The sequence below is a fragment of the Arachis hypogaea genome, chromosome 11, assembly GCF_003086295.3.
Source record: "Arachis hypogaea cultivar Tifrunner chromosome 11, arahy.Tifrunner.gnm2.J5K5, whole genome shotgun sequence".
In the NCBI taxonomy this organism is placed as follows: Eukaryota; Viridiplantae; Streptophyta; class Magnoliopsida; order Fabales; family Fabaceae; genus Arachis; species Arachis hypogaea.
In genome coordinates this window covers 134753709-134825797 of record NC_092046.1, presented here as the reverse complement: position 1 = coordinate 134825797, position 72089 = coordinate 134753709, and the positions used below count along the sequence as shown (strand labels likewise).

Below are 72089 nucleotides of genomic sequence, written 5' to 3'. Positions count from 1 at the left end.
CGACAGTTCAAGGACTAATCCGTCGTGGATCTAAGCTCCATTTAATGGTCTGCCGCTAGCCAATGGGTTGCTACATGCACAAGGCGGGATTCAAATCCCCGACACTTATTTAAGCGGACGAGTATACTGACCACTCGACCAACCCAAATTGGTTGTGTGAGATTACATCTAATAGTATATAATTACTCACTTTTCTTTTGCTGGTTAAGTGCTGGTCAGATTTTAATAAAAGTGGGGACTTTCTCTTTTTGAAAACACAACTGGTTGCCAAAGTTTGGGAAACTAGATTCTCTAGTTACCCAAGTTTTAAACCCTGTTGATTATTCATCATCTCTAAATGATTTTGTCTATTTCAGGTGATTGGGATGTCTCTAAATTAAGGGAATGGCTGCCGGATAAAACAGTTAGCAATATTATGATTTTATGAGTCTTTCACCTTCTTCTCCATAGAAAGGTATGGAAAAAAATAGCTTGAGACAACTCTCCTGATGGAACTTTCAACCTGAAATCAGCTTATCAATCCTTGATGGGAAACGCGGATCCTCTCGATAAGATCTTCAAACTCGTCTGAGATTAAAAAGGGCCAGAGCAGATTCGATTGATCTTCATGTGATTGGTAGCAAAAGGAGCACTTCTAACCAACGAGGAGAGGAGAAGAAGGCACATGACCACCTCAGCGTATTGTCCAAGATGCAATTGGGTAGAAGAAACGTCACTACATGCCCTTCGAGAATGCCTTTATGTTGTATCCATCTGCCAAGCTACTTTGTCCCATAATCGTCGGAAGAAAATTTTCCGTCTCAGAAATTGTGAGTGGCTCATTGACAACCTTTCTAAGCATAATGAATGGGAAATTTGGTTCGGTGTTACCATCCATTTTCTTTGGTATCTCTGGAACAAATTCATCTTTGAGGGAAAGACCATCAGTATAGTGGAAGCCGTGGGTTCCATTAATGTCCGAGTGCACAAGGTGCTAAACATCGTGGAGTAAGGAACTGGAACGAGAAAAGTGAGAATGAGAGGAGACACTCTCATCAAGTGAAACCCACCAGAAAAAAAGATTGTCAAGGTGAATGTTGATGGCTCTGTCTTCAAAAGGAACAATAACGCCACTTGTGGGGTATTCTACGAAGCCATCTCAAAAGGTTTATCAAAGCCTTCTCCTTCAATCTTGGAAGCTATTCGATCACTCAAGCAAAACACTATGGCACCTTCAATTCAAAGGGTTTCAAATAGTTGTTGCAAATGATATACAAGTAATAATAGTAGAATCAAATTTTCAAGCGGCCATAAATCTAATAAAAGAGGGTTGTGCTACCTATCACCCTTACCATGTTCTGGTTAAAGATATTAGAATCATGGCAGCACGCATCCAACATTTGGAATGGTCCCATACTTATTGGGAACAAATACCGTCACTGATGTCTTGACTAAAAAAGGTCATGATCTTTCCATCAGCTTGCATATTTTTGACGCCCCATACCTTGATATTTTTTAAGTTCTTGATGCTAATGTTTTTGTTACCCTTAGAATAAGAGGAGCTAGCTAGTTTCTTGTTTTTTTTTTTTAATTGTTTCTTTGTTTCTTGGAGTCCTTGACCCCTATCTTCACCAAAAAAATTTTGATAAGTTTGTTGTTTAAAAAAAATCAATGATAAATTTATTTGATTCATTTATAATTTCGGTTATTTTTTTCTCTTAACAAATTTATTGACAACAAAATTTTTTTATTTTAATTTATTTTAAATATTATTGGATATCTTGTTAGAATTGAGAGTAAGAGTACTCTTAAAAAGAATGACAAGTCTACCACATACAATACTCTTGAATTAGAAGTCAATGATGGATAATCAATTATTTTTTTAAATATAAATACTTACACATAATAGATGAGTAAAAAGAAATCTAAAAATTTATATTAACTTCAATGTAAATTTATTTATTTGGATTTGTTTCAAGATTTTGGGACAAGTTACCTAAATAAAATAATTGGAATTCATATTTACCAGATTACAACTTTATAAAATAGCATACTGATGAGCGGATATTTTATACGCTTTTTGGGGTTAATTTCATATAGTTTTGAGTGTGTTTTAGTTAGTTTTTAGTCTATTTTCATTAGTTTTTAGGAAAAATTCATATTTCTGGACTTTACTATGAGTTGTGTGCTTTTCTGTAATTTCAAGTATTTTTCTGGCTGAAATTGAGGGAGCTGAGCTAAAATCTGATTCAGGCTGAAAAAGGACTGCTGATGCTGTTGGATTCTGACCTCCCTGCACTCAAAGTGAATTTTCTGGAGCTACAGAACTCGAAATGGCATGCTTCCAATTGCGTTGGAAAGTAGACATCCAGAGCTTTTCAGCAATATATAATAGTTCATACGTTGCACAAGGAAAGGATCAAAAGCTGGAGTTGAACGCCCAAACTGGCACAAAAACTGGCGTTCAACTCCACAAATGGCCTCTGCACGTGACTCACTTAAATCTCAGCCCCAGCACACACCGAGTGGGCCCCAGAAGTGGATCTCTGCATCATCCAGCATAGTCTACTCATTTTTGTAAACCTAGGCTACTAGTTTAGTATTTAAACAACTTTTAGAGACTTATTTTGTATCGGAGGACATTTTAGATCAAACCCTTGTATTCTCTGACGGCATGAGTCTCTAAACCCCATTGTTGGGGGTGAGGAGCTCTGCTGTGTCTCAATGAATTAATGCAAGTATTTCTGTTTTCCATTCAAACACGCTTGTTCCTATCTAAGATGTTCATTCGCACTTAACTGTGATGAAGGTGATGATCCGTGACATTCATCACCTTCCTCAAACCATGAACGTGTGCCTGACAACCACCTCCGTTCTATATCCGATTGAATGAGTATCTCTTAGATTCCTTAATCAGAATCTCCATGGTATAAGCTAGAACTGATAGCGGCATTCATGAGAATCCGGAAAGTCTAAACCTTGTCTGTGGTATTCCGAGTAGGATTCAAGGATTGAATGAATGTGACGAGCTTCAAACTCCTGAAGGCTAGGCGTTAGTGACAGACGCAAAAGGATAGTAAATTCTATTCCAACCGGATCGAGAACCAACCGGTGATTAGCCGTGCTGTGACAGAGCGCGTGAGCGTAGTTTTCACTGGAAGGATGGACGATAGCCATTGACAACGGTGATCCACCAACACACAGCTTGCCATAGGAGGACGTGCGTGCGTGAACAAGAAGACAGAGGAAAGCAGAGATTCAGAAGACAAAGCATCTCCAAAACTCCAACATATTCTCCATTACTGCATAACAAGTAACCTTTAATCCATGTTATATTGTTTATTTGCAATTCAACTGATAAACATAATTGACTTCCTGACTAAGATTTACAAAATAACCATAGATTGCTTCAAACCAACAATCTCCGTGGGATTCGACCCTTACTCACGTGAGGTATTACTTGGACGACCCAGTGCACTTGCTGGTCAGTGGTACGAATTGTGAAAAGTGTGATTCATAATTCGTGCACCAAGTTTTTGGCGCCGTTGCCGGGGATTGTTCGTGTTTGGACAACTGACGGTTTATTTTGTTGCTTAGATTAGGAAAATTTTTCTTTTTGGTTTAGAGTCTCTTATTATTGTTCTTGGTTAAAAATATCCTTCTTTAAAACAAGTGTTACATTTACTGCCCAATTGGCTAGAGTGTTAGTCTAAGCCCGTGGCAGTTTGGTACACTCTTTTTAAAACCTTTTTCATAAATAATATTTTCTCTATTAAATTGTATGCCAAACTTTAAGTTTGGTGTTTTCTTGTTGATTTCCCTTTGATTTTCGAAAATTTTGGTTTGGTTTTCTAAAAATTTTAAGTTTGGTGTTCTTTCTTCGTGTTCTTGAGTTTTCTTTGTGACTTGATCTTAAAATTTTTAAGTTTGGTGTTCCTTGGTCTTTTCCCTCCAAAATTTTCGAAAATAGGGAGCATTAGATCTAAAAATTTTAAATCTTGTGCTATCTTATTGTTTTTCTCTTTCCTCTTAAAAATAAAAAATATCTTTTCTCTCTATTTTAAAAACAGATTTTCAAAATATATTTCTAAAATTCAGATTTTTTTTATTTCAAAATTAAAAAATTTTTTTTTTCAAAATCATCATATCATTTTCAAAACTTCCTAACCACTTTCTCTCTCCTCAGTTTTTCGAAAATCTTCACTCAATTTTTATTTATTCTATTTTAATTTATTTCATTTTCGAAATAAATATATAAATAAATAAATAAAAATATTTTTCCTATTTTACATCATCTCCCTTTTTCCATCATGGATCTAAGTGGAAATGAACAGTCCAGGAGGACTCTGTGGTCATATTCCAACCCCTCTACTGCTTTATATGGGAGTAGCATCTGCATACCCTCCATTGGAGTCAGTAGCTTTGAGTTGAATCCTCAGCTCATTATCATGGTGCAGCAAAGTTGCCAGTATTCCGGTCTTCCACAGGAAGAACCTACAGAGTTTCTGGCACAATTTTTACAAATTGCTGACACAGTACATGATAAGGAAATAGATCAGGATGTCTACAGACTATTACTGTTTCCATTTGCTGTAAAAGATCAAGCTAAGAGGTGGTTAAATAACCAACCTAAGGCCAGCATAAGGACATGGAAACAGCTGACAGAAAAATTCTTGAATCAATATTTCCCTCCAAAAAGGATGACACAGCTAAGGCTGGACATCCAAGGCTTTAAACAAGGAGATAATGAATCTCTTTATGATGCCTGGGAGAGATACAGAGAGATGCTACGAAAATGCCCCTCTGAAATGTTTTCAGAGTGGGTTCAGTTAGACATCTTCTACTATGGGCTTGCAGAAGGAGCTCAGATGTCTCTAGATTACTCAGCTGGTGGATCTATCCATATGAGAAAGACAATTGAAGAGGCTCAAGAGCTCATTGATACAGTTGCCAGGAATCAGCATCTGTACCTAAGCAGCAACCCTTCCATGAATGAAGAGGTTAACACAGTAACTGCTGAATTTAGTACTGTAAAACAAGCTGCTGAATTCAATCAGCAATTGAATTTTCTAACAAAGTAGCTAGCTGAATTCAAGGACAGGCTACAAGAGACAAGGATAGCTAATATACATATGGATGAACAGTTTAAGCAAACAAAGCAGCAGCTATCAAGGCAAATAGCAGAAGAGTGCCAAGCAGTTCAATTAAGAAGTAGGAAAACATTAAATACCCCACCTCAAGGCATCAAAAAGTCAAGAAATGAGCAACCCACCAAAGATTCACCTGAGGACAGTAAGAGCCCAGGGAAAAATAATTCTGGCGCTAAAACGCCAGAGAATTGGTGGAAGGCTGGCGCTGAACGCCCAGACTATGCCCAAAACTGGCGTTCAACGCCAGAAACAAGGCAGGATTGGCGTTCAACGCCAGAAATGGGCAAGAATCTGGCGTTGAACGCCCAAATAGGGCAAAATCCAGCGTTGAACGCCCAAAATGGGCACAGTTCTGGCGTTCAGACGCCAGAAGCAGACAAGGAGCTGGCATCCAGCTTCACTCCAGCTTCTGACTCTGGCACTCAATTGCCAGTGAGGGACCAGACACACACAAGTGCTGATAACAACCCCTCTAAAAAGGCTTCTTTAACCACTAAGGTTGAGGAATATAAAGCCAAGATACCTTATCCTCAAAAACTCCGGAAAGAGGAGCAGGATAAGCAATTTGCTCGCTTTGTAGATTATCTAAGGACTCTTGAAATAAAGATTCCATTTGCAGAGGCACTTGAGCAAATACCTTCTTATGCCAAGTTCATGAAAGAAATCTTGAGTCATAAAAAGGAGTGGAGAGAAACAGAAAGAGTTCTCCTCACTGAAGAATGCAGTGCAGTCATTCTGAAAAGCTTTCCTGAAAAGCTTAAAGACCCTGGGAGTTTTCTGATACCATGCATATTAGAAGGTGATTGCACCAAGATAGCTTTATGCGATCTTGGGGCAAGCATCAACCTAATACCTGCATCCACTATCAGAAAGCTTGGTTTAACTGAAGAAGTTAAACCAACCCGGATATATCTTCAACTTGCTGATGGCTCCACTAAATACCCATCAGGCGTGATTGAAGACATGATTGTCAGGGTTGGGCCATTTGCCTTTCCCACTGACTTTGTTGTGCTGGAAATGGAGGAGCACAAGAGTGCTACTCTCATTCTAGGAAGACCCTTCCTAGCAACTGGACGATCCCTTATTGACGTCCAACAGGGGGAAATAACCCTGAGAGTCAATGATGATGAGTTCAAGTTGAACGCTGTCAAAGCCATGCAGCATCCAGACACATCAACAGATTGCATGAAAGTTGATCTTATTGACTCCTTGGTAGAAGAGATCAACATGGCTGAGAGTCTCGAATCAGAGTTGGAAGACATCTTTAAAGATGTTCAGCCTGATTTGGAGGATTCAGAGGACATGAAAGAGCCTCTGAAATTTCTTCTAAACGAGGAAAAACCTCCTAAACCCGAGCTCAAGCCATTACCACCATCCTTGAAATATGCATTTCTAGGAGAAGGTGATACTTTTCCAGTGATCATAAGCTCTGCTCTAAGTTCACAGGAAGAGGAAGCACTTATTCAAGTGCTAAGGACACACAAGACAGCTCTTGGGTGGTCCATAGGTGACCTTAAGGGCATAAGCCCAGCTAGATGCATGCACAAAATCTTATTGGAGGATAATGCTAAACCAGTGGTTCAACCACAGAGGCGGCTAAATCCAGCCATGAAGGAAGTGGTACAGAAAGAGGTCACCAAATTACTAGAGGCCGGGATTATTTATCCCATTTCTGATAGCCCCTGGGTGAGCCCTGTTCAAGTCGTCCCAAAAAAAGGAGGCATGACAGTGATTCATAATGAAAAAAATGAACTGGTTCCTACAAGAACAGTTACAGGGTGGCGCATGTGTATTGACTACAGAAGGCTCAATACAGCCACCAGAAAGGATCATTTTCCTTTACTATTCATAGACCAGATGCTAGAAAGACTAGCAGGTCATGATTATTACTGCTTTTTGGATGGCTATTCAGGCTATAACCAGATTGCAGTAGATCCCCAGAATCAAGAGAAAACAGCATTCACATGTCCATCCGGAGTGTTTGCTTATAGAAGGATGCCCTTTGGGCTATGTAATGCGCCTGCAACCTTCCAGAGATGCATGCTCTCTATTTTTTCTGACATGGTGGAAAAATTTCTGGAAGTCTTCATGGATGACTTCTCAGTATATGGAGACTCATTCAGCTCCTGTCTTGATCACCTGAAACTTGTTCTGAAAAGATGCCAAGAAACCAACCTAGTTTTAAACTGGGAAAAGTGTCACTTCATGGTGACTGAAGGAATTGTTCTTGGGCATAAAATCTCAAACAAGGGAATAGAGGTGGATCAAGCAAAAATAGAGGTAATTGAAAAATTACCACCACCTGCCAATGTTAAGGCAATCAGAAGCTTTCTGGGGCACGCAGGATTCTATAGGAGGTTTATAAAGGATTTTTCAAAAATCGCAAAACCTCTAAGCAATCTGCTAGCTGCTGACACGCCATTTGTGTTTGACACAAAGTGCCTGCAGGCGTTTGAAACGCTGAAAGCTAAGCTGGTCACAGCACCAGTCATTTCTGCACCAGACTGGACATTACCATTTGAGCTAATGTGTGATGCCAGTGATCATGCCATTGGTGCAGTATTGGGACAGAGGCATGACAAGCTTCTGCATGTCATTTATTATGCCAGTCGCATTCTAAATGATGCCCAGAAAAATTACACAACCACAGAAAAAGAACTACTTGCAGTGGTTTACGCCATTGACAAGTTCAGATCATACTTAGTAGGATCAAAAGTGATTGTGTATACTGACCATGCTGCTCTTAAATATCTACTCACAAAGCAGGATTCAAAACCCAGGCTCATCAGATGGGTATTGCTTCTGCAAGAGTTTGATATAGAAATAAGAGACAGAAAAGGGACAGAGAACCAAGTGGCTGATCATCTGTCCCGGATAGAGCCAGTGGAAGGGACGCCCCTCCCTTCTCTTGAGATCTCTGAGACGTTTCCTGATGAGCATTTATTCGCCATTCAGGAAGCACCATGGTTTGCCGATATTGCAAACTATAAAGCTGCAAGGTTCATACCCAAGGAGTACAACAGGATACAAAAGAATAAATTAATTACTGATGCAAAGTATTACTTGTGGGATGAACCTTATCTCTTTAAGAGATGTGCAGACGGAATAATCCGTAGGTGTGTGCCTAGAGAAGAAGCACATAGGATCCTATGGCATTGCCATGGATCACAATATGGAGGCCATTTCGGAGGTGAGCGAACAGCCACCAAGGTCCTCCAATGTGGCTTCTATTGGCCCACACTCTATAAAGATTCCCGAGAGTTTGTACGTAATTGTGACAGTTGCCAAAGAGCTGGCAATCTGCCTCATGGTTACGCCATGCCTCAACAAGGAATCTTGGAGATTGAGTTGTTTGACGTATGGGGAATTGACTTCATGGGACCTTTCCCACCATCATACTCAAACACTTATATTCTGGTGGCAGTTGACTATGTATCAAAATGGGTTGAGGCTATTGCCACACCCACCAATGATACTAAGACAGTACTGAAGTTCCTCCAGAAACATATCTTTAGCAGGTTTGGTGTCCCTAGAGTACTAATCAGTGATGGGGGCACTCACTTCTGCAATAAACAGCTTTACTCTGCCATGGTTCGGTATGGAATTCGCCACAAGGTGGCCACTCCATATCACCCACAAACCAATGGGCAAGCTGAAGTCTCTAACAGAGAATTAAAGAGAATCCTGGAACGGACAGTAAATACCCATAGAAAGGATTGGGCACGGAGCCTGGATGATACTCTGTGGGCTTACAGGACAGCATTCAAGACCCCCATAGGAACATCTCCATACCAACTCGTATATGGTAAGGCATGTCACCTGCCCGTGGAACTGGAACATAAGGCCTACTGGGCAACCAGATTCCTAAATTTTGATGCCAAATTAGCAGGAGAAAAACGATTGCTCCAGCTAAATGAGCTAGAGGAATTCAGATTCACAACTTTCGAAAATGCCAAGCTATATAAAGAGAAATAAAAAAAGTGGCATGACAGAAAGCTGTCATCTAGAATCTTTGAACCAGGACAGAAGGTTCTGTTGTTTAACTCTAGACTCAGGCTATTCCCGGGGAAACTGAAATCCCGGTGGAGGGGACCATACGTGATTACAAGTGTATCACCATATGGTTATGTGGAGCTTCAAGATATTGATTCTGATAAGAAGTTCATTGTCAATGGACAGAGAATCAAGCATTATCTTGAAGGCAACATTGAGCAAGAATGCTCAAGGCTGAAGCTAGATTAAAAGCTCAGCAAAGTCCAGCTAAAGACAATAAAGAAGCGCTTGCTGGGAGGCAACCCAGCCATGGGGCAACAATCCTCTAAGCATTTTCCCCTATTTCTATTTTTATTTTTATTTGTTTATATAGAGTTCATTGATAACAAGGTAAATAATCATTTACAGAAGACCTCAGCACACAAAACAGAGAAAAAGATCCCACTGGCACGAAAACGCCAGTAATGGTAGCAGCTGGGCGTTCAACGCCAGAAAGGGGCACCCACTGGGCGTTGAACGCCAGTAATGGCAGCAGCTGGGCGTTGAACGCCCAGGAGAGCAGCATTTGGGCGCTGAACGCCCAAAACAGGCAGTGTTTGGGCGTTCAAACGCCAGGAAGGCAGGGAGGAGCCAAATTCATTTTTTCCACACGTATTTCCATTTTAATTTAAAATTTTATGCTTCAATGCATGATTTTTACATGAACATGTCAAGAACCCTGATTTCTAAAATCCTTAATTTCTAAAAATCCAACTCTTTTCAAATCTTTTCTGAAAACAAATCTATCTTTTTCACTCAAAAATCTTTTCAACTAATCCATATCTTTTTCAAATCTCCATATTATCTTTTTCAAAATTCAGATTTATCTTTTTCAAAATTCTATCATATCTTTTCAAAATTAAACTATATCTTCTATCTTATCTTTTTTAACTCAATCTTTTTATCTTATCTTTTCCAATTTTTCGAAAACCTACCCCCCCATCCCTTTAAAATTGGGTTCGGCCTCCCTCCTCCTCCATCAACAATTGCACCTAGCTCTCCTTCTATCCCTCTCCTTTCTTTTCTTTTGCTTGAGGACAAGCAAACCTCTAAGTTTGGTGTGTTTATCCGAGATCACTAAGATCATGGCCCCTAAAGGAAAACAACCCACTCCAAGAGGCAAGAAAGAGAGCGTTCCAAAACCACTTTGGAATCAAGGGAAGTTCTTATCTAAAGAACATTCAGACCATTATCTTAAAGTAATGGGTCTGAGATCAGTGATCCCGGAAGTTAGATTCGATCTGAAAGAAGATGAATATCCGGAGATCCAGGAGCAAATTCGAATCAGGAACTGGGAAGTCCTAGCTAATCCTAAAACGAAAGTAGGAAGGAACATGGTCCAGGAGTTCTATGCTAATATGTGGCAGACTGACAAGCAAAAACTATCTGGAACTGCCTTCTATGAATTTCGGACCATGGTCAGAGGGAAGATTGTTCATACCACCCCTGACAAGATCAGAGAGATCTTAAAGCTACCTCAGCTAAAGGATGATCCAGATTCCTTCAACAGGAGGATGATGAGAGCAGACATTGACCTGGATAAGATTCTAGAGGACATATGTATCCCTGGAGCCAGGTGGACCACCAACACAAAGGGTGTCCCAAATCAACTCAAGAGAGAGGATCTCAAACCAGTCGCCAGAGGATGGCTGGACTTCATTGGGCATTCTCTGTTGCCCACTAGCAACCGTTATGAAGTCACAGTTAAAAGAGCAGTGATGATCCATTACATCATGATGGGGAAGGAAGTGGAGGTTCATCAGCTGATTTCAACTGAACTCTACAAAATTGCTAACAAAAATTCTAAAGAGGCCAGGTTGGCTTATCCAAGCGTGATTTCTCTGCTCTGCAAGGACGCTGGAGTAAGGATGGGAATAACTGAATATATCCTAATTGAAAAGTCAATCACCAAAGCATCAATGGAAAAACAACAAGCACAGGAGGATCCCATCAAGAAGAGAGCACAGGAATTCCTCCCAGAGATCCCTCAATCTGAATACTGGGAGTATCTTGAGACGTCCGTTACCAAGATACGGGAAGCTATGGAGCAAATAATAAAAGAACAGAAGGAACACAGTCAAATACTGACCTATATGTTTAAAGAACAAGAAGAGCAGGGGCGTGACTTAAGGGAACTGAAGCGCCAAAAGTCTTCTCTTGTAGGACCAAGCACCCCAAGGATCAGAGGAACCCCCGTGCCCCCAGAATAAAGGTTGTTAATTTCCAATTTCTGCCTTAACTCTGTGACAGTGTCCTTATAAAAGTTTACCTTATAAGTCATATAGTAGTAATTAGTATCCATTTTGATTTTATCTCCAATTAAGCTATAGTTTATTTTTCTCATCATCAGCAAACATGAATAAAGTAGTAGATCTTTTGAATAAGAGGCAATAAAATTTCGAGTTTAATAAGAGAAATTCTAATTAGTTAAATGTGGTGGCAATGCTTTCTGTCTTCTGAATGAATGCTTGAACAGTGCATATGTCTTTTGAATTTGTTGTTTAAGACTGTTAAATATGTTGGCTCTTGAAAGAATGATGAACATGAGACATGTTATTGATAATCTGAAAAATCATAAAAATGATTCTTGAAGCAAGAAAAAGCAGCAAAGAACAAAGCTTGCAGAAAAAAAAAAGAAGAGAGAGAAAGAAAAAGAAAAAGCAAGCAGAAAAAGCCAATAACCCTTAAAACCAAAAGGCAAGGGCAAATAAAAGGGATCCCAAGGCTTTGAGCATCAGTGGATAGGAGGGCCTAAAGGAATAAAATCCTGGTCTAAGCGGTTAAACCAAGCTGTCCCTAACCATGTGCTTGTGGCGTGAAGGTGTCAAGTGAAAACTTGAGACTGAGCGGTTAAAGTCAAGATCCAAAAGCTAAAAGAAGAGTGTGCTTAAGAACTCTGGACACCTCTAATTGGGGACTTTAGCAAAGCTGAGTCACAATCTGAAAAAGGTTCACCCAATTATGTGTCTGTGGCATTTATGTATCCGGTAGTAATACTGGAAAACAAAGTGCTTAGAGCCACGACCAAGACTCATAAAGAAGCTGTGTTCAAGAATCATCACACTGAACTAAGAAAATCAATAACACTATCTAAATTCTAAATTCCTATAGATGCCAATCACTCTGAGCTTCAATGGATAAAGTGAGATGCCAAAACTGTTCAGAAGCAAAAAGCTACTAGTCCCGCTCATCTAATTAGAATCTGAGCTTCAATCAAAAACTCTGAGATATTATTGCTTCTCAACCTATTAGTCTTCTATTTTATTTGTCTAGTTGCTTGAGGACAAGCAACAGTTTAAGTTTGGTGTTGTGATGAGCGGATATTTTATACGCTTTTTGGGGTTAATTTCATATAGTTTTGAGTGTGTTTTAGTTAGTTTTTAGTCTATTTTCATTAGTTTTTAGGAAAAATTCATATTTCTGGACTTTACTATGAGTTGTGTGCTTTTCTATAATTTCAGGTATTTTTCTGGCTGAAATTGAGGGAGCTGAGCTAAAATCTGATTCAGGCTGAAAAAGGACTGCTGATGTTGTTGGATTATGACCTCTCTGCACTCAAAGTGAATTTTCTGGAGCTACAGAACTCGAAATGGCATGCTTCCAATTGCGTTGGAAATTAGACATCCAGAGCTTTCCAGCAATATATAATAGTCCATACTTTGCACAAGGATAGATGACGTAAACTGGCGTTCAACGCCAGTTCTCTGCCCAATTCTGGCGTCCAGCGCCAGAAAAGGATCAAAAGCTGGAGTTGAACGCCCAAACTGGCACAAAAACTGACGTTCAACTCCACAAATGGCCTCTGCATGTGACTCACTTAAATCTCAGCCCCAGCACACACCAAGTGGGCCCCAGAAGTGGATCTCTGCATCATCCAGCATAGTCTACTCATTTTTGTAAACCTAGGCTACTAGTTTAGTATTTAAACAACTTTTAGAGACTTATTTTGTATCGGAGGACATTTTAGATCAAACCCTTGTATTCTCTGATGGCATGAGTCTCTAAACCCCATTGTTGGGGGTGAGGAGCTCTGCTGTGTCTCAATGAATTAATGCAAGTATTTCTGTTTTCCATTCAAACACGCTTGTTCCTATCTAAGATGTTCATTCGCGCTTAACTGTGATGAAGGTGATGATCCGTGACATTCATCACCTTCCTCAAACCATGAATGTGTGCCTGACAACCACCTCCGTTCTATATCCGATTGAATGAGTATCTCTTAGATTCCTTAATCAGAATCTCCGTGGTATAAGCTAGAACTGATAGCGGCATTCATGAGAATCCGGAAAGTCTAAACCTTGTCTGTGGTATTCCGAGTAGGATTCAAGGATTGAATGACTGTGACGAGCTTCAAACTCCTGAAGGCTGGGCGTTAGTGACAGACGCAAAAGGATAGTAAATTCTATTCCAACCGGATCAAGAACCAACCGGTGATTAGCCGTGCTGTGACAGAGCGCGTGAGCGTAGTTTTCACTGGAAGGATGGACGGTAGCCATTGACAACGGTAATCCACCAACACACAGCTTGCCATAGGAGGACGTGCGTGCGTGAACAAGAAGACAGAGGAAAGCAGAGATTCAGAAGACAAAGCATCTCCAAAACTCCAACATATTCTCCATTACTGCATAACAAGTAACCTTTAATCCATGTTATATTGTTTATATGGTTGACCCAAATGGTGCCCTTGTCTACATAATCCCAGACGAAATGGAGATCCAACTCAAAATGCTTGGATTTAGAGTGAAGAATTGGGTTAGCCACCAGTAACACAGCACCTTGGTAGTCACAAAAGAGTTGAGGAGTAGAAGGCAAGGGAAATGCTCAGTTAGCAGGTTCCTGACCTAAACCACATCAGCCACAGCTACTACCATGGACCTATATTCTGCCTCACTGCTAGAGCACGCCACAATAGTTTGCTTCTTGGAGGACCATGAGACTGAATTGCGGCCAAGAAAGACACAAGTACCACTGGTGGACTTGCGATCATCAGGGTCACTGCCCCAATCCGAGTCACAGTAAGCTAGGATGGGAAGGTGCCTTCCTTTCTTCAAGTGCAAGCCATGATGCAAGGTGCCACTCAGGTATCGAAGAATGCGCTTTACCACCTTCCAATGGTCCTCAGATGGGGACTGCATAAATTGGCAAACTCGATTGACAGGGTAAGAAATTTTAGGCCTGGTCATTGTCAGATACTGTAAACTACCAACTACACTTCTATATAGGGAAGGATTATCAAAGGGAACACCCCAAGTGGCAGTGAGTTTTAGTGTAGAAGGTAGTGGTGTGGAGCAGGGTTTGCACCCTTCTAATCCTGCTTTCTTCAGGATGTCTTGAATGTATTTGGTTTGTAGAAGAGAGAGACCTCCATCCGCTGTCTTGACAACCTGCACGCCAAGGAAGTAGTGCAAGTCCCCAAGATCCTTGAGAGCAAAGTTGAGATTTAGCTGCTGAATGACTTGATTAATTGCAGGGCCAGAGTCACCGGTGAGGATGATGTCATCAAAATAGACAAGTGCATAGAGCCTGGATTGAGAGATGATTCGTGTAAAGAATGAGGTTTTTGATTTTGTGGGGGTGAACCCCAGACGCTTAAAAGCACCCAACAATTTCACATACCAGGCCCAAGGGGATTGTTTCAGGCTATAAAGTGCTTTGGTCAGCTTGCAGACCAGGGTTCCATCTCCTTGTTCATAGCCCTTTGGTTGAGACATATATACATCTTCTAATAAGTCACCATACAAAAAGGCATTGTTGACATCCAGTTGCTTGATAGGCCAGGAGTTTGCAAGAGCAAAGGACAGCATTATACGAATCGAAGTAGGTTTTACCACTGGACTGAATGTTTCCTTATAATCTAGCCTTGGTCTCTAATGGAAGCCTTGGGCAACCAGCCTGGCTTTGTATTTGTCAATGGTTCCATCAGCATTATATTTGATCCGAAACACCCACTTGCTACCAATGGGCTCCCTATTTGGTGGCAATTTCACTAAATTCCAGGTGTGATTCTGCATGAGGGCAGAGTACTCAGCATCCATGGTGGCTCTCCACTTAGAATTAGAAAGGGCCTGTTTGACTGAGATAGGTTCAAGTTGAGCATGAAGAGTCCGGGGCTTAGAAATGCCCAACTTTCCTTTGGTAATCATTGGATGACAGTTCTGAGTTACAGAGGTGATAGGTAGAGGTAGGACAACTTCAGGGGACTGAAGTGGAATGGGGACAGCCTGGGCAGCAGATGCATCTAGAAGTATAGTTGTTGGAGGTTCAGCTCCACACAGGGAGGCATTTGAGGAGGAGAGTGTCTAGGGAGGTGAGGATGCAGTAGGAGGCTTATGAGCAGTATTAGTTGATAGGTTTGGAGAAAGGGAGAGGTTGGGTGTTATGGTAGAGGGCTGTTGTTGTGGCAGAGGAGGAGCAAAGGAGGGGAGATGGGGAATGGTGGGAATTGAAGGATTTTCATTAGAGGAGTTGGTGCTCTTACATGCAGGTTGAAAGGGGAGAGTTGAATCTTTGAAGGGAAAATGAGCTTCATCAAAGATCACATTTCTAGTGATCACAACCTTCCCAAATGACAGTAGGCATTTGTATCCCTTGTGCATATTTCCATAGCCAAGGAACACTGCCAGTTCATATCGAAATTGAAGCTTGTTATGGTTATACGGCCTTAAGTGAGGGTAGCATAGACAGCCAAAGACTCTTAAGGCAGCATAGGGAGGCTTCTTGCCAAACAGAACCTCCATTGGTGATTGATTTTGCAGTGTAGGTGTTGGTAGGGCATTAATCAGGTAGACAGCAGTTTGGAAGGCTTCACCCCAAAAGCTTGTCGGCATTCCAGCTTCAGCTAAGAGTGTGAGTTCCATCTCAACCACGTGGCGGTGCTTCCGTTCAGCATTGTTATTCTGTTGAGGAGTATACGGGCAGAAGAACCTATGAATCACTCCACAAGACTGCAAGGACTTTGACAAGTTAACATATTCAGGTGCATTATCACTTTGAAGCATTTTAAGTTTAGTATCTAATTGCAATTTTACCATTTGCTGAAAATGATTAAACACATATTTGAGTTGAGATCTAGCTGTTAATAGGTAAATCCATGTGTATTTAGAGAATGCATTAATGAAGTTTACAAAGTATACATTTCCATTAGAGTCAGGGGAGGGAGCTGGTCCCCAAATATCTGAATAGACTAGTTGTAATGGGGCAGTGTACACTGTTTTAGAATCAAGAAAGGGTAATTGGTGTGATTTTCTTAAACAACAGGAAGAACAAACAGATTAGGAAGTGGAATTGACTTGTTACAATTTTGTAAAACTGTAGAGAGAATTTTATTTGAGGGGTAGCCTAAATGAGCGTACCACAATAAGGAATCATTAGCTGGTTCACTATTTGTGAGGAATGCAGCTGCTATGCTTTAGCACTTCTTTGAGTGTTTTCAATGTTGAAATTGAGAAACCGGTAATGACCTTTATCAACAACTCCCTTGAGAACAACTTCTCTAGTTTCCTGTGATTTGACACAACAGCTGTCATGATGAAATTCAAAGTAAACATGGTTATCACAACAAAATTTATAAACACTCATGAGGTTTTTGGTGATATCCGGAACATGTAAAAGTTTTTGTAATAACAGTTTCTTGCAACTCAAATCAATTTTAATGAATGCATTTCCAACAAGATTGATATGCAAACCTGTACCGTCCCCAATTATGACTCACTCATGACCTGCATAATCTGCTTGATCAGTCAAATTTCTTGCATCATACTTCATGTGATGAGTGGCTCCGAAATCAGGACACCATTCTTGATCTTGAAGGGGTGCTGAATTCGGTAAAATATTGCTTAGGTTGGCTCTTGGAGCTATATTCTCTTGATTGGCAGATTTGGCATTGTCTTCCCCATCATATCTATACCAGCATAGGACTGCAGTGTGGTTGAGTTTGCTGCAGAGCTGGCACTGAGTTCTTAAGGACTGCCTCTACTTCCTTCGTATCATCTTCCTTGCCTTGCATCAAAATCAGCATACTGTCCTCTAATTCCTTCATAGCTTCTAAATTCAGCATAGTTTCGGTCATAACTTCTGTTTTCACCATAGCCTCGACCAAAACCTCCTCTCATTGTTCTGCCACCATACCTGCCTCTTGAACCTCTGAACACACCTCTGAATTGCCCTCTAGCGCTTCCTCTGCCATTGTGATAGGCCAAATTGCCTTGTATAAATTTCTCAGGCTTCTTATATCTTTCTAACATGCTTTCATGTGAGAGTAATACTGCTTCTAGCTCAGGAACCGTGATTCCTCCAGGTCTTGTTACAATTGATGTGATTAAAGGCACAAATTCTTCAGTTAAGCCATGCAAAATAGCATTTACATGATCATCATCTTTTACCTGTTCACCAACAGAGATTAGTGCATCAACTATAATTTTTATCTCCAGCAAATACTCACTCACCGAACCAGAGATCTTGATTGAGCTGAGTCTGTTCTTGAACTGCATCACTTTTGCCTTAATGTGAGAAGAAAAATAAGCTTCTAATCGCTTCCAAACTTGATGCGTGAACATACACCCAACCATTCTTGTTGTGAATGGTTTGGTCATGGATGCAAGCAACCAAGATTTTAATAGTGCATCTTATCTTTTTCACCGTGTATACTCAGGATTGATGGATTCAAAATTAGCAAGATACATCGTTAGAATGCTCTTACCGGTGAGATGGTCAAGGAGCTCGTTTCCTTCAATTGTTGATTCGGCTTGATTCTTCCATTGCAAGAAGTTGTTATCATCGAGTTTCATTGAAATTGGTACTCCTGTGAAGGTGTTTGATTGTGCAGCAAAAGCCATGGTTTTCAAATTGCAGTTCTGATACCATAAACGGTATCAGATCTGAATCCGATCCACAGGTTCATAGAGAAAGAGAGAGTCGAGAGAGAAGAAGAGGGGTCTGGAATTGTATTGAATCAAACCAATTTGTGTACAGTGCAGTTGATATGAATATATATAAAATAGCTAAGCATAACCACTAACTATTGATTAGCTGTAACAGACTAACAACCACTTCTCTAACTAGTGTAGCTTATATGATCATCTATATTAGCTACTATGGACTCACATACACTATCAACCGCTAGTAACGGTTTCCAAACTTAACGTAATCCACTAGATGCACCCGCGATTTACGTGGAAAAACGAGTTGGGCAGAAACTGCTAGAGGCTATAACGGTTTCTGAAGGAGATTCCAAACTACCTAAACTGCTACTGGCTATAGCGGTTTATGAGAAAACAATGGGTAGCGTAATCCTTGGCACCTTGTAGCGGATTATGTATACATAGAGATTATCTCTATTTCTATAACAATTATGCATGGAATGAAATGAATAATAGGATGAGATTGAATAATGAAATGAATAATGGAATGAAAATGATTAAAAATTTAAGATTTTTACTATCATTCAATTAAACTTATTCATTTTTTTAGACGAATATTATACTCTTATTATTGTCTAGAATAAAAGAGTATTGTACTTTCTATTTTTTAAGTAAATAAAGGTGATTGCTATTGATCTATTGTGCTTAAAAACACTTACACATATTAGATGAGTAAAATAAAATTTAGAAATTTTAATATTAACTTCAATGTAAATTTATTTATTTGGATTTGTTTCAAGATTTTATTCTATAAATTCAAATTTATTTGTTTTAGTATTTTCTATTTATATTGTTATTTCAATTTTATTTTGTTATAAATATTTTTGTAATATTAAATTTTTTTTATGCCTGAAAGATTTTAATTTGTTGAAAAAAATTATTTTTGGCAAATAAATATTTTTTTATTTAAATGTTATTATTGGTATGTTAATATTAAAAATATAAAAGATAAACATACTTAAAAAAAACGTATTTTACATGGTTTGATCTTTATAAAATTAAAATAATTAATGAATTAATTTTTAACTTTTTAAACGGTAACCTTTTTTGAATAAAAAATAATTTATAACTTGTGTTTATAATTTTATGAGATTGTTAATTTTTAAATTTGAAAATATAAATATGTATATGATTTGGTATAATTTTATTGGTCATTAGTTTTTAAGTTATAATTAATTTTTTTAAATTATAATTTTTAGTTTTATGCATCTAATTGCTAATTAGAAAGTATATTTAACATTAAATATTATATTTGACATAAAAAAATAATAGAGTCTGTATTTTTTGGTAATTATGCACAAGAGTTATATACTTTTTTAGGTTATGACAATAAAGATGGAACTATTGTTGTCTTATAATTTATTAGAATGAAGTCATTTAACAGTAATATTTTATCCACAATTTTTCAAAATATGTTTTTTTTTATGTGATTTTTTATTCATTGTTTATTAAATTACATTTTTTAGAAAAGATCTTTTTACAAAATTTCATGTATGGCACAAAGATATTTTTTAATCTTGAAGACAAAAATGTTGTTCAATTTAAAAATAGGCATGTATATATTTTTTAATTCTTGAGTTTAGGACTATGTGTCTGTTATCTAATGAATTTTTTTCGATTTGTTTATTTAGCTTTGCAACATCTAAAGAACCTAAGAATAATATCGACAGAATTTTAAATGAGGCTACATTCTTAAAAATTATGAAAACAAAATTATTGAGCAGTTAAAGAAATTAGATATGGTAATATATATTTATAACTGCAAAAAAATATAGGAAAAGATAATTTCAATTCGTTGCACATAAATTATTTTTATTTATCTTATTTATTTAAGGCTTTTTTTAGATTTAAAAATCCACCAAATTAAGAAGTTTGTTTGTTTTTTATATTTAAGTAAAACTTAAATTTGTTTTTTAAATTCAAATTATACTTAGATTAAATGTTGATAAGTTAATGAAATTTAAATATAAAATATCTTTTGCAACCATAACAAATTGTAATTCTAATATCTATTTTCTCCAAAAAAAAATTAATTAATGTTTTAAAGTTTTAAAACTTAAATTAAAATAAAATTTGATATCAAAACACGATTGTAAAACAATTAAGTAAGACATTTCGAAAGATCGTTAATTATTAACATGGAGTTATTTTTTTAATTTTATTTGATATAATAAAATTTAAAATTTAAATTCTATCTATATTTTTGCAAAATATAAAGAGATCTACCTATGTTTTTACAAAAATTTTCAAGTATTCAAGTTGTGGTTATCTCTTTTAAAAAATTTTTTTTGTGTTTTTTTTCTTAAAATTAAAGTCTAATTTTATTCAAAAAATATTATTGAGTTAAAATAAAATGTGAGAAAGATGTCTTTTATTTAACGTAGTATTTTGTACAGAATTTATTGCTTAAATTCTCTAATAAAATTGCAGATAATGGTGAATCTGAAGTGTTGAAAAATGTTATTACACCAACCAAGCGACTATCCTCGAAGTTCGAAAATTCGGCGGCGGAAGGAGATACTTCAACTTGCAAGATAATCAAGATTGAGAATAAAAATTGTAAATTTGAATACACATGTTTTAGAATTCCCTTTTTAAGTATATCTAATAGAATAATGCCAAACATATATGTTTCTCTATACTTAATTTTTTTCTATGTTTCTAAAAAATTGAATAAATTTAGTAGCTCGAAAAAAATAGAGAATTTTTTTTATTGATGTGACGCTCATACATTGAGTTTGAAAATTGTTTGCTTAAGTGTTATTATTAAAACTTTTTAAAACTTTATTTATAAGTTATAAGTTATTTGCTTAGAGAGTTATTTTTTTATATTTTAAGTTATTTGCTTAAGTTGTTATTTTTTAAATTTTAAGTTATTTGCTTAAGTTGTTAGTTTTTAAATTTTTAAATACACTTTTTTTTAAGTTATTAGTTTTAGATATTTACATAATTTATAAGGTTATTAATTTTTAAATTACAATTAATTTTTTATTTTTATAGACAAATAATAGAATAAATATAATTTATGATGAAACTAAAAAGATCATTTTTAATTTATATTTTCTGATTAGATTAAATGAGTTTTATATTTAAAATAATATTTAATTTTAATTTTTCTCATGCCATTATTTTAAAAGGTGCATAAAATAAAAATATTAATTAATTAAATTTTAGACAAGATCATGAATGATATATACAAAGGTTAAAATTTAAGATATAGTTGTTAGGGATGAAATTCGTACTTCTAAAGCAAGTAAATGTGTCATTCTAGTTATTCACGTCTTTCACTAGTGGCATGAAATACATACATGTTTAATCATTGTCAAGATGCTCTGACAATTTGTAAGAAATATATGGATATCTAGATCTCTTCATCACAATCACATGTAACTCGAGTTGGCCAGAGATTGGTAGAGTTAATAATCTAAGGAACATAAAGGTTGAAGACCGACCAAATATATCATGTAGAGTGTTCAAAATTAAGTTTAACATAATAATTTTTTGATTTTAAGCAAGAAATTTCATTTGGAGTGCAAGATGTAGCTATTGCTCATCATCTAACCTTATTTTTCAGAAAATTTTCTCTTAAATTATTTGCACAATTATATATTTATCAAAGCACATATATAAAATAAATAGTTTATTTATAATATTTTTTATCTTTTTGTTATAAAGGATATACATGGTAGAATTTTAAAAGAGAGGTCTGTCACATACTCATATTCTTTTGTAGTTGAGTGGAGACTACAAGACAACAACCACAATTTAAATTAACCGGTTAATATCGTTAGAGTTGTCCGATCCTGTTCGATACTCAAAGTTGTTTAGAGCTGTATCTACATATATGATTCATGGACCATGTGGTAGAGAGCTTTCTCAAAATCTCCCTACATAAAAAATGGTACTGCACCTAGGAGTGGAAACAGACGAGGGTAGGCAAGGCTTTACTCTTAACAGGCCAGGCCTGTAATAGAGTATATTGGGCTAAGTCTGGCCGGTATAGGTTTTTTAATGAGTACTGAGCTTGGTCTATTGTTAAATTTGGCCTGGTCTGAAACCTGTGAATAGGCCTGTTTTTTTTTTAATAAATAATTAAATTTAAGATATAATTTAATTTTTAAAATTATAAAATATAAAATAATAAATTTATAGACAATATTGATATAAAATAAAGACAAAATATCGATAAATAACTATTATTGATTAAAAAAAGACAATGTATATGAATATAGTCTCACTTGACTGCTTCCAAAATATGTAACATATCAAAATAGAAGACTTCATTAATATCGAAAGTTGTAATAAAGCAACTAAACATAATATCAAATAAAAGTTAATAACTACTTAATCAAAACAAAGTAAAGGGAATGTTGGACAATTAATCGATTAACCTTCTAAGCCTAAAAGTGATTTAATCTTCTTGTTCCAACACCTTGAAAAAACAAAAAGCACACGTACACATATCATTAGATTTTTAAATAATGTAAACGCAACAAATACTTTTTTTGTTAGTATAAAAGAGATTGTTCAAAATAAAATTGTGGTCATAATCTTAGTATAAATTATATGATACCTCATTTATATATCATGAAAATTAAACTTTATTATTTTAACTACTCACATCATACCAATATCAATGTTTTCACATTTAAAAAGAGAAATATTTTCTATAACATGGATACTTAGTCAAATAGAGAAATATTAGAAAGTTAATTTTTACCTTTAGTTTTTTGTTCAAACCGTACTTGTTGCGAAGCCAATCTCCTCCACAAATAAAAGGTTCAATGGACTCTTGATTTAGTTGAGAATGATATTCATCAATAACTCTTCCTCCAACGCTAAATGAAGATTCTAAAGCCACTGTTAAGACAGAAATTGCTAATATGTTCGTTGCCATTTTAGATAAAACCTTGAGTTTCATACTATTATTTTTCCACCACTCCAAAGCACTAAAAGACTTAGAATTGGCTTCAAGAATGTAAGCACTCTCATCAAGATAAACCTATAATTCTGATTTTATTGGATGAATGACTTCTTTTTCGCAAACCATATTCAACATTTCATCAATTTCACTGATTTCAAAACCAACCACATTAGAAAAAGCAACTAGACCATTAGTGTTAACTATACTCGTTGTTGTCTCACCATGACACTTTTTCAGCATATTCATCATACATTTCTTGTAATGTATTTTTTACTTTGTCAACATTTTTCAGTAGCCACATGCTCAGGTTTGTAAATTAAACGAAAATAGAATTTAATAACATGTAATTTACACCTAGGATCCAAAACACAAGCTAAAGACATTACCACATTGCACTCTCCTCAATATTTGTCAAACTTTTTCTTTCATTGAGGTTTTCATTTCTCTCATGAAGGAATCTCTATCCTCAATAGCATCAGTTACTTGTTTCACTCTCCAAACTTTAGAAAAGTACAAATTGATAATCACTACCAGAAATGGCATGAGTAGCAAGATTAAAAACTTTTAAAAGTTTGCAAATCTTTTCAAATTTTCTCCAATCCTCTGATAATAGTTCGTAACTGTAGTGGGGTTCTCTTTCTCTATATACAGAAATCACAGATTTAAACTTCAAAGCCATAACATGTTGTAAGTAGAATTCTATTTTGTGGGACAATCAATGGTGAATTTTTTCTCCTTCAAATGTTTGTTCTCAGTAATCTCAGCAAATATTTTAAATCTTGAATAATTAAAATTGACAAACTTGACACTTTCACAAACTTTAAAAATAATACCTTTAATTTTACCTAGACCATCTTGTACCAACAAATTCAAAATGATAATGAGTTGTTATCTGAAATAGTATCCTTAAGAGCCCTTAGGCATGAATTATTATAGGAAGAATTGTCAACAAATACTGAGAAAACTTTGTTTTCAATTCCCCAAGTCTTCAAACACTTGAAAATAACATCCGCAACATCAATGCCACGTCTAGGAGCAGGTACTTGGACAAAACTCAAAATTCTTTTTTGAAGATTCCACCCTGCATCAATAAAGTGACCTGTAATAACCATATATTCGACAATTTGATGCCTTGATCTCCACATGTCAGTTGTTAAACTTATCTTCCTAACACCTTGTAACAAAGCCTTTAATGGTTTCTTTTCTGCCTCATATATTGTCAAGCAATCACTTCGAGAAATTTTGCAGGAAACTTTATGAAATTCAGAATTAACATATTGGAAACCCCATATCCAAACTTCATCCTCAACAATGCTGAAAGGATTCTCATGAACCATAATTACTGTAGTAATCATTTGTCTCATCTTCTCTTGAGAATATCTTGCACTTGGTGTTACAAAGGGATTAACACTTGAATTGGAAGGTTGAAATAGAATCAATGGTTGCTTTTTTTGTGCAACAACATGTAATCTACTTTATAAGCAACTACCAGAATGCTTCCATAAATGTGAAGTACTAGCTCCTTTTCTAGCATAACAAAACATAGATTTGTAATACTTGCAAATAGCTTTTGTACCTTCAAAACTTTCAACTTGATCAAAATAGTCCCAAATTGGTGAAGTCTTCTTCCTTTTTTGCAATAACGGTTTCATTACCACTATTTTCATCAGTAACTTGTTGATTTGTAATAATTGTTGTCTGTGTTGGTGATGATGTAGTCGCAGGTGTTTGTAATGGTGCAATTCCAGTCTCTGTTGTTGGCGTTGGTACCGACATATTAATTTTTTCGCTAGTTAAAGAAATAGAATTGGCCAATAGATCACTTGGAGTTACAGATTCAGCTATTTCTAAAGCCTATTGCAATGCCTAAATCTTTGACAGAATAAAATTCTAACTGATGAAAAAATAATTAACATTATAACAACAAATATAAAAAATAAAAAAACAATGATATGAGAAAGAAGAAGCACATACCAAAGAGAAGAGTCAAAAGAAGAGAAGATAAAGAGGATGGTAGAAAGGCATGTAGAGTGGAAAATAAAAGAGAAAATGTTGTCAGAATATGTTGAACGTGTGTATGTTTGTTTCTTTATTAATATGGAGGAAAAATTTTTAGAATTATTTTATTTAATTGATTTTTGATATTCCAACATAAAAGATTAAAAATATTAAGAAAATAAAAATACACATATATAATTAAAGATACAAATGGTTTAATGAATATAGGTATTTTAATATTATAGAAACCCCAAGTTGTAAACCCCGTTAAATTAGTAAGTAATTAGTCGATAAATTAATTTTTAATAAAGAAGATTAGAAATGCGAATATTATATTAAAGTAGGATAGAACTCACCGAAACGAGAATTTTGACACTAATTTCGAAAAAATCGATCCAAAATTGGACCGAGCAGACCAAACCGGTTGAACTGGGTCCAAACCAGGCCGTCGGTCCAACCGGACCAACCTATTAAATGAACCCACGCCTTTCTTCTCCCTCAGTTCAGCGGAAACGAAGCTGAAGCATTCACAGGGGAGAAGAGAAAGAAAAGTTTCCCGAACCCTTACGGTAAAATTCAATTTGCCGTAACTCCTCCATCCGAGCTTCGATCGCCGCACCGTTTACGGCCACGCGTTCACCGCGCCAAGCTCTACGTTTCTACCAGAACAATTTCATAGGTAAGTCATTAAATACTCCCAACCACTCCTTTCCCCCAATTCTTGAAAGTATGGTACGGGTATTGAATTTCCTTTCTTTTTGATGTTTTAGGATCCAATTAGCTTGAGAAAAACATTCACTCTTGCTTATGTGAAGTTTGGGTAAGATGAGGAAACCATAATTCTATTTTAATTTCACTGAATTTGAGCTTTGAGTATTAAATTAGGTATATATGTGTTATAAATGTGTATTAGGTTGTGAATAAATAATTAGAGCTTGGAATTGTGAATATTGGAACTTGGAGGAAGCTGAGCCTAGTGTTTACTGAATTTTGGAAGGGCTGTGTTTGTTTTGGAAAGGCTGTGTTTGTTTTAAATAAGTTACCTTGATCACTACGAGGAAATCGGCCAAGGTATAGTTTAGGTCTCTTACATTTAATATATAATGTTCTGTGAAAACTTAGGCTAGATGACCATAGGATAAGCTGGAATGCAGGTGTATGTTTAATGTTTAGTAATTTGATTGATGGATATGTTTTGTTTGATTTGGTTTGGTGATTTGATTATGTGGTGGAGATTGTTACTATATGGATGATAGAAGGATACATGGTTGAATTATTAATTATATGATTACAGGTATATTGAAGGAAAGCTTGATGGATTTGTTGAAAGGTGAAATTGTGTAATATTATTAATGGTGGTTGATGAAACGATGTAGAGTTTATTGAGTATTGTTCTTGGCATTTTGAGTTGATATTGATAGGTTGGAAATATATGGAATGGAAATATTGAATGAAAATAAGGTTTTGAGGAATTTGCAAAACTTTGGTTTTGGGCCGAACTTTGGTGGGATATAACTTGGGTTCCAGAACCCCAAATTGATTTCAACTTGTTTTAAATGAAAATTGGATTTGTGAAATTTGTTTTAAAACGATTGAGTTATGCCTGTCGTAGTGAGTAAGCAGGGAATAGCTGTGGATCCTGCTAAGGTGGAAGCAGTGATAAATTAGGAGCGACCAACTTCAGTGACAAAGATCAGGAGTTTCCTAGGTCTGACGGGGTATTATCGCAGACTTATTAAGGGATTTTCACAGCTCGCTTTATCTTTAACTAAGTTGACTAGGAAGTATACGCCTTTTGTCTGGACTCTGGAGTGTGAGGAGAGTTTTCAAGCATTGAAGCAGAGGTTGACTACTGCACCTGTGTTGGTATTGCCTGATGCAGCATTGAAGCATTGAAGCATTCAAGCATTAAAGGGTTTAGGGTGCGTTCTGATGCAGCACCAGAATGTTGTAGCATACACCTCACGGCAATTAAGGCCGCATGAGATGAACTATCCGACATATGATTTAGAACTTGCTGCTGTTGTATTTGCTTTAAAGATCTGGAGGCACTATCTCTATGGCGTTAAGTTTCATGTCTTCTCAGACCATAAGAGTTTAAAGTATCTTTTTGAGCAGAAAGAGTTGAATATGCGTCAAAGGAGGTGGATGGAGCTTCTGAAAGATTATGATTTTGAATTGAATTACCATCTAGGAAAAGCGAACGTTGTGGCAGACGCCTTGAGTCGGAAGTCTTTATATGCAACTTGGATGATATTGCGAGAAGAAGAGTTACTAAAGGTATTTCAAGGTTTGAATTTGGGAGTTAAAGAAGAATCTGGAATCCTGTGTTTGAGGTCAGTTGCAGATTTCAAGTAATTTTAAATCAGAACTTCTGAAAGCTCATCAAGATGGTGAAGCATTACGTAAGGTATTGCCAGTAATTGAACAGAGAAAATAGTGGAAAGTGTCAGAAGGTCAGGATGGTTTATGGAGGTTTAAGAATCGGATTGTTGTGCCGTATGTCGGAGACCTGCAACAAAGTATCTTGAAGGAAGCTCATAAGAGCGGGTTCTCAATTCATCCAGGAAGCACCAAAATGTACCAAGATTTGAAAGCAATGTTCTGGTGGCCAGAAATGAAGAATGATGTGACATTGCATGTATCTAAATGTTTAACATGTGAAAAGGTTAAGATTGAGCATCAGAGACCATCAGGAACCCTTTAATCTTTAGAGATTCCACAATGGAAATGGGAGAGTATCGCAATGGATTTTGTGAAAGGTTTGCCTAGAACTCGGACTGGTTGTGACGCTATTTGGGTGGTTGTGGACCAACTGACAAAATCAGCTCACTTTCTTCCCATTCGAATAAGTTGCACAATGGAAGAATTGGCTCGAATGTATATCAAAGAGATTGTCAGGTTGCATGGCGTGCCTTCTACCATTATATCTGACAGAGATCCTCGTTTCACATCAAGATTCTGGGGAGCTTTTCAGCATGCATTTGGGACTTAGTTAAGTTTGAGTACTGTGTATCACCCTCAGACAGATGGGCAGTCAGAGAGAACTATTCAGACCTGGGAGGATATGCTAAGGGCTTGTGTTTTGGACCAGCCAGCGAGCTAGGATCGGTATATGCCGTCAGTGGAATTTGCTTATAACAATAGCTACCATGCGACCATTGGAATGGCTCCGTATGAGGCTCTATATGGCAGAAAATATCAATCTTCACTATGTTGGTATGAAACTGGAGAAAGGAGTTTGTTAGGACCTGAAATGATAGCTGAAACTATTGAGCAGATAAAGAAGATTCGTAGCCGAATGCTTATAGCCCAAAGCCGGCAGAAGAGCTATGCTGATCAAAGGCGAACGTCTTTTGAGTTTGAAGAAGGAGAGCATGTCTTTATGAAGGTTACACTAACCACTGGAGTGGGAAGAGCTATTAAGACTAAGAAACTGAATCCCCGTTATATTGGACCGCTTGAGATCCTGAAAAGAATTGGGCCAGTAGCTTATAGAATTGCTTTACTGTCATATCTTTCGAATCTGCACGACGTGTTTCATGTGTCACAGCTTCGGAAGTATACTCCTGACGCAAGTCATATTCCGGAACCATAACCGATTCAAGTGAGAGAAGATCTAACACTTCCAGTAATTCCGGTAAGAATTGATGACACCAATGTTAAACGATTACGCGGGAAGGAAGTATCACTGGTAAAAGTAGCTTGGAGTCGAGCAAGTATTGAGGAACACACTTGAAAACTCGAATCAGATATGTGGAAGGACTACCCACATCTCTTTTCAGGTAACTACATTTGAATTTTGAGGGCGAAATTCTTTGTTAGGTGGGTAGGATGTAAACCCTGTTAAATTAGTAAGTAATTAGTTGATAAATTAATTTTTAATAAAGAAGATTAGAAATATGAATATTATATTAAATTAGGATAGAGCTCATTGAAATGAGAATTTTGACACTAATTTCAAAGAAATCGGTCCAAAATTGGACCAAACAGACCGAACCGGTTGAACCAGGCCCAAACCGGGCCATCGGTCCAACTAGACCAACCTATTAAATGAACCCACGCCTTTCTTCTCCCTCATTTCAGCAGAAACAAAGCTGAAGCATTCACAGGGGAGAAGAGAAAGAAAAGTTTCCCGAACCCTTACGGTAAAATTCAATTTGCCGTAACTCCTCCGTCTGAGCTTCGATCGCCGCATCGTTTGCGGCCACGCGTTCACCGCGCCGAGCTCTACGTTTCTATCAGAACAATTTCATAGGTAATTCATTAAATACTCCCGACCACTCCTTTCCCCCAATTCTTAAAAGTATGGTACGGGTATTGAATTTCCTTTCTTTTTAATGTTTTAGGATCCAATTAGCTTGAAAAAAAATGTTCACTCTTGCTTATGTGAAGTTTGGGTAAGGTGAGGAAACCATAATTCTATTTTAATTTCACTAAATTTGAGCTTTGAGTATTAAATTGGGTATATATGTGTGATAAATGTGTATTAGGTTGTAAATAAATAATTGGAGCTTGGAATTGTGAATATTGGAACTTGGAGGAAGCTGAGCCTAGTGTTTACTGAATTTTGGAAGGGCTGTGTTTGTTTTGGAAAGGCTGTGTTTATTTTAAATATGTTACCTTGATCACTATGAGGAAATCGGCCAAGGTATAGTTCTCTTGCATTTAATGTATAATGTTCTGTGAAAACTTAGGCTAGATGACCATAGGATAAGCTGGAATGCAGGGTGTATTTAATGTTTAGTAATTTGATTGATGGATATGTTTGGTTTGATTTGGTTTGGTGATTTGATTATGTGGTGGAGATTGTTACTATATGGATGATAGAAGGATACATGGTTGAATTATTGATTATATGATTACAGGTATATTGAAGGAAAGCTTGATGGATTTGTTGAAAGATGAAATTGTGTAATATTATTGAATGGTGGTTAATGAAACGATGTGGAGTTTATTGAGTATTTTTGTTAGCATTTTGAGTTGATATTGATAGGTTGGAAATATATGGAATGGAAATATTGAATGAAAAAAAGGTTTTGAGGAATTTGCAAAACTTTGGTTTTGGGTCGAATTTCGGTGGGCTATAACTTGGCTTCTGGAATCCCAAATTGATTTCAACTTGTTTTAAATGAAAATTGTGCCGTTCAAAGAACGGAAGAAAAAGGATTTAAAACGATTGAGTTATGCCTGTCGAAAATTTTGATGTGGAATATGTAACTTATAGTTATATGTATCAATGCAGGAAGTTTTTTTATGATTCGGCAACTCTACTACTGAAATATGTTTTCTTAAGAGGACATACGTCTACGCGTACGCGTGGCAAGGGATTTTGGCGATGCGTACACGACTGATGCCATGCGCACGCCTAAGGGTTAGTAAGCATGTCCATGCGTACGCATGACAAGGGACGCGCGCACGAGCTGCACTCTTACACTCCCACGCGTTCGCGTGGCCCTTATTTCAGCAAATATGGTTTTCACCGTTTTAAACTGTAGTTTAAACCTCTAAACCTCTATTTCCATTCCTTTAGTCATGAATAGTAGTATTGCACCTGATAATCAGATGAATTTAGGAAATGGGGATGATTTGGAGGTGAAGTAAAGCTGAAAGGTGATGAATTGATTATGAAATGTTACGGATGATCATGTATGATACTTGACTTGATAATTAAATGAATGATCATGTATGAAACTTGGCTTGAATGATTAAATGATCTGAGATATGAAATTCCCTAGATAAAGTGTCGTGGCTTGCCACCACGTGTACCAGGTTGAAAACTCGATACTCTGTTGACCCTACGACGTAAGGGTGACCGGGCACTTATAAATTCTCGGGAATGTTAACCCCCATTGAGCAATATTGATTATTTGAGAAAAAGGTATGCATAGACTCTTGGGGATGCACGTCGAGGGACAGTCTAAGGTTTTCATACTTGTCGGGTTGGCTGGATAACTGACAGATAAGCCTCATCAGCCATAGGACAGGCATGCATCATATGTATTCTAATTGAATTACTTGTTTGTGCATTAACTAGGTGTGCCTAAGTGTACTTGCCATGCTAAATGTATATTTGTTACATGCAATATTTGTGACCTTCTTGTGCTTGCCTTTATCTGTTTATTTGTCTGTGAAATGCTAACGGATATGGAGGTATGGAAGAATGGTAGTAGGGGACTTAGATTTAAGGTTAAGTTAAGTTAGGCTTAGATACTCTTAGAAAACCACATTTTATGGCTTCTGTTTAATACTTTAAGCTCTATAATCTGAGCGTCGGCGTTCTAGGAGGACCTTATATATTATGTGTGTGGCACCTTTACCATACTGAGAACCTCCGGTTCTCATTCCATACTATGTTGTTGTTTTTCAGATGCAGGTCGAGAGGCATCTCGTTAGGCGTCTGGACCCCTGAGGCGAAGTGGTTACTGTGTTATTTTGTTGTACATTGATGTATATATATGTACTTAGCTCCCTCTCTCCGCATAACTTATTCTTTTTTATCTTCTTAGAGGTTTATAGAGAGGCAGGATTTTGTTTATGTATATTTAGGTTTTGGATATATGTGTGTGTGTGTAAATATTCTTCGGCCAGTCTTGACATCGCGGGCTGAGTTAGGAGCTTGTTATTTTGTATCTTTGGCACTCTATTCCTACTTTTATAATCTTATGTTTGATGGTTATAACTTCCTTAGCACGCAAGTTAACTCGTTTTTTGAGCGTTGCGCTTTTATTTTGCAATTTCTATTTCCCTTATTCTTCAAGACTCCTAGTATATTACAATCTTTCTACTATTACATGTATACATTTTATTTTAGAGGTCGTAACATCACACCACCTCTGTTTTACAACTTAAGCGTAAAGCTCAGTGTGATAGGGTGTTACATAAGTTCAAATCCTTCCAATTGCATTTTTACTAGTATAATAAAACTCTACATATATCTTTGTAGGCTCAGGCATTTAAAGGTCCAGACAAGGTGATATGAACTTTACTTGATTAAGAAGAAAAGTAAAGACATAAGTACATAAAGAGCAGAATATCCGAAATACAGAATGTCAAGCTCTAGACTAGACTTGACCCGCAAAGCCAAGGTCGGCCAAAGAATATCACATATATATACAACCCAAAATATCCCAAAATACATAAAGTAACACCTAGTTCTCTAAAAAGCCTCTAAGAGGATTAAACATAAGTTAATTATACATAAGAGAGTCTATAAATATAAATACATAACCGACAGCCCAAAATAAAAAGCCTCTAAGAGGATTAAACATAAGTTAATTATACATAGGAGAGTCTATAAATATAAATACATAACCGACAGCCCAAAATAGAACATCCCAACTTGCAGTTACAGCAGATAAAGCATATAGTAATTAAGCAGACATTATCAAATAGGCAAATCCAAGTAAGGCACATCCAAACAAAACAAACAAATGCATATTATGTATGCCTGCCCTATGGCTAATGAGCTCATTTGTCGGTTATATAGCCAACCCGACATGTCCGGTAGCTAACTCGGGCATTGTCTATCTGTTGTACACAAATATCTCAGTACATCGGCTGTCCATTAGAGGGAGAGTGCCATGTCACCATTAGAGGGAATATGTGTCTTGTCACCATTAGAGGGAATATGTGCCCTATCACCATTAGAGGAAATAGGTGCCATGTCACCCATACAAATCAGAGAGAAAACACAAACATACTCATCATCAATCATCCTCAATCATGCCTCGTTTATCATATTCATTCAATTTCATAATCAAACACTATTTTCACCATTCTTCTAAGTTTACAGAAAACTAGATTTTCACACCAAACTTCGCACGCACATAACTTTCTCATTTTAAATTATTTGTCATCCGTTCTTTGAACGTCATAAATTTCATGGACCTAATTTTTATTTGAACAAGTTTCACATAAATTGGGGGTCCGAAAGCCGAGTTATGACTCGCCAAAGTTGGTAAAAAAATCACTTTTACCAAAAACACTAAAACCTCTATTCTTTCCAAATTCTCAATTTCAAATCAAAATTCTTATAATCAAAACAACACCAAAACAGCCCCAAAATCATATCCACCCATTTTCACACAGTTTCCCTCATTAATACTTATAATCTCAACAATACATTCAACAATTTTCAATCAAATACAATTATTATGTAACCAATGTCATCATCATCTCTTATTATCATCATCAATCTTCACAGTCATCAATAATCATTCACCAACTCTCATCAACAACATTAATTACCATATCTTTATAGCAAACACAAAAACTTGACAAATAGTACTAACCTTTAACGATTCCGTCTAATTCAACTTAACCTATGGTCACCTAGCCTAAGTTTTCACGTGACATTACATATTATCTATGAAAAACCAAAATCATACTTTGGCCGATTTCTTCCTAATGCCAAAACACCTCAAATATCTTTGTTCCTCAAGTGTCCAAAACCCTGAATCCTCACCGAACGAAAACCCAACCTCCACAGTTCACTTTCTAGTCGCCGATATTACCAAATTTGTCTCCAAAACATATATCTCACTCTAATTCCACATAAATACTACAAAATCAAAATAGAGTTCCTAGTCATAAATGATTTACAAAAGTTAGCGGTTCTTCACCTTACTGACAGAGATTTGGGATAAGACCCAACAAGTCCACAAGGTTAATTTGATCCTAAACACCAAAATCACATAATCTCTCAAAATCCAAACCTCAAATTTTCTAAATTAGGGATAGAGTGGCTGAGCAAGAATAGTGAGGTACTTACCAAATTGTTTAGTGGACTTTGTAGAGCTCGATGCGCTGATCGCTTGGCCACAAACGATGCGGCGATCGAAGCTTGGATTCGAAAGATAAGTGGACAAGAGTGTGGAGTTAGGGTTTGAGGCTCCTTCTCTCCCTTTCAGCGTGCTTCCATGGAAAAATGAGGGAAGAGATATTGTTTTAGGTTTTTTATATGTTGGGTCATGGACCCGGTTTTCAGTCAAAACCTTTGAATTTAGAGTTAAAATTCAATTTTAATTATTTTTACTTCATTAAACTATAAGATTTAATTTTCTATTTTTTTAAATAATTAATTTATTAGTTAATTATTCATTAATTACTCGGAGTTTACATGATGACCTTCAGTGATGAGATTAATCTTTCATTTGCTTGGAAAGAAAAATATCATCTTTAAAGACGATGACGATCTTGAGGAAATCATGGAATAAGAGAAAGAGAAAGGTACGAAGTTTTTAGCATGGATGGAGGCCAACAAAGAATTTGAAGCAATTAATTTATTTATGATAGAGAAAAAAGGGAATAACATCCATGCAATAGATGGTATTTCATCGGGAGGTTAAATTATGTTCCACCGGGTACAGATGATATCTACTATATGAGAATTTTGTTAATTGTTCAGAAATGTTGCATAACATATGAGTCTATTAGGATAGTTAATGGGATTACATTATCCTAGCTTTCAATATGTTTTTTATTCTATGGGACTACTGTGTGACGATAGAAAATTTATTGCAGCTATTAATGAGGTTTGGTCACCAATTAAGAAAACTATTCATGATATTACTGATATCTAATAGTGTTAGCAAACCAAATTGTATTTGAAATGCAACTTGGGCATGGATGATGGGATACTATATAAGAGAAGAAAAACATTGAAAAACCAAGTTATTTCACTATGTGGTAAATCATTATCACATGTAAGATTTTACTTGCTAAAATCAGTGTTCATCCATGGACAATTTTACGTTGCTTTATCAAGAGTTAAGAGTCGTAATAGATTGAATGTTCTAATTCTAGACGAAGACAACAATCTAAATTCATCAACAACAAATGTCGTATTCAAAGAAGTTGTTAATAATATTTAGATAAGAAAAATAGTATTTTTATTTTAGTAACATGTTATGATTTACACTTTTGTACAAACATTTGTCATAGATATAACTAATTTATCTATAATTATACTTTCAGACTTGAAATGAAATATGTAACATGGAGCACAACATCGTATGATAACTGTTTATCTAATGAGGTTAGTAAAATACTAGATTGTCGATAAACTTTTGTTAGTCTTTTGATATAAAGTTTAGTGCACAATTGACATACTACTAATACAGCTATATATATTCTTGTTTTTTCAGGTTTCTTTTTTTATGGTTCAAGAATATTATAAATTTCAAATTGTTCCATTTACAATTTACTTTAAATAAATATAAAACAACATATTCAATACACTTATTATATAATGATCATGATAATATTATACTAAAGTTAAAAAATTTATAATTACAAAGTACTATTTTTGATTTATCATATCAAATTAAAATATAAATCTGTGCATCACACAAATTTAACACTAGTAATTATAAACCTGAATCTTACACAACAAAGATAATAGAGAAGATGGCTGATAAGGATGCATAGATATATCACATTAACAAATGTTAATAAGGCATCAATTTAATTAATTTTGTGTATTTTTTTCTTATGTTTTTAATCTTTTAATTTTTTGTGTTAGTCTTAAAAATATTTTGAGACCTAATTATTTGTTCTTTAATTATGTGAGTTAACTATAAAATTAATACCCAATAAATTTAGGCAATAATAAAAAGTATCTTAAAAGAGGCTAATAATAAAATTATTCTTAAAAGATTAAAAAATTTGACAAAAATGACCAACTGTTAATTGCTTCCATTTTCATTAACAGAAAAAGTTGAAGTGGCTGACGGAATATATGACATAACACTAAATCATCACCTCTTGCTTCCACGTCCTCTTCTACCTCACCACTACCACCATCTCCTACCACACCTACCACCACCACTAACCCCATCCTCAAATCACCCTTAGCTCCCTTTTGCTACTCATTTTCAGCATTTTTCTCTCTTTATCTCTCTTTGCTTCCCACTCTTCTTCTTCCTCATCATCTTACTCTGCGCACTTTTCTCTATAATTCATCATTCATACAGTTCAACAGCAACAACATTTTAACAATAACAACAGCAGTCGCGCAGTTCAAAAAAATAATAACATGCAATTCTTTTAAGAAAAAAAAAATATATCTAAGGACATAAAAGGAGAGATATAGAATAAAGGAGAGAATAAAGTATAAGGAAGAGTGGAAATAGAAAAGACACAAAGTAGAGAGAGAGAGAGAGAGAGAGAGTAAAGGAGGAAGAGAAAGATGAAATTGGCGTCGAGTTGTTGTTAGAAAGAGAGAGAGAAAGAAAGGTTCACCCAAAATAGCAAAGGAAGAAGAAGACATTAGCAGTGAGCAAGGTCATCATTGCTTAAGGACGGACCTATGTATATAGTAGTGGCAGGAAGTGGCCTCATTCACATTTGGAAAATTTTTCAGTAGTATATAATAGTATTATTTATTTATCCCCCTAGTTTGTTAATCTTGGCCAATTATGTTAGAAGAATATAAAAAATATTTTATTAGATTTGACTCTATATAAAAAATTAGAAATATTCATGGATCGGATCATATTCACAAAATCGCGATATTTATCCGCAAAATATGGATATCATCCGATTCACAAGAGGATCGAATCAGATAAGATCCGATATGTACTCTAATAGAATAGGATCGATGATATTACGTGTGTATCCACGGATTCAATTCATAGATCTGCATATTAATAATTAATTAAATAAATTAATAATATATACATTAGTTTCACAAATTGGAGAAAACCCTAATTTCACCCCTTTTGTCTTCAGTTCTCACCCGCCCCCAGTTAGTGCAGTCACCACTCCCTTCTCTCTGAGACCTTAGTCACTGACCACCACCAGAGATTGCTCACTGGAGACTGCTCACCACTCTTCCTTGCGTAGTCGTGCTTTTTCTATGTTCTTCGTGTTTGCCCTTTCTATTAAAAATTAAAATTTGATTATTTCAATTTTATCTATTAACTTTTTTTTTAATTTAACTTTTGGCATTTATAATCAACTTGATAACTTTTAATAAGATGTACGTACAATCTAAATATCAATTATCAAACTTAAATTGGATTTGTATTTTTTTAAAATTTTTGAAATTAGAAAGGATAGGTTATCTATTGCTATTTTTTTTTAAAGTTAATTTTGATTTTGACAACCATAGTTAAACGAATTCTTTGTGGTTTTCATGGGTCAGGTGAGGTCGGATCTAATTAGACCCGGATCTGACCCTAAAAGGTCACCGGATCTATTTTGATCCGACCCGAAAGTGACCCAAAATAGATGGGTTAAACCGAGTTAGATCTGATGTAAAATTAGTATATATAAATTTGTAAATTTTATATACTAAAGTAATAAAATTTTATTTTTAAAAATTAAATTTAACAAATTTTATATCATATTTATCCCAAAATAAATTATTTTAAAGCAAAAATAGTACTGTATAATATAAAAAAATATTAATTAAAGTATAAAAATGTAATACGACATTACTAATTTCAGTTTAAAATAAATTTTTATTTGAAAAAAGTGACTTTGGGCCAAGCGGCGCAGAGCATAACCCGAACTTGACTTGAAAACAACAGTAAAAAAAAAGGCAAACCGAACCCGACAAAATACGCTTCGAGTCTGAATCGGATTTCGGGCTGAGTTTTGAACACTCCTAGATTATGCTCTTCTAAAATGAAGAGATTGATAACTGAGAAAATAAGGTTCTAATCAAATTTAAATCATGAGATATTATTTTCTCACTTTAAAAGATCGTTTCCTTAAAGTGAAGATACTTAATTGAATTGGTTATATTTTATAATAATTAAAAAATTTTATTATAATTCAATATAATATTGCTTCCACGGTTAAAAATTTATAGATCCATCACTATCACCGTTGCCATCCCTGAGTTTGAAGACAGAGGCACCATCACGCACTATTGAAGCAAGGAGGAGAAAGAGAGAGAGAGATAGGTGTTACAATGTTGGAGAGAAAGTGAGCTTTATGGTGGAAAGAAAAACGAAGAAGAAGAACACATCGGTAAGGTCTCGGGAGAACGAGATAGGTAGACCTGTTCTCTTGTTGTGCTATTGCTCTCCCTTGAATTATGAATTTTTAGGCAACTAGGAATTGGTGAAAGGGGATGAAGAGATGAAGAAGAGAGACAAAGAAAGAGAGATAAAATTGTTGGTACCATGTCATTTGCTCCATTAGTCATTTCAGTATTTTCCATTAATGAAAATGGGAGCAATTGACATATTGGTCAATTTTAAAACTTTTTTAGGGGTTGTTTTGTCGTTAACATCTTTTAAGAGCTTTTTTGTCAACACATCAATCTTTTAGATACTAATTTGGTAGTTAACTCTTATTTATGCTATAAAATTTTGAGAAGGGAAAATAAATTAGAAAAGTGTAAATAGTCATTTTCGTATCCAAAATATTTCAATTTTGACAAAATAATACCGGAAAAAATGATTCCAAAAAATATATTTCATTTAACAAAATGACCCAAATGTTTAGTCAATGATTAATGTACCCAATCAACTATTAAATTTTTCAGAAAATATTAATATATTCTCATCCATTGTCACCATCGCCACCGTCACCCACCCTACTTTATTCCTTTGCCCCATTGCTTTCCTCTATCATCACTCAAGTTTGCCACCCAACCTCACCCACTGCATTATTATCACCACTATTACTCTCATCCTACCTTTTTCTTTTGTTCAATTCCATCTTTTTGCTACCATCCCATTTCACTACCCTCATCCATAAGCATCACCAGTAAAATCATCTCCACAATCACCCTAACCCTATCTCATTCCTTTGTCCTATCCCATCTTTCTACCACCATCTCATCCTATCATCCTCACCTATTGACATCAACAACATCGTCACCACCACCATCAACTCCATCCCACTTCATTTCTTTGCTACATTCCATCCCTCTGCCACCACCCTATCCACTAGCCCTCGTTCATTAGTATCATCATTATCATTGATAGCATTCTTGCAACCCACTCTACTATCGCTATCCCTCACTCGCTACCACCGCCTTAACTTTTACTATGAAATATCCAGAATCATCATCAACAATAGATCAAAAAATATAAATTGAGAACAAAAAATAAATTAAAATTCAGAAGGAGAGAAAGAATGATAGAAGAGGTAAAGATAGAGATAAATCATCAGATTAAAGAGAGAAAAAAAAGGGATGAAGTTGAGATAATGAATATTAAGATTGTGATGGTGGTGGAAGTGGAAGTGGACGTGGGGGTGACAAAGAGTTGAGATAAGAATAGCGAGTGAATTGAACATTAGGATTGCGGTGGTGGTGGAAGTATAAGTGAAGGTGATGGAGGAGATGTAGTGACATGGACTTGGAATAAAAATAGTAGGTGAAGCGTGAAAAAAAATAGTGGTAGATAATATTAATGAGAGAAAAGGGATAAATTAGTAATTTTATATAAAAATAAAGATAAATTAATATTTTTATGAAAAATTTAATAGTTTATTAGGTAAATTAACCATTGATAAACGTTTGGATCATTTTATCAAACATAATATATTTTTTTAGGATCATATTATCATAATTATTTTTTAAGTATTATTTTATCAAAATCAATTTTTTTTGGAGACAAAACAACTATGTACTTTTTAGAAATAAATTACAATGTTGAGTTATTCCCAGAAATGAGTAGTATATAAATATATTTAACCAACTTAAAGAAGCATAAGGCAAGTAAATATCATAGTATACAAAAAAAATTAGAATAATAAATAAAACAATCCCATTAGCTAACCAACTAGTTAGGGTACCAACCAACTTAGCTAACTTTTTAAATTTCAAAAAAAAAATTTTAATTTCAAAAGACACGCGTCGCCCCCTCTCGAAAAGAAACATCCAAAAACAAATGAAAGAAACATTCAGTACCCTACATAAAAAAATTATCAATTTACTCAGAAAAATATCCAATACTCTATAAAAGAAACATCCGAAAAATAGTTAAAGAAAAAAAAAGAACGCACCCTAAAAACATCCAAAAAACTAGAAAAGAAACACTCAATAACCACATAAAAGAATGAAAAGAATGAAAAATATCTAAAACTCTGTAAAAGAAACATCTATTTACTTCGAAAGAAACATCCAAAAAATTGTTAAAAATATTTAAAAAAATAAAGGAACGCACTGTCGCTGCAGTGGTTGGCGGCGCTGCGAATTGGTGGGGATGTGCAACGCGAAATGGAGCCGCATTACGTCGGGACGGAGGGCGCTGCGACGATAGCGGTGCTGCAAATAGGCGGGGATATGCGACATGAGAAGGAAACCGCGGTGGTCGGGTGGGCGGGCCACAGTATGTTGAGACAGAGGGAATAACGACGTTCAGCGAGGTGCGTAACGCAAGGAGGGAATGGATATTAAGAATGATAGAAGAGGTAGAGATAGAGATAAATCACCAGATTAAAGAGAGAGAAAAAGGGGATGAAGTTGAGATAGTGGATATTAAGATTGTGATGGTGGTGGAACTAAAAGTGGACGTGGGGGTGACAGAGTTGGGATAAGAATAGCGAATGAAGTGAAAATTAGGATTGTGGTGGTGGTGGAAAATGGAAATAGAAGTGAAGGTGATGAATATGTAGTGACATGGACTTGGAATAAAAATAGTAGGTGAAGTATGGAAAAAATAGTGGTAGATAATGGTAACGAGAGAAAAAGAATAAATTAGTAATTTTATATAAAAAATAAGGATAAATTAATACTTTTATGAAAATTTTAACAATTTATTAGGTAAATTAACCATTGATGAACATTTGCATCATTTTATCAAATATAATATATTTTTTAGGGTCATTTTAACATAACTATTTTCTAGGTATTATTTTATCAAAATCAAATTTTGTTGGCAAACAAAATGACTATGTACTTTTTAGAAACAAATTATAATGTTGAGTTATTCCAAAAAATGAGTAGTATATAAATCAATTTGACCAACTTAAAGAAGCATAAGGCAAGTAACTGTCACAGTATACAAAAAAGTTAGATTAATAAATAAAATAATCCATTAGCTAACCAATTAGTTAGGGTACCAGCTAACTTTTTAAATTTCAAAAAAAATTTAAATTACAAAAAACACGCGCCGTCCTCCTCCTGAAAAGAAACATTCAAAAACAAATGAAAGAAACATTTAGTACCCCACCTAAAAAACTATCTATTTACTCAGAAAAAATATAAGGTACTCCGTGAAAGAAACATTAAAAAAGATAATAAGAACGCATCTTTGAAAAAAATCCCAAAAACTAGAAAAGAAACATCCAATAACCACATAAAAAACCATGAAAAAATATCTAAAACTCTGTAAAAAAACATCCATTTACTTCGAAAAAATTCCAAAAAAATAGTTAAAGAAAAATTAAAAAAAGGAACCACTGTCGATGCGGTGGTCGGTGGCGCAGGAATCAACAGGGATGCACGATGCAAAGAGGAAGCCGCAGTACGTCGGAATGGAGGGTGCTGCGGCGATAGCGACGCTGCGAATTGGCGGGATACGCGACGCGAGGAGGGAGCTATGGTGGTTGGTTGGCTGGGCCACAGTATGTTGGGACAGAGGGAACAATGGCATTCAGCGGGCTGCACGACGCGAGGAGGGAGTCGTGGTGGTCAGAGGCACTACGCGTTGCGAGTGGGAGAGCCGCAGTGGCCAGAGGCACTGCATGTCACGACGGAGGGAGGGCAGTGGTCGATAGTGCTATGAATCGCAATGGAGGGTGCTGTGGTGGGAGAGAACAACACGAATGGGAGTGAGAGAGGAACGAGGGATGTGTGGTTGCTTTTTTCAATTTTTGGGTTAGGTTTAGAGATTTTTTGTGTTATTGAACCTTTTTGTTGTGATCCAATATAATATATCGGAGTTGTCTGGTATTCTAATTGATTTTTTAATTTTTTTTTCTGTAGATAAATAGACACATTTTAGTAATAAAATAAAATAATTTTTACTTTGCTAATATACTATACACGATATTAGAAAACTCAACCCTAAATAAGAAATGAAAACATATTACTGAGTCTGAAGTAGTAAAATTACAGCAAGGTACAATCCAAACAGCATCGTCAAGGTTGTGCTTTTCTTTATCTTCTGAGTTTCATGTTTTTACAATTGTTTTGATGTGCTTTTTCAATTGAAAAATATAAAAATGACACGAGGTCAACTAATTTTCTTTATAAGAAAAGTAAGTTTAATTTACTTAAATTTCATTATCCACTAATAATTAATAACAATATTGATCTAAAATGTTATCTAAAATTAAGGTGAATTTAGACTTGGATGTGAAATTTAAATATTTTTAGATGAGAATTTCGACTTGTTAATTAGAGCGGTAATTTATTTGATGTCATTGCTTGAATGATAATAATAAATATTTATAAAGAATTTTGATATCTAAGTCAATAAAAGTTTAAGCAAGTTTTAAACGAGATTATATTAAAAAAATATCTGAGTGTTAGGATAGTTATAGAATAATAAAGTAAAATTTAATCATTTTTTGTAGATAATTTTTTAAAATCATATAAAGTGAAAAGTTACTCATATTAAGTTGGTTATTTTTTTAGTGGTGATAATTAAAGTAGTGAGGAGAGTATCTAGCTCCCAAATGGAGATTGGATACGAATTTGAGAATTCGTATCTACTATCTATGTTAGTCCGAACTATATAAATGAGACCACATAGATTAATTTTATTACGGTTAAATCGATTTTATGTTGTTTAGATTCAAATGTATCTTATCAAGTAAAGAAAATGTAGGCTGAACTTATATTCAGCCGACTAAGTATAAACAAATACCTTGCTTCATTTCATTATTATCATCATTAGTTTTTTTTTAAAACTAAACTTTAAATTTAAAACGAGATTAACATATATTAATTTTTCAAGTCTATAGTTTCCTCTTTCTATATATTATCTTTATCAAATTTTAAGTTATATTTTTTACTCTGATCTATTGCTTCTTTTAGAAAATATTTATATAACAAATATCGATATACAATCATATGTATATTAAAAATCAAATTATTATATAAAATATATATTATAATATAAAATATATATTAAAATTATATAAAATAATACATTATTTATATATAAATAGATAATAGTTAATTTAGTAATTATTAGAGTAAAGTATCGTTTTTGTCCCCAACGTTTGGGGTAAATCCTATTTGTGTCCTTAACATTTAAATCGTCCTATTTGTATCCCTAACGTTTGTAAAAGTGATTCAATGTTATCCTACTATCAATTATACTAACAAATCAGATTATATTTTTCAATTATTCTCACTTGGATGTATTCATTCTCAATTAGGTCTCATTTGGATGTGTTCGATTTTAATATTATACCCACTATTTGTGTTTAGATTCAATTATGTCCATAGCAAAGTGAATTATGTAAATGTTGTAGGAATTAGTTTCAACTTTTGATGAGCTATTTTTCGGAGTGGATCATCGATTCTATCCCAGACATTTATATTCTAACTTCAAGAAGAGATTTTTAAAACTCAAACTAAAGCGTTCATGATGTGTAATTGACGGCAGGATAACATTGAATCACTTTTACAAACGTTAGGGATACAAATAGGACGATTTAAACGTTAGGGACACAAATAGGATTTACCCCAAATATTGGGGACAAAATGATACTTTACTCTAATTATTATATACAGTATTTTTATCAAAAAATATAACTAAATTAATAATATATGCAAATTCAATATTAAATTTAAGAAGGCTGGTGCAGGAATTGTAAATCACACTTTTCACAACTCGTACCACTAACCAGCAAGTGCACTGGGTCGTCCAAGTAATACCTTACGTGAGTAAGGGTCGATCCCACGGAGATTGTTGGCTTGAAGCAAGCTATGGTTATTTTGTAATTCTTAGTCAGGAAATTAGTAATAAAAGTGATTGGGTTTATGAAGAGTAAATAGCATAAATTAAATAATACTTGTTATGCTAACATACAAACTTTTTTAGCAACTAAGTTTAACCAAGTTGGCCCAAGCCCAACAAAAACCAACTTCACATTAAGGTGCGTATAAACACGTGCTCACTCAATCGTTCAATGGCGCGAGCGGTATTATGAAAAATGCTTTTTCTTCCTCGATCAAAATCGCAACCCTGAAAATTTGAACAACGCCCGAAATTTCTGAAAAAATTGTCAAAATCGTCGTGAAAACTCAAGGAAATCTACAAGCAAAGTTCAAAATCTCCATTAAGAAATAAGAAACAAAAGACGAAAGATTATTAAAGATACTGTTCATTAATCATCCAGTTTTTTCACTTTTCTCTTTCTCATTTTGATCGCGAAATACTAGATAGTCATATTTCTGTTTATTTATTAGATTTCAATTGGTGATAACTGTCTTACGTACTGTTTTGTGTATAGTTTAACCTATATTTTCATGTGTTTGAGGGATTTGAATATGTTTTTGTGCATGTTTGCATGTTTCGAACTGAGTTTGTCAGTAGTAATCAAAAACAAATTTTCGGCATATTTCAAGTGAATTCAGGTATAATTGGTGCTGTTGTCCTATTCTTGCTATAACTAGAAACTTTCGGTATATTTCAAGTGAATTTAAGTGTAATTGGTGTTGTTGTCCTATTCTTGCTGTAACTAGAAACAAAATATTGTTCTTGTACTTCTGGTGTCATATAATGCATGTTTGATTGGGTTGAATATCATTTTAAACTCATTTTATTTTCATGTAATCAAAAAATAATAGTAGATTATTTGGTTTTTCTTTCTGTGTATTTCTTGTAATTTGAGGTGTACTTGGTGTTTTTGTCCTCTTTTTGTTGTAACAAATCATATAGTTTTGTTGTAGTTCTTCTGGTGTCATTTGATGCATGTTTGATTGAGTTGCATCTCTTTTTAAAAATCACATTGTGTGATGTATCAAAGAAATAATAGCGGTGTATATGGCTCGTATTTTGGTGTATTTCTTGTGAATTGAGGTGCACTTGTTGCTGTTGTTATCTATAAACCTTATTTTTTATTCGTTATAGAAAAAATGGCAAGCAAGAACCCTACACCAAAATACAATGTAAGCAAATATATCTTAGACCAACTCAATTTTTTCTTGTATAAATATAGTTTATTTAGATGATTCTCATTTGTTTACAGAAAACTCATAAGTTGAGATGCTTCACAAGACTCCTTCATAATAAATTCCAAAACATGAGTCACGAAAAGAAAGGCATTGTCCAGGAATTGGGATTTGGTGGTTTGATGCACATCCCTCCCATGAATGTGCTGCATAAGCTCTTGAAAGAGTTGGCATATTCGCTTAATCTGATAAAACCACATTGGACACCTTGTACGGTGTATTTAACATCATCCAAGAAAATATAGGAGCTACCCTTGGCTTGAATGCAAATGGTAACCGATTACATAAACTGTTATACTTGCATTTTTTGTAATCTATTCTGTTAATTATTTCGGTGTATTTTTACATTATATCTGTGTTATTGAAATATTTTTGCTGTTTTTGTAGCGCCGCTCTTTCCAGGCAAAGTTAAATTTCAAGAGCTTAGTGAGGAAGACAAGGAAGTTTTTAGAAGCTTCCAAGGCACTAATTTGAAGCAATTGACAAACTCGATGATGGAGATTAGTGTTGATGGGGACGAAGATCGGCTAAAGTTCAAAAGGACATTCAGCCTCTATATTCAGATGTCCTTCTTGTTGCCAACAACCATAAACAAGGTTTCTCTCGTTCACATACCGCTGATTTTTTGTGTGGACACCATACGTGAGTGGAATTGGGGTGGTCATGTCCTCAACTTCCTCATCAAGGGAATCAGTGAGAACATATTGAAAAAGAAAAAAGTTGTTGATAGTTGCCTCTATGCTCTCATGATTGTATATTTTCATGAATCCACACACAAGAACAAGCCGGTGGATACAATTCCTAGACCACCATGGTTGCAACATTGGACTAGGGAGTTGCTGGTTTAGAGGATAGAAGCTGAGATTAAGGATCATATGTTAATTCAACAGAATTTTTTCTTTAATTTTGGTGTATCTGTTTTATATATATGATGTAAATTAATATTTTACCTATTTTAGGGCATCGTGAAAAGAGCACAGCTGAAAGACAAATTGATGAGAATAAAGAAGGAAGAAAAGAAGGAGAAAAAGAAGAAGCCACAAAAGAAGAAAAACATTTCTTCAGAAAGTGATAGTGTTACTGACTCTGAGTCTGATTCTGAACAAGACTCAGAGGGGGCACCAAAAATAAGAAAACAACCAACAAGAAAGGCAAAAAAGTAAGTATTATTTTTCGGTGTATTTTGTTATTTGTACTATGTTTACCCTGATGATGGTTTGTTGTCTAGAATGGAATCTAAAAAAAGAAAGCACATTGTTCAAGATTCATCTTCCAAAAACCAAACTGAATCTGATGATGAGTAAGATTCAGAAATTATTATTGGAATGCTATGTTTTCTGTTTATGTCAAAACTTTATTTATTAACAAAATGTTTCCAATTTATTGTCAGAAGTGAAGAATTGGAGCAAATAACACAAGGAAGATTGAAGAAAAAAGTTCACAATCCTGCAAAAATATATGCATTACTTTCGGGTGTATTTTATCAATTTTGTTTTGTTTATTTGCCTAATAATTCTTTGCTTTCTAGGATGCAATCCAACAAAAATGAAAGCACAATATTGAGTATTCATCTTCTGAAAAAAAAAAAAAAGCTGAATCTGATAATGAGTAAGATACATTGAAATGCTATGTTTTTCTTTATTGTGAAAATTTTATTTTTTAACCGAATTTTTTGCATGTGTTGTCAGAAGCAAAAAAAATGGAGGAAATAAGAAAAACAAGATTGTAGAAAAAAATCACAAGCCTACAAAAAAATAAGTTTTACTTTTCGGTATAATTTGTCAATTTTATTGTGTTTATTTGACTAAGGATTGTTTCCTTTTCCAAGATTGAATAAATAAAAAAAAAAACATATTGTTGAGAATTCAGCTTCCCAAAAAGAATCTTACTCTAATAATGAGTAAGATTCAAAAACAATCATTGTAATGCTATGTTTTCTTTTTCATGAAAATTTTATTTGTTAACATAATCTTTTGCATGTACTATCAGAACTGAACAAATATAACAAATAAGAGAAGCAAAAATGAAGAAAACAAATGATAAGCCTACACAAAAGTATGTTTTGCTTTTCGGTGTAATTTGCTAAGTTTATTGTATTTTTTTCACCTGATGATTGTTTGCCTTTTTAGGATGTACGAAAAAATCATAAATATACCAGAAAGTGGGCGCTCCACTCCACAGAAGCTCATTATGATTCTTCGCAAACATAAGATTCAATATGTAAAATCCTTTCTTTGCTAAAATTTCCTAAAATTTGATGTAATTAATTACTCTAATTTTACTGAATAATGTTTATTTTGTCCTTAGAATGCCGCATGTAAATTTGGCAAGTGAAAATGATCATGTGTTTCAAACACAGACAATCTATAAGAGCAGTGTAAAAAAGCCAAGTGATAATATGTAATTTTTGTTTCTCTTGCCATTTTCTTAATTCTTGTGTTACCATATTCTGTGTCTGATTCCATATATATATAAGGCCCTTTAAGACATTATTCAAGAAAAAAAAGGCAGAAAAAAAGAAAGAAAAAACTGCAACTATGTAAGTTCTCATAAAATAAAAGTTGTGTTTCTATTGAATGCTTGAGGTGTATTTCAGGTTCAAGGAACCACAAGAATCATTAAATGAACCAGCTCCTATACTAGAAGCAATAATAGGTAGTAATCCTCAAGAAAAAATAATTATTCTTCAGAAAGAGACTCATTCTCAATCAGAACCACTCGACATGTGAGTTTTGCAACCTACTTTCAATCTTTTATTCTTTGAGTTAATCATTTCTACCTAAATGTTTACTCAATATTAACTTTTTATTTTTGTCTTCACTAGACTTCCACTTCAAATATTTGCACCTCCATCAGAAACAACAGCCTCAAGCCCTCTGCAAAAGCAACCAACTATTGCAAAATCTCCCAGTGAGGAATATATAGAAGAAGCTATTAATGCGTAAGAAATAATACTTTCGGTGTATTTGGTTTGTCTTTGGGTGTATTTGTGCATGGTTTAATGAGTTACATGTCTTTTTAAATAGCGGCATATTTGGTTCTTATTTCGGTGTATTTCGTGTGAATTGAGGTGTAATTGCTTTGTTTTTTTAATTTAATTCCTTTTCTATAATCCTGCAGTACTCCACAACCTCATGAACCTGATGAAACACACCAACAGAAGAACATACTGAAGAACAACCTCAACAACCTCAACAAGAATCTAATGAGCCAGTAGCTCCTTCTAAAGTGTAAGTTTTACACAATATAATTCTCTTTCAATATTTTCTGTGTATTCTTATACTATTTTATATGTCACCATGCAGTCATCTACCCTCTCAAGCCAATGTTGGATTAATGATGTCGCCAATGTAGCATCATTTCTAAAGCATGACATTCCTGCACCATCATTCAGCCTTGGCTTTTCTAAATTGAATGAGGAAGATACACTTACTCAGGAGGTTGAACCAGCAGTTGAAAAGAAAAAATCTCAGAGAGCACGATATTGCTTGAAGAATTAGAAGAGTTAGAGGAGCAGATCATAAATACTGGGGTTGCAGCAGCATTACATTTTGCTGAGATAAAAGTCTCCAATGCCAAAAGGTACAGCCTACCATTAGCTTTGTTGATTTCAAAACTTCTGTGAGGCGAAACAAAATAACAGGCAACCTTAAAGAAAAATATTTTCTCTGGGTCACAATTGTCAAGACCTATGACAATACACGTACTAATGAGTGGGACACAATATTTATCCTGAATCATGAATATCCGTTGAAAATAACTAGAGGGCACTTTGGATCCTTAAAAGCTAATACATATGTCGAAAATCCGATAATTTTAGAATAACATTAATGATTTTCTTATGAGTTATTGTGCCATATATGTAATAACTTTAGGTTTTTTGTTTTCTTAGGTTGTCTTTGCAATGTGTCATATTCTAAACAAAAAAAGAATTAAAAGATTTGAAGAATAAATATACTATTTTTCCTTTAATATTATGGTAAAGTGTAGTAAGTTCAAATTTTGGTGTATTTTTAAAATGTATTGTTTGTTATAATTGTTTCTTTCGGTGTTATACAAATCTTGCAAAATTTAGCTTTGGGTAATCATAAGGGCAAGTACAAACAACCAAAAACTAACAAGCTCTTCGATATTCAAGAATATAAGGACTTCATCCCATATTTAGACTAGAAAAAGTTTGCATCCCATCCTTTTATACGTTTTCATTTATAAAGTTTCTTAAACAATTCTTTCATTATGTGTCAATTAAACTAAAAAATTATTCTCTTTGATCAAACTTCAGATATTTGCCTCAATTTGCTACATAGAACATTGGTGGATATGGATGGCGGATGTTAAAAAGAATAAATTTCATGTCCTTGACCCATTTCACAAAAAACTCCTTCGAAAGAAAGAACAACACTTAATAAATTTATTGTAAGTTGTTTCTGTCTTCTTTATAAATTCTCTGGTTTCTATTTGTTGTTAGCAATATAAATTCGCTGTAGTTCTGTTTGAAATAAGGTGGACTATTGGTTCATTTCTGTCTAATTTGGTATTAAATATAGTCTTTCTTTTATTTTTCTTTTTTTTTTTTTTGTTTTTAGGGCTTCATGATTTCAAGAATAAAGGTATTTGCCGAAGGACAACTTTTGAAAGACAAGAATGATGAAATTGAAGTACCATACGTTAACATCGCTGGGCAACATAACAAGTATAAATCTTTCTATCTGAGAAAATTTTGTATTTTCTCTTACTATCCTATTTTATTTTGCTAATTTATTTTTATTTTTAGCTTCGATTGTGCAATTTATGTGATGAAATGGCTCGAGATAATTGAACCATAAAACATCAAAAAAGGCAAATATGTATCGGAGAATCGGACACAGTTAACTATCTTTAAAAATAGATAACTCTATATTACTAAATTAACGGAGTTTAATAAAAGAAATTTCTTTAAACTGTAGGAAGAAATGGATCATCTCAGAGTTGAATATGTTTCAGTCATTCTATTTGATGAATTAAATCGACTCAGAGATGAAGACATTTAAGAATGTGAAGCCATCATACTATCCAAGCCATCTGCAATATTATTGAGCCTTATTGTGAATTGCATTTAGAAGATATCGATAGTAAATAGTTTGAATGTTGTATACTGTTAAAAATTGTGTACTAAATTGTCTGTTTGAACACATACTTTCTATCTTTGCAGATATTTGATCCAAGCTTTTTATAAATTTTTTTTTTACAAAAATAAACTTCTATAAAGTTGTCTGTGCTGTATTGAAATGCTGTTAATCTGAATGAATCCAGGTTCAAAAAAATTCTAGGAAAACAAGACTAAATTGTCTAATACACCGAATTCGTTTATGAATACACCGTAAACTATTCAAAATACATCAAAAAAATGTGCATACATATTTTTCTATAAATTATAACCAAGAGATATGAAAATTCTATAATTTGAATTGTTACTCTTCTTAAGTATTGAATTGTCTATGTATTGTATGTTTAAAACAAACAAATTCCTTTAGATAGTTAAAGACACTAACTTCCAAACAAATAGCAACATGTCAAAATAGAGCAAAACAAGAAAATATAAAAAAGAAGAGCATGCAAAATACACCGAAATAGTGTCACACTACACCAGAAAAACTATTCTATGCTACTGAATCTCTGAACTGATAATTCATAACATATCCATGATAATGGTTGAAATTTGATTGTACCACTGAACCACTATAAAAAAGGTTCAACTGCAAAAAGTAAATCATATATTACCACAACTATTAACATGCACAAATTTAGTTTCTCATATTTAAAGAACATCACTTTTACCTCGGTTAGATCTTTCTTTTTCTTTGAAGCATGTGCAATCTGTTTTTCAGTGTTTGGCCCCAATCTATTATTCGGACGTCCTCTTACTCTAATCCGTGGAGGGCTTTGAAGCTCATTAATATCTTCCAACGAAGCATCATGGTGAGATAACGAATATTTTCCTTTGCTTTTGGCTTTGTATTCTTGCATCTCAGTCATAGCATTATCGTAAACGCGGTGTAAAATTGCAGTCAACTCCTCAGATTATGATGCAAATTCATAAATATTTTGTGATCGAAACACCAAATCATCAAATCTCCTGCTTTTTGGCTCCAATAGAGGCTCATCGTGACTGCTCTTGATATGTGTGTGCCTCCTCTTTACGTTCTTGCTCCATCGTTCCAATATATATCTTGGTGATATTTTATTTACTTGCTCAAAGCTTAACACGCTCAGAAAATGACAGTACAATATCCCTCTTGACTCAAATAATAAGCACTGCCATTTAACTTGAATTGATATTGTGTCATATGTAACTGCAAACTTGTTGAATGTTGAGTTTGAAACATGTTCTACAATTTCATATACCGCATAACCTAGAGCAGACTGAGTTGTTCTTGTGATTCAATTAACCTTTCCTCTAAATTGTGCTTGGACTTTTCTGAACTTCGCGTGAGTATACACGTGCTGAAATTGAGCTTCTATTGAGGATTTTGTTGCACACAGTATGTCAGTATAAAAATCTGCAGTATCCGATTCTCTCTCTTTATGCTTTGTACTTTTTAGGCAATTATTATACTGTTTGACGAATTGTATAAGTGAGCTGTTGCGTGTAATAAACATTTTTAAAAAAGAGCGTGCTCTCGCTCCTTTGTGTGCTTCTCATCCCGACCCATAAGTGGTGATCCAGATAAATTGGAATCCATAAATGACGATCTTCGTAAAGCTCTAAAAAATTCATAAAAATACTAATTCAGAACCAAAAATACACTGAAAGACATACATCTTGACACCTCTACTGGACACCATTACACTGAAACACATAAAAATGTTAGTTAATCCTAATAAAGACACCATTACCGAAAATCACTTGCTGTCCTTGTCACCGAACTTCATCAGAAAATCATTTTAATACCTATTAAATGCTTCTTTTGTAAGAGATTTCCATACAACATGACTCATCTCAAGTACAATTTTTTCGTGTCGCTTGTAGCCATTTAGTTTACTTGGGACCTTTTTCATGATATGTCAAATATACCATCAGTGAATAGTTGTGAGCAACTGAGCATACAAGCCTCAATAGCACTTTGCATCGATACTCATTGATCGGTAAGAATTCCTTTAGAATATTGCCTCCCATGTAACGAAGCCGACATTTAAATAACAATTTGAATGATTGAACATCCTCGTTTTTTTTAATCAAAATACATCCCAGAAGTGTTGACTGACCGTGGTAATTTACCCCAACAAAAGAACCAAAAACCAAATTATACCTGAATACAACGACAAAAAAACAAATCATATATACACCGAAAGTAGTTCAAAAAAACACATAAACCAGAATAACAAATTACTTGTTTATATTGTAAGTGGTATCAAATGAAATAACATCTTTAAAATACTCACAAGCAGTCCTGTTTCTTGCATCAACCCAAAAAGCAATTTTAATTGACTGAGCAACCTCAAGTTCAAGCTCGAAAAAGAAATTCGGATTCTTCTCTTTCATTCTTAATAAATATTTCCCAAATTCTTTTGCATCCTCAAGTTCCGAAACATTCTGCATTTCTCTCGTGATATAATTTCTCACATCTTTTCTAATAAAACTTAATTCACGATGACCTCCTGCTGCTGCAACAAATGATTGATATGTTTTGCTTGGTTTGATTCCGGCTTCCTCGTTGTTCTAAATTGTATGTCGTACATACATACTTAGTTCCCTGTGTTGTTTAAATATCTCTGCTTGATTTAGACAGCACGGATGTGAATGATGCAACACAACCTTCGAAATGATCCAAACACCAACATCCTTCAATATATGTATATAAATTCTTGCAGGACAATTTAATTCAGCAAAGGAATTTGTCTTCTGAGTTGGAGAGATGCTCGATTTTCATTTCCCTTCTTATTTGTGTTTCGAATCTTTGTAGAAAAATCAGCAAGTTTAGAATAATCTTTGTAGAATTTTCCAGCTTTCTCAAGCGTCTTGAAAGTCATGCCAACCTTTGGAACATGCTGCTCATCAACATCCCACAAAAACTGCATAATACATTGAAATAGTTTTACATATTGCAAACTAAAATACACCGAAACTTAGACCGAAACAAATTCATCAAAATAATAAAATCATAAACTAGTGGCAAATCGCATCAACTAGATTCAACCACACCTCACCACTTTATTCGATAAAAAAATAATACAATTCGCTGTGGTTCAATTTAAAGTCTGAAACTAAAATATATCGAAAGAATTCCAAAGTACACCAGGTTTTTATTTAAATACATTGAAATTGAAACCGAACAGATTCATCACAATACAATAATAATTCAGATTCAAAACCTCTACATTACATTTAATAATTCAAACCATCAACAATGATAAACTAGTTACATTATTCACGTACTGAATGATAGAACCATACCTCAGCCACTTGATTCGATTCAAAATAATAATTCACTTCGCTCTCGTTCAATTGACAGTCTGAATTTGAATCATTCATTATCTTCCACAATGAAATAGCTCTTCAAACCTGATTTCACAGCTTGATTTCAAAAACTTTGATCGAAATCTTCAAAATCAGTTAAAAGAGCATTGAACTTGAACGAAGAGAATGCGAAGAACGAAGAGAACATGGAGAAAAAAGAGACGCAGAGAACACAGAGATCGAACACAAGGTAGAGACAAAGAAAATGCTGAGAAAAAACGAAAAAGAAAATAAATCCAAATGAAAAAGAAAGTTATAAATTTCGCTCGTTGATTGAAAGGTTAGTTAGTGGCCGTGGAGGAATGTTAAATTAAAGTTACCTGGTTGGACTTGATTAGTTAAATGACTTGGATATAGAGATTAATTGTAAAATTAATTATATTTTTTGGTTACTTTCATTGTAACAAAGTTTAATTTTAAAATTTGATGCATAATACTGCAAACTTTTTTTTGCTAAACCATTTGGATGAGATATAATTTGATTGGGTTTTTTTGTTTAAATTAAATAAATTTAAAATTTATGAAAATACGTAATTACATAAATACACAATTGGCCATATCTCGAGGACTGAGGGAACATATATCGAGTATAGAGACTCTAATGTGTGTCAGAAGAGTAAAATGGAGCCTCAGTAACTGAGATACGTGCAAATATAGAATATGGGCTCAGTACTTGAGATATGCACAATGCGTGAATTGGTGACTCAGTACTCGAGATATGGTCATTTTTTATTCCGGTGGTGTTTTTGATATAACATGTGGGTATGAGCTTAATCATAGCGTTACAGCGATTGGTTATGGTACAAATGAAATTGGTACTGATTATTGGATTATTAAGAACTCATGGGCACTGAATGGGGTGAGAGAGGATACATAAGGAGGAAAAAATGCATATGTGCTTGTCTTGAATGATATGGAATCGTCATGGATGCTTCTTATCCCACTGCATAATTGTTTTAAGTGAAGTCAAGTTTTTCTAACGAGTATTTTGATTTTTGAGAGTACTTTTTAAAATTTAAAAAATATTTATTTTTTAAAAAATATATTCAAATATATACTCTTAGAATATTTGTTAGTAAGGCTTTTGTAATATTTATTTGGTGAATGCTATGGTGCCTATTTATTAAAAATGGTTAAAAATTATTATTTAATTTAAAAGATATAAGAATAAATAATTTTTAAAAAATCAAAATTTACTACAAAAAATAAGTTAGGCAAAATTTAGGCAAAAACTCATAGGCACCATAGAATTGGCCTATTTATAATAATTGACTAGCCTTTCTCAATATAAATAATTGAGAGATAGACTATATTCAAAAAATTTTCTAGTATGTAAGCTTTTGTTTTTTGTTATTTTTTTTTAGGTTTCGATGGTATTTATATACTTATAAATAAAAATTTTAAATTTTTATTTTTAATAATAAATAATAAATAAATTAAAAATTAAATTTTTTTATAAAAAAAGTAAGATTTTTTGATAAATAATGAACAGGTATATTTGTTTTTATTGAAATAAATTAAATTATTAATTAAATATACTCATATATATATATATATATATATATATATATATATATATATATAGGAATGAATTATTATAAATATTTTTCATGATTATTTTAAAAGAGTATTATACTTAATAAAATTATGAGTATATACCCATTTTGGTCCTCAAAGAATTTTAAACTGGACACTTTAGTCCCCAACTAAAATTAATTACTCGATTGGTTCCTAACAATTAATTCCGTCAGTCACTTAGGTCCTTTATTTCGTTAACTCTAATGGAGGACAAAATAGTCCTGATAACTCTAACAGGGGACTAAATGGTCCCTGACAACTCTAATAAGGGACAAAATGATCTCTGATCCCTTTATTCGAAAACGACACTGTTCTTCCCCAATTTTTATCATATCTCGCATAACTCTAACATTCATATTCTCCTTCTTCACCTTCACATTCTTCTTTTCCATCTTTTCCTTCCTCCTCTTTAGCTCCAAGATTAAGCTATGGTGTTATGGTATAATTGTCACACGTATCGCACCTACCTCAACATGTCATGGACCATACACTTCCTAAATCTTTGTGACTGGTACATCCACCTCCTCTGCACTTCACCCACCAAAAACATCCACTCCCACGTCTTCGATAACATCATCTCCAACCCCGACACGTCCATGAAATCCTCAAGACCAAGTTCCACGACTACTCCAAGGGCACGCCTTTCTCCACTCTCCGGCAAGCAATATAGATTGTTGGACATTAGGACATCATGAGAAGATTCTCCTTCGACATCATATGCAAATTCTCATTTGAAATAGACACCAAGTGCTTCATTCATTATTTTCCAGAGTCCAAGTTGGCAGACAGCTTTGACCTCGCATCCAAGCTATCAGTACAACGAGCAATGTCGTCGTTGCCGCTCATATGGAAATTGAAGCGATTACTGAATATTGGTTCAGAGAAGAAGCTAAAGGAAGCGATCGGAGTGGTGGACAATGTGGTTATGGAGATGATAGGGCAGAGGAAGAGGAAGATGGCAACGACGACGACAGGTCTTAACAAATCAGATTTGCTATCTAGATTCATGGGATCCATCGAAGACGATAACGAGTTGAGAGACATAGGCATTAGTTTCCTGAGTATGAATTGGTTGAGAACAAGTTGAGGATTTTTTTTCTTGTGAACATTAAATTTATAGAGTGTGCATTGTGTAGTTTGAAGTTACAGTGTTAGACTGCTAGTGTTATGCGAGATATGATGGAAATTGGGAGAGAACAGTGTCGTTTCCGAACACAGGAGATCAGGGACTATTTTGTCCCCTGTTAGAGTTGTCAAGGACTATTTTGTCCTCCGTTAGAGTTAACGGAGTAAAGGACCTAAGTGACTAAAGGAATTAATTGTTAGGGATAAATCGAGTAATTAATTTTAGTTAGGGACTAAAGTGTCCAGTCTGAAATTCTTTGAGGACCAAAATGGATATATACTCTAAAATTATTGTCTTTTAGATATTATTGTGTGATATTATTAGATTAATTTTATATTGTATAGATACTATCTTATCATACCAACATAGAAAATGGCATTGTTAGATTAAGTATGTAGGTAGAGTATAGTTAAGTTATTTTTATACGCGCATGATTTAATTTAATAATATCATTTTTTTTTAAATTAATTTTACAGTACTCACAAATAACTAGTACAATAATACAAGTAGATTTGTTTTGATTGAATTAAATTAAATTATTAATTTTAATTATAATCATCGAAATTTTAAATGAAATATTTTTATCACACAATAAAAATGGATGACTGTATCTGAGCTACTAATTTTCGCATTGTGCATATCTTGGCTACTGAGTCAATCAAAATTAGGGTTGGCAAAGCGGACCGATCCGTCCTAATCCGCCCCGCCCAACCAACTAAAATGGGTTTAAAATGCTAGCCCGCTCCACTTTATGGCGGATTGGCGGGCTAGCCCGCTTGATTCTTTTTTTTTTTTGAAAAATAAAATTCATTAAAATTAACTAAAAAATAATAATTAAAAAATCAAATACAAATAAAAAATAGTCAAATTATTTTTTACTTTTTTTTTTAATTTTTAACTTCAATAAAATTGTTCAAAATAATATTTGTCAATAGAACTATCTTTATTTTAAAAAATAAGTCACATAATTCGAACAAATATACGAAATTATAAAATAAAATAAATAAAGTTAATAACTAAAAGAAGAATAAAAATAAAAAAAAGTGTTTGAAAGTTCTATAATTATTAATTTTATAATAATAATCACTCTTTTATTTAATAAAAAAAGAAAATAAAAATCTTTGACCCGGCGGACCATTCCGTCCCGCAAAAACCCGCCAATTTAGCGGTGCAGATTTGGCGAATTTTTTTAATTTGGCGGGTTCTAAATACTAGCTCGACCCAACGGAACCCGTTTTGCCACCCCTAATTTTTTGCATCTATCTCTGACACCTTTATGACACAGATTGTTAGCACCTGAGATTTGTTCAATTTTTGGAACCCCTCATTATTCGAGATGTGGCCAATTGTGTATTTATGTAATTATGTTGTACTTGATGTATTTTTGTAAATTTTATATTTATTTCATTTAAACAAAAAAAATCCTAATTTGATTTTGGAAAAAAATAATCACAAATTTTTAAATTATAAAATTTAAAATTTAAATGGTTATAAATCAATTCAACTTCAATAATAATAGTTTGAAACAGATTAAACTGAAAATAAATTAAAATCAACAAAATAAAAATTATAATATTTTGAATACAATTAAAAAATAGAAATCATAATAAATTCTATTAATTTTTTTTTCACATGATTTTATCTTTTAAATATATCAAAATTATACTACAAACATTTTATTTTAGTTGTCCAATATTCTTATCTTATTTAGAAATATATCTATAGCGTTCAATTTTCTTTTTATCATTATCCAATACATCTATCTTATTTACCATGATTACTTGACAACGAAATAAATAAATAATACACAATAAAAATATAAATAGTTATATTTATATATATGTGTGTGTGAATTTTGTTTTCTTAAATTAAACTCCTCTAAAATAAAAAAACAAAATTGATAAAATAATAAAATAAAAAATTAATTATTTTTAAGTAAAAATAATAATTTTATATATGGTAAAAGTTATGAATTTACTAATGATTGATATAACTTTATCATTTTACTAATTGTGGTTTTCTAGAGAATTTAATTTTTTTTGTTGACTGTATGAAATTTAATTAATCTATTTAGAAAATATTTATAAAATAAATTAGTATTTATTTGGATACTATTATTTTAATAAAAAGATTTTTTAATGAAAAATATTTTTTTTATTTTTAGTGTATTTGACAAATTTTTAGTAGTAAAACTAAAAATAAAATTATTAAAAAATAAAAAAATAATTTTTTTAAAAAATTATAATTTACATATTTTTTTTTAATATTTTTTAAAAAAATATTTTTTACATAATAAATAAATAAAAAATACTTTTATATTATTATATCTAAACATAATTAATAAATAAAAAATATTTTTATATAAAATATCTAAACATAAAATTACTTCTAATTTTACTTTTTTATAAAAATTTAAAAAAAAATAACTTAAAAAAATATTTTTTTAAAAACTCATCCAAACAAATCTTTAGTCTATCTAAAAAAAAAAAGTAGTAATATATAAAAAATGAAATGAATAGGGTTTAAAGGTAGAAGAGTGTGGTGTGAGTGAGAGCTGGGTAGCGAGGAGTGTTGAGTGCAGCCCAATCGGAGTGAAACAAGACCTGAATCCAATCCGTTTCCCATTCTGATCCATCGCAATCGCATCGCCTTTTTCTCCATTCTCTCTGCCTCGCCGGTGCCGGATTCTCAGCTCGCACTTTCCTTGCTTTGCTTTGTTTAGGGTTTCATCCCTTTTTTGCTTTTCAGGTTCTGTTTTCTTTCTCTATCTCTCTACCAAAATCTCTTTGTTCTTCGCTCGCTATGGCCTCTGCTCACTCCTGCATCCCACCCCTGTCGTTAGCATTTAAGCATTCCATGTTCTTTAGAATTTAGGAGAATCGTTCCTTTATGCTTTCAACTTATTGTCACACTCATCCGACGTATTTCTAAATCCAGTTTTCGCACCTTCTCAGATTGCAGCTGTTTTGTGAGACTTGGCATTACACATTCACACAGTGCTGGCAACATGGCTAATTTAACTCTAACTGGCATACTAGAGAAGGTACATAGTTTTCTGTCCTTTTTGGAATGAGCTTGAGAGTATGGGTGCCATTATATATAGTTATTTATGTTAATTGATTCCTTTTCGGTTTTTTCTGAATTGTTTCTTGTAGATGACTGGAAAGGATAAGGACTATAGATATATGGCCACGTCTGATTTGCTTAATGAGTTGCAGAAATCATCATTTAAGGCTGATACTGATCTAGAGATGAAGTTGACAAATATCATCATACAACAGCTTGATGATGCAGCTGGTGATGTTTCTGGGCTGGCTGTCAAATGGTACAGCAATTCTCTATGCTCACTTGTATATTTTAGTTTTGCTTTGCATGTATGTTTCAAATAGTGTTATTTCGTCTTCTACCGTCAGTTATGGATTTATGCCACTGTTTTCGAAGGTTAGTTAAGTATAATTTAAAAGATTTTGTAGGATTTTTTTGCTCATTCTGCTATTCTCTTTTTCTGTGTTGTTACTATTATTATTATTACAGAAGCTAAAATCATGCCTACACTTTTAATAACTTATAATGAAAAGTCAGCTTGTTAATCCCCGTTGTTTTTACAAACGCAAGTGTTGCAGAAAATTATTTGTTCAAGGGTCTTCGTTGTAGGGAGCTCAAGTTACAATGAGAAAATAAAAAATAAATGATAAAGTTTGATACTTTTCAGAAATGTATTAAATATTATATTTATGAATCTAACTTGATAAAAGATTTGCAGTCTTGCTCCATTAGTGAGGAAGGTGAGTGAGGCAAGGGTTGTGGAAATGACCGAAAAACTCTGTGATAAATTGCTAAATGGGAAGGATCAGCATCGTGATATTGCCAGCATAGCTTTGAAAACAATTGTTGCTGAAGTTTCTACTCAGTCTCTTGCCCAGTCTATTCTTCATTCTCTCTCACCACAACTGATAAAAGGAATTACTGGCTCAGTATGTTCTTAGTTATACTTAAAACCTCTGTTCCTTCAATTTTAATAATAACTCATCTGTATCCGTGAGGCCAATGGCACATTCATTAAGTTCCACCTTTTTTTGGTCTTCAGGCCTCTCTGAGTTGATATTTTCTATTTGTAGATGATTTTATGTTTATATTATCAGTTTCTTCTGATCTGATCTGATATGTACCTATTAGGCAATAGTTGTTTAAGACATAAAAGATATTTAAATATATTTTATTTGATTTTTCGTACTTATGAAGCAGCCATTTCATTTTTTAATATTTAGACCTAAGTGTTTCAATCGATATTTATTTGCACATCCTTAATACTGTGGCTAAGTAACACTCCGTTTTTCTTTGCTTCTATTTATGATGTCAGAAATTTTATTTCTCATAGATTCATTTTATTTTTGAAAAATGTCATGTGACTTTTTTCCTCCTCCCTTATTATTATATATAGCTACGGGCAACTTTGGGTTGTTTTTTCAGTTTATATTTTTAGCCCTGCAACTTCCAAGGTTTATGGTGTAACATGAACTATATGCATAAATGTGAAACTGCTAATTGTGATTTATGAACTCTTTAATTAGTGTTTTTCTAAGTAACATGCCTTTTTGAAATCTCCACTTTATTCTGCAGATGGGCACAGAGATTAAATGTGAATGCTTGGATATTTTATGTGATGTCCTTCATAAATTTGGGAATCTAATGGCATCTGATCATGAGCTGTTATTAAGTTCCCTGCTTTCTCAGTTGGGTTCCAATCAAGCTAGTGTTCGCAAGAAGACTGTGGCATGCATTGGTAAGACTAACCTGAAATTTTGGCTTTTTATTTTTCATCGGAATTTCGATGTTGCTTTTTGTTGCAAGCGCACTGACTCCTTTTTTTTAAAAAAAATTACTTTTTTTTTGTCATTGGACTCGCATAATTTAAGATGGTTATATATGAAGCAAATGTTCCCTAAACCCTAAAACTATCAAGCTAGAAAAAGTAGCTCAAAAAGCTTTTGATGTTTGAACAAACACACCCATACCATGTATGTTTTGTTGCAAACTGGCTTTTGTATCAATTTGAACATCAAAATTGATTTGGTTTTAAAAATCTGACAAAGGGCCTTCGGCCTGGATGATATTTTGGTAAGCAAACACCAAGAGCGTTTATCTATCCATGAGCGTTAGTTTTGGTAAGGAAAATTAAAATATAAGTAAATGATTGCTCACTTGCAACATTATGATAAAAAAAGGACGCGAGAAGAAAACTGATGATGATCTCCAGAAAAGTTCTTAATTTCTCTTGACTGAAATGGTGTTCTTTCCCCTTCCTTTCTCGAATGGACCACTAATTTTATGGATCTAATACATGTCATTGAAATTAAAGTCTGTTATACTTAACGATTTAATTTTCTTCTCTTCAGCATCTCTTTCTTCAAGCTTGTCAGATGATTTACTGGCGAAAGCAACAATTGAAGTTGTTACTAACTTGAAAAGTAAAGTTGCTAAGTCTGAAATGACCCGCACAAATATACAGATGATTGGTGCTTTGAGGTGGGAAATAACTTTCATCTTCCCCCATTTCTGCTTCAGTTCTCTTTTCTGTTAAAATGAAATCACTTTCTTCTTGTTTCAGTCGTGCTGTTGGCTACCGTTTTGGGTCCCATCTTGGAGACACGGTTCCAGTTCTTATTGATTACTGTACTAATGCATCAGAAAATGACGAAGAGCTTCGTGAGTATAGCTTGCAGGTGCTATGTTTGTTATCAGAAGCTTTACAATGATGAAGAGCTTTGTGTGTAACATATTTGTTGTTTTTATACTGTAAGATATTTGCTTTGGGCTCAATAATAAAATGTTACTGCAGGCATTAGAAAGCTTTCTCTTAAGGTGCCCAAGGGATATTTCCTTGTATTGTGATGAAATTCTACATTTGACGCTAGAATATCTAAGCTATGATCCAAACTTCACTGACAATATGGAGGAGGATACTGACGATGAAGGTCATGAAGAGGAGGAGGATGAGTATGTGACCTTTGTTTTTTGTTCTCTTGGCTGCTTGTATGGACAGGAGTTCATGGTTGCATGTTATTCTTGTATCTTATGTTGAATATATTGTTTCTTTTGCAGTGAGAGTGCAAATGAATATACAGATGATGAAGATGTCAGCTGGAAAGTTCGAAGAGCAGCAGCCAAATGCCTAGCAGCATTGATTGTTTCTCGCCCTGAAATGCTTTCAAGGCTATATGATGAGGTAAAGTTGCTATCAGTTTCTAGTTCATATATTATTGGTTCTTCTCAATATTTGAGAATGCGATAATGATGTTCCTATATTACCTTTATGAGATATATGCTTTTATCGTTATTTCCTTCCAATAACATTTAATATTTTCATTAAAATAGGGGGTAGGAGGAGAGAGAAAAATTATGTTTACATGCTTTTGTGTACATAACTTTTACCCACCTTTTATAATATCTTATCACTTGAATGGTTGCCTAATTTTTAGACTCTTCTGTTCTACAGGCTTGTCCCAAATTGATCGACAGATTTAAAGAGAGAGAAGAAAATGTCAAGGTTGGTCTCAAATTGAGTATTATTATTACTTATTATTTAACGATACCAAGTTGCTTATATGACATGGATATGTTGCAGATGGATGTATTTAATACTTTCATTGAGCTCTTGCGTCAAACTGGCAATGTAACTAAAGGGCAGATTGATGCAAATGAAACGAGGCAAGTCAAGCTTATGATTTTTATTCCAAATAACTCTGTCTAGTTATCTTTTTATTTCTTTGGATGGTGGAAACTTGATTCAGTGAATTGCCAGTAATTCGTTCAGAATGTTTGATTCTGATTTCTGCATGAATTAGTTGTGCACTTCGAGACATTTTTAGAAAATGTTTTCTCGAACCATGTTCTATCAATATTCTTAACTGCTGCTTTTACTGAAATGGGAATTCTACAAGATTTGTATCTGAAGACAGCTGTCTGATAATAAAATATACGTTTTTACTGTAATCTTCCTGGTTTTTCTATATCCACATGATCTGAGTGTGCACATGCATTGTGTTGTTTAGTTTTATGATTTTGTCACAATTTTAATATGGGTTGATATGCTTTATCAGCAGCACTATCTTCATCCACTATCATTCTAGCTTTTCCTGCTGTTAAGTGATAAGCCCGTTTTTGCATTTACCTCATATGGTGTCACATTTATTGAATTGTTCTTGCCTGAAATGCAGTCCTAGATGGTTGTTGAAGCAAGAAGTTTCAAAGATTGTCAAATCTATAAATAGGCAGTTGCGTGAGAAATCTATCAAGACAAAGGTAATAGTCATTAAAAGTTGATATATGATTAAAACACTCACTAGATTTTAAGCGTAGTTTACTTGTGTATGTAGGTTGGTGCGTTTTCTGTTCTGAAAGAACTGGTGGTTGTCTTGCCAGACTGTCTTGCAGACCACATTGGGTCACTCATTCCAGGAATCGAAAAAGCATTAAATGTACATCATATTGCCTTTGGTTGTAATTATTTTAATCTAATGTATTTTTATTGAGATTGGAAGTCTATGCTTCATACATAGCTCTTCTTTTGATTGCTTTAGCTTTTGTATATAGTTTTTCTCTTGTCATTTGGTCCTTTAAACTCTCTTTCTCTTATTTTATTTTTATTTTTTGCATTCCAGGACAAATCATCTACATCAAATTTGAAGATTGAAGCTCTCGTATTTACAAGATTGGTATTATCTTCACACTCTCCTGATGTTTTCCACCCATATATTAAGGTAACAGCAAGTTTTTTTTTTGTTCAGTTTATGCTTTTCTCTGGGTTTGATTCCTGCATCAGTGCTGGTGTATGATAAATTTGCTAATGATTATCTTTAAAACACTATTGGCGTATTTCCCTCTTATATGAGTTTTACTTATATATATATATATATATATTTGTTTTAACTTACTGTTTATAGTTAACTATTTTTCTGCTTTATATAGAAAAATTGTTTCCATTGACTAAAGTTATAATTTTGCCATTTCTCGGATTGTACTTATAGATTGATCCTCAAGCATTTTGGTCGAAACATTTCTTTCATGTCATAATTTAGGTATCCATGTTGCCTAGAGGTGGGTTATTGACATTCTTTTCTATAACTGATTTGGCCATGTTTATGTTGTCAGTAGCATTTGTGATTTAAGTCTTTCTCCGTATTTGACCATAGTGGGTTTCATACAAGGATTGTGTCAACTATGAAATCCGTTTTTTGGTTATCAACATCCGAACCTTTTATATAGCTGTTCCTTTACACACTTCTATTGTTTTTTACTTTGCCTGTCGAAATATTTCACTAAAGGGCAGTAACGTGAATGTTACGTTAATGTCTATGACTCTACGCATGACAAATGGAAGCATACTGCTTTATTGAATTTCTGTTCCTGTTACTAGGCTCTTTCTGCTCCTGTTCTATCAGCTGTTGGTGAGCGATATTATAAGGTCACTGCTGAGGCCTTGAGGGTATGCGGAGAACTCGTACGCGTTGTCCGCCCTAGCATTGAGGTATTTGTGTGTACCATCTTTGGGCTGAGAAATAGTGTCAGACCTATTCCTAATTGAAATGAAATTGTGGTGTAGGGATCTGGATTTGATTTCAGACCATACGTCCATCCCATTTATAATGGCATTATGTCGCGCTTAATAAACCAAGATCAAGATCAGGTTAGTATGATAATTTGTTGAAGATTGCTTTTAAATTTTTGTCATGCTTGACTCTCTCTCTCTCTCTCTCTCTCTCTCTCTCTCAGGAGGTTAAGGAGTGTGCTATCTCCTGCATTGGCCTCATTGTGTCAACATTTGGTGATCATCTAAATGAAGAACTACCAGCATGCCTTCCTGTACTTGTTGATCGAATGGGAAATGAGATAACTCGTCTCACAGCAGTCAAGGTTGGTCAGTTGAATTTTGAGCTTTAAAATTCAAGGATTTTCTATGACTTGCAAGTTGTGATATAGATAAAACTTTAAATTGTATGGTAATAAGGGAATTCCTTCACAAGGGAAGTGGAAAGGTCAATGAAATCATTATGATTACTTGTATGTAGCATACCTGATGTGCTAAATATTCAACGTTATATAACCTTTGGATGCAGCTCTTTCCCAGACCTTGCATAACACAGGATGCTTGGGCAATGGCTGCCCTTTATATTTTGTAATTAAGTTTCAGGAATCTTTGTATTCTACCCCCATTTCTCTGTAACAATTAATTGCTTTGCTTAAAATTGCCATTCTGAAGCTTCTTGAAATTTTCTTTATGTAAAGTGAACAGTTAACTCTCAGTGGACTGATATGGGTAGTAGACCCAAATCAAATTGGGGACTTGGTGACCCTAACCAACTATAGTAGCAGGGGGTTGTATGTAACTTCAGATGGCTATATTCCTTTTCTGCTCATAGATGTTCTGCTGTAAACATGATAGAAATCAAATATTTTTCTGCTTGCTGATTTATTTTTAATATATTTTTATAATGTCATGGTTTATTGAGCAGGCATTTGCTGTCATTGCTGCTTCTCCACTTCGGGTGGATCTGTCATGTGTTCTGGAGCATGTAATAGCAGAGTTGACTGCATTTCTACGGAAAGTATGTAATTCTCACCATAATGATCTGTATTATTATTTATTACCTTGAGTAGTGTTTACTTGGAATTTTTTGTGGTGGTATGTAAAGCTTATTTTTTGTTGTTACTTATTTCTGCTAGAAAGGGTCCAATATAATATAATAATCTTTGATTTGCTGGTTTGCAAAACAGGCTAATCGAGCACTAAGGCAGGCAACCTTAGGAACCTTAAATTCACTTATAGTTGCATATGGTGATAAGATTGGTTCTTCTGCGTATGAAGTTATTATTGTAGAACTCTCGGGACTAATTAGGTTTGTCTACTCATCTACCCTTATGTTAATTGGCAGTGATGATCAGGATTGATTGACCCAGTAATTTTTCCTGCCTGAATTTTTGTTGCCTGTGTTACAGTGATTCTGATTTACATATGACAGCTCTTGCCCTTGAACTCTGCTGCACGTTAATGAGTGACAAGAGGTCCAGTCCTAGTGTTGGTCTGGCTGTCAGAAACAAAGTTCTTCCTCAAGCTCTGACATTAATTAAAAGCTCCTTGCTGCAGGGGCAAGCCCTTTTGGTATTCTACATTGATTGATTGATATAGTTAATGTTTTACCCATTTTTAATATCATAAAATCTATGCATGCTTATGTTTTCTTGTTCTTAATGCTCCAGGCTTTACAGAATTTTTTTGCTGCTTTAGTCTATTCTGCAAACACTAGCTTTGATTCTCTGCTGGAGTCACTACTTGCCAGCGCCAAGCCTTCACCACAGTCAGGTGGCATTGCCAAACAAGCGTTGCATTCAATAGCCCAATGTGTGGCTGTTCTGTGCCTTGCTGCTGGGGATCAGAAGTGTTCGTCCACAGTGAAAATGCTGACAGACATTCTCAAGGATGACAGCAGTTCTAACTCTGTATGTTCTCCAGTTTTTCGGCTGCATAGCAAATGTTTTGCTGATAATCTGTTTCCCTGTCTCCTTACTTTTGCAGCCTTCCCCAATTAAATCTTGTTTAAAATATGGATGATGGACTGCTGAATCTTTATTGCTGTTTTTGGTATTTTATTTATTTAAATTTTTTCGTGGCTAGTCTGATAGGATGTCCTTAAAATTTGTAGTATTTTAGGCTATCCCTGGAATTTAATAGATACCATAACTTCAGGATATCATTTCAATATATTGTGGAATGAATTTGTCCCAACACTTCCCATTATACATCCTCATGACTTACCCTTTCAGATTGTTTCAGCACTTCCCTGTGTACTAATCATATTTTCATTTTCCATTTTAAAGGCTAAGCAGCACCTTGCCCTTCTATGTTTGGGAGAGATTGGTAGGAGGAAGGATCTTAGTGCACATGCCCATATAGAAAATATTGTCATTGAATCCTTCCAATCACCTTTTGAAGAGATAAAGTCTGCTGCCTCTTATGCTCTTGGTAATATCGCTGTTGGCAACCTTCCAAAATACTTGCCGTTTATCTTGGATCAGATCGATAATCAGCAGAAGAAACAGTATCTCTTGCTTCATTCTTTGAAGGAGGTGTGTTTCCTTGAACAAATATTTTCCCCTTGATTGTGATTTCGTGCAGATATTTATGGAAGATGCAATTCTATTGCCCTTTCTTACCCAGGTAATTGTGAGACAATCTGTTGATAAAGCAGAGTTTCAAGAGTCGAGTGTTGAGAAAATACTTAATTTACTCTTCAACCACTGTGAAAGTGAGGAAGAAGGGGTGCGCAATGTGGTGGCCGAGTGTTTGGGAAAAATTGCACTTATTGAACCTGCAAAACTTGTTCCTGCACTCAAGGTAGCTGAATTTTCTGTTGGTATGCTGTATTCATGCTTTTGACTTGCAAGTTATATATGATGGATATCTTTGTGTTTTGAAATTTCTTTAGGTAAGAACAACCAGCCCAGCTGCTTTTATCCGAGCTACTGTTGTCATTGCTGTAAAGTATTCTATTGTGGAACGTCCTGAGAAGATAGACGAGATCATATACCCCGAGATATCATCATTTCTGATGCTTATCAAGGATAATGACAGAGTGAGTTTAACACCACTCCCCCCCCCCCTCTCTCTCTCTCTCTCTCTCTCTCTCTCTCTCTCTCTCTCTCTCTCTCTCTCTCTCTGGTTTACTGGCAGCTTATTAGATTTAAATCTTGTCACACTGATTGTTCTTATGACCATGCAGCATGTTAGACGAGCTGCTGTCCTGGCTTTAAGCACATTTGCACACAATAAGCCGAACCTCATCAAAGGTCTTCTTCCTGATCTGTTGCCTCTTCTCTATGATCAGACAATTGTTAAGGTAACCTGATTTGTTTTTTTTTTGCCACATGAGAGTTTTTAGAATTCAGCATGACATTACGATATGCACCTGCATTCACTTTACTGTGATGGGTTATTTACAGTAATTTTCATATAATTTGTAATGACATTTGAATTTCATAGCCTACTTTTAACAACGTAGAATCTCATATTAGTGAAGTTGGTCTTATTTTTATAATGTATGTTTCACAGCAAGAGCTGATACGGACAGTTGATCTTGGCCCTTTCAAGCATATTGTGGATGATGGACTTGAATTGAGGAAGGCAGCGTTCGAATGCGTGGACACATTATTGGATAGTTGTCTTGATCAAGTGAACCCCTCATCATTCATTGTTCCTTATCTGAAATCTGGGTTGGATGGTGAGATTTTGTTATAACCTTTCGTCATGCATGCGAGTTAGATGATTCTGATACAACGATCTAATATTTAGATTCTCTACATTTTTATTCATGTTGACACTTTCCTTTGTATTAGCTTTAAGATATTTAACTATCCCCTTTATCCATTTTTCCTAGCATGTTTGCACAAATTTAGATGCCAATGTACTAGAGCATGATTTTCACTGATGTACCAGAGGACTAGATTTGTGTGTTTCTTACTAAAGCTTAGGCAATGTTAACCATGGTAAATTTATTTCATAGCTATTATTAAATCTGATGAACTATGTAATACTTAAGGGGTTGAGGATCCTGCCTCCCTTTATTCTTTTTCAATACGTATTAATATATCTGTAATTTGAAGGATAACAATCTTGTATTTTTCAGATCATTATGATGTTAAAATGCCTTGCCATCTCATACTCTCGAAGCTAGCTGATAAGTGTCCTTCTGCAGTCTTGGCAGGTTCTTAACAGTCTCTGTTTAGGTATTAAGAATTTTCCGTATTGAAGTTCGTTTTCTAATTTTGATGTCACCTTTCAGTGTTAGATTCATTGGTGGATCCTCTTCAGAAGACCATTAATTTTAAGCCTAAACAAGATGCTGTCAAGCAAGAAGTTGATCGTAATGAAGACATGATTCGAAGCGCGCTTCGAGCCATTGCTTCGTTGAATCGCATTAGGTTTGTATTTGATCTGTCTTTCCATATGATGCTGCTTTCAGATATGGTTCGATTCTGTTAGTGATGCAACCCTAAGATTAATAAATGGATGCAACATAATATTCTGCCTTGGTTGCGTTAGGTGCTCTCCCATGATTAGTTTGCAGAACGATGCAAATTTAGTCTCTTTTCATAGCTGCACTTTTTTTTTTTTTTTAATTATTATATTTTGTTGAGTCTGTTTATTTCCAAGGTTTTCTTCCTCCTTTCCTGTCTGTGAGAGTTAATATCTTTTCTTTGTTTTTACAGTGGGGGAGACTGCAGTGTCAAGTTCAAGAACCTTATGAATGAAATATCGAAATCACAAACTCTCTGGGAGAAGTACTATTCGATCCGCAATGAATGATTGGCTTGCACCCTTTTCTGTTGCCCTTTATCATAAGAGATAAGAAGTGGTGAACTATTATATGCCATGGGTTTTCGGCTGGTCCACAACTTATTTACCTTGAGGGGGGAAAAGTGATAGGTCGTTTTGACACGGATTAATGCAACGGGTGTGGAGAGTGAACTAAATTATTGTACCATACGAGAGAATGATATTCACGCTATAGTGCTGATTTCTTGTATAGACAAAAAGGTTTCTTGCCTTTGGTATTTTTGAGATAATACTCAATTTGGTCCCTCAACTTGCACGGAGTTAGTTCCTAAAATTTCAATTGCCTCTATTTATTCCTTAAACTTTGCGATGTGATTCATGTTAGTCATTAGGATACTTTTTGACGCACAAATGTTAACGCTAACATGGACAGTCGGATGTCATATTGGATTCTGTCGGATGTCATATTGGATTCTGTAAAATGGCATTTTTATTTTAGCACTAAAATAACTCATAGCTCAAAAAAAATAACTCATAGCTCAAAAAAACATCGTAAGTGATATTTATTGAAACTTTACTTTCTAAAGTAAGTGATCCCACATCGTTTTTGGGCACTTGAGCATCAAAACCAAAATGACGTATTATAAGTTTCAGCATGGTATTTGGTTGTTTATGGCATCACGAAGTAATGTTTGTGTCAAAAATCGTTTTAGAGACTAGTGTGAATCACTTTTACCATATGAGTCACTTTTACAAAGTTTAGGAACTAAAAAAAGACAATTGAAATTTTAGGATTAAATTGAGATCTGTGTGCAAGTTTGGAGCCAAATTGAGTATTAACTCTTTTAACTTGTGAAATTTTAGACTATTTTTTTTTATTCATATGTTGTTGGAAATGACTTAGAAATAAGATGTGCAGACTATAAATTCAATTTATTATTTAAAATTCATTATATATTCTGAATAGAAAGCACTGGAAGTTGATCATTCATAAATTAATATGAATAAAAATATCAAAATGTAAACTTTTTTTCTTATTCAATTAATTTTAAGTTAAAAAAAAAAAAGAAAAAAAAACATGATTTTACTAAAAAAAATGAGAATAGCATACAGACATCATAGCAGAGGACTGAGGAAGAAATGGTGGTGGTAGAGCAGCAAGATACTCTAGATCGAAATGCAAATCCCTCCAACAAAACTGCTTCCGACAATTTTAAAACTGCGAGTGGCACCAACCTTGGCAGCGATGCCAGAGGCGACCATGGAGAGGATGTTAGAAATTTTTATTTATGCCGTCAAAAATCTAAAAGCAATTTAGAAATTTGATATACTATGTGGATCCTAAAAGTGTTATATAAAATATTTGTAGACAAGAATCTACTTGCCTAAACTAGTGGGTATAGTATACCCAAACAAGGTGAATCAACTGAAATTTTTTAGTAAGTAAATTCTGAACTACATAGGTAGCACAATATGTTTGCCACTCAATCAAGTGGGCGGGCACTTCACAACTAGTAACATTTAATTGACGAAATTAACTCAATAAACCAGTGTACGCAACCATGCTAATAAATTTTGCAAAGTAAATTTATTTCCCAAGTACTAAATTGAAATCTAAAAGGTTTCACATATCCAAATACATAAATGTTAACTGAAAATGAAAAAGAAACAATGACTTATTAATTCAAGTAGGATAATCACTTATTTATATTAACAACATAAAATGAAACCCATGATATCTCAAAAAGCATAAGCAAGATGTCATCACTTATTCAAATTCACTAAGATGAGTGAATGCTGGCAGCAATAGTGCAAATATCTCAAAAAGCAAAGGAATTTTAAGCTAAAGAGAATATAGACACAATTTAAGCAAGATCGTAATCCTCAAAACACAATAATATTTAATTTATTGTTCATTCATGATCCTATTAAAAACGACAAAGGACAATAAAAAGCCATAGAAAATAACAAGAAATGTTAATAATATGTATTTGTTCTATGATTAAACCTTCCACCCTTAGTAGGTGGCCAAACAAAGGCGTGGATATAATAAGATGCTTTCCAGTTCTTCATGGTATGGGCACACTTCCGATGGACAGTCACTTCTAAGAAATCTCGCTCCATGGGAGGAGCACCACTGTCAAGTTGCAATGCAGTAAAGTCCTTCGACACGGACAGCGTGAAAACTGAGAAGCAGAGCGCCCCTGATTCGGGTTCGGAATCCGATTCCCCATAATAGAGTATTGCACACAGCTTCCCGTTGCCAAGGTCAACAAGATTGAATCTGGCCCAATAATTAATCTTGGGTTGAATACCCTCTAAACACACATCAAGGTATTGATATAATGCGACAATGGCAAACACCCTCTCCAAAGGTGTCTTGAGAGGAGGTACCTCACACTCATGCGTAAGGCAAACCGTGTAGTTGGTGTAGTTGTTGCTGCTGCCGAGACCCAGAA

General features: G+C 34.3%; 2 protein-coding genes across 5 annotated transcripts; one reads left to right on the top strand and one right to left on the bottom strand.

Moving 5' to 3' along the window:
- Window positions 1-14002: 14002 nt before the first annotated feature.
- LOC112721868 (uncharacterized mitochondrial protein AtMg00810-like) lies at window positions 14003-14965 on the bottom strand. Its single transcript, XM_025772893.1, has one exon. The coding sequence runs from the start codon at window positions 14963-14965 to the stop codon at window positions 14003-14005; it is 963 nt and encodes a 320-aa protein (XP_025628678.1).
- Window positions 14966-58806: 43841 nt separating this feature from the next.
- On the top strand, window positions 58807-69950 carry LOC112722747 (cullin-associated NEDD8-dissociated protein 1). Of its 4 annotated transcripts, none has more exons than XM_025773879.3 (29): window positions 58807-59048; window positions 59255-59343; window positions 59456-59625; window positions 60064-60274; window positions 60921-61083; window positions 61697-61826; window positions 61909-62023; window positions 62140-62297; window positions 62403-62526; window positions 62797-62847; window positions 62926-63008; window positions 63518-63602; window positions 63677-63778; window positions 63962-64060; window positions 64717-64827; window positions 64903-64986; window positions 65073-65213; window positions 65813-65905; window positions 66075-66196; window positions 66297-66459; window positions 66558-66797; window positions 67176-67424; window positions 67516-67692; window positions 67784-67930; window positions 68078-68194; window positions 68407-68575; window positions 68981-69058; window positions 69137-69275; window positions 69564-69950. In XM_025773879.3, the coding sequence occupies exons 2-29, from the start codon at window positions 59308-59310 to the stop codon at window positions 69658-69660; spliced, it is 3654 nt and encodes a 1217-aa protein (XP_025629664.1). In that variant the 5' UTR covers window positions 58807-59048; window positions 59255-59307; the 3' UTR covers window positions 69661-69950. The 4 variants fall into 4 exon arrangements, with proteins under 4 accessions (XP_025629664.1, XP_025629666.1, XP_025629665.1 ...); XM_025773881.3 differs by having other exon boundaries at window positions 58825-59048; window positions 60056-60274; XM_025773880.3 differs by having other exon boundaries at window positions 58825-59048; window positions 59238-59343.
- Window positions 69951-72089: the final 2139 nt, after the last annotated feature.

Coding starts and splice junctions, on each gene's coding strand:
- LOC112721868 (XM_025772893.1), bottom strand. CDS start 14,965: ATGCTGTCCTTTGCTCTTGCAAACTCCTGGCCTATCAAGCAACTGGAT.
- LOC112722747 (XM_025773879.3), top strand. CDS start 59,308: ATGGCTAATTTAACTCTAACTGGCATACTAGAGAAG. Junction 62,848..62,925: donor AGAGAGAAGAAAATGTCAAG/GTTGGTCTCAAA, acceptor GATATGTTGCAG/ATGGATGTATTTAATACTTT. Junction 66,197..66,296: donor GAACTCTCGGGACTAATTAG/GTTTGTCTACTC, acceptor CCTGTGTTACAG/TGATTCTGATTTACATATGA.